At 40.9% G+C, this 60,948-nt stretch overlaps 4 protein-coding genes across 5 annotated transcripts in view; all 4 read right to left on the reverse strand.

Annotated features, from left to right (window-relative positions):
• The window catches only part of castor1 (cytosolic arginine sensor for mTORC1 subunit 1), a 20,849-nt gene extending 10,925 nt beyond the window's left edge, over nucleotides 1–9,924 (reverse strand). Inside the window, exons 1-4 of the mRNA XM_036527763.1 lie at nucleotides 9,567–9,924; nucleotides 4,716–4,786; nucleotides 3,423–3,616; nucleotides 1–89 (exon numbers count right to left, since the gene is read on the reverse strand). The exon at nucleotides 1–89 is cut by the window's left edge and continues 47 nt beyond it. Of these exons, the coding sequence (XP_036383656.1) occupies nucleotides 1–89; nucleotides 3,423–3,616; nucleotides 4,716–4,786; nucleotides 9,567–9,679 (467 nt within the window). The 5' untranslated portion in view covers nucleotides 9,680–9,924. The remainder of the gene's footprint in view (nucleotides 90–3,422; nucleotides 3,617–4,715; nucleotides 4,787–9,566) is intronic.
• A 2,958-nt stretch (nucleotides 9,925–12,882) lies between these two features.
• Nucleotides 12,883–20,622, reverse strand: nipsnap1 (nipsnap homolog 1 (C. elegans)). Its single transcript, XM_036527923.1, has 10 exons — nucleotides 20,272–20,622; nucleotides 19,400–19,527; nucleotides 18,322–18,367; nucleotides 18,084–18,178; nucleotides 17,767–17,837; nucleotides 17,306–17,446; nucleotides 16,612–16,643; nucleotides 16,363–16,457; nucleotides 16,078–16,161; nucleotides 12,883–15,346 (listed from the first exon to the last, which is right to left on the reverse strand). Exons 1-10 carry the CDS (start codon nucleotides 20,352–20,354, stop codon nucleotides 15,282–15,284), a joined length of 840 nt encoding a protein of 279 aa, XP_036383816.1. The 5' UTR covers nucleotides 20,355–20,622; the 3' UTR covers nucleotides 12,883–15,281.
• On the reverse strand, nucleotides 20,428–28,321 carry lrrc74b (leucine rich repeat containing 74B). Its single transcript, XM_036526232.1, has 11 exons — nucleotides 28,148–28,321; nucleotides 27,539–27,731; nucleotides 26,931–27,073; nucleotides 26,532–26,664; nucleotides 25,856–26,062; nucleotides 24,586–24,695; nucleotides 23,726–23,841; nucleotides 23,229–23,307; nucleotides 22,810–22,905; nucleotides 22,582–22,698; nucleotides 20,428–20,493 (listed from the first exon to the last, which is right to left on the reverse strand). The coding sequence occupies exons 1-11, from the start codon at nucleotides 28,319–28,321 to the stop codon at nucleotides 20,428–20,430; spliced, it is 1,434 nt and encodes a 477-aa protein (XP_036382125.1).
• A 4,222-nt stretch (nucleotides 28,322–32,543) lies between these two features.
• nos1 (nitric oxide synthase 1 (neuronal)) lies at nucleotides 32,544–58,681 on the reverse strand. Of its 2 annotated transcripts, XM_036526486.1 has the most exons (29): nucleotides 58,449–58,681; nucleotides 55,014–55,850; nucleotides 52,626–52,752; nucleotides 49,635–49,772; nucleotides 47,945–48,087; nucleotides 47,574–47,736; nucleotides 47,167–47,258; nucleotides 44,993–45,134; nucleotides 44,745–44,884; nucleotides 43,241–43,415; nucleotides 42,308–42,409; nucleotides 41,797–41,991; nucleotides 41,599–41,684; nucleotides 40,890–41,034; nucleotides 39,889–39,993; nucleotides 39,375–39,433; nucleotides 39,048–39,164; nucleotides 38,620–38,794; nucleotides 38,355–38,493; nucleotides 38,105–38,183; nucleotides 37,812–38,005; nucleotides 37,351–37,520; nucleotides 36,056–36,266; nucleotides 35,403–35,490; nucleotides 34,860–34,981; nucleotides 34,622–34,770; nucleotides 34,291–34,485; nucleotides 34,034–34,152; nucleotides 32,544–33,599 (listed from the first exon to the last, which is right to left on the reverse strand). In XM_036526486.1, exons 2-29 carry the CDS (start codon nucleotides 55,721–55,723, stop codon nucleotides 33,584–33,586), a joined length of 4,296 nt encoding a protein of 1,431 aa, XP_036382379.1. In that variant the 5' UTR covers nucleotides 55,724–55,850; nucleotides 58,449–58,681; the 3' UTR covers nucleotides 32,544–33,583. The 2 variants fall into 2 exon arrangements, with proteins under 2 accessions (XP_036382379.1, XP_036382380.1); XM_036526487.1 differs by lacking the exon at nucleotides 32,544–33,599 and having other exon boundaries at nucleotides 34,030–34,152.
• Nucleotides 58,682–60,948: the final 2,267 nt, after the last annotated feature.

Genomic DNA, 60,948 nt, shown 5'->3' on the forward strand with positions numbered 1-60,948 from the left:
ACAGGGACTGACTCTCCACCCACCTCCCTGTAGATGTTGAACTCCTCTTCCAGAGTGTGGACGACCACGGACAGGTCCTTCTCCCGCACCTGGAGAACACCACAGAGCCCCTGATTTACTAAGCCCCCACCCCCTCATCCCATCTCTCAGCACCAACCCGACAACATCCTCTACAGCTCTAAAATCGTTTTCATAGGTCAATGTAAATACTCTGAACTGAAAAGGTTTGAATAAGAAAAAAATCCATGCTTTTTCCCCTGAAGCAATCTTGTTTGGAATCAGCAGTCTTGCAGCAACAAAGTCTTCAGTCGTACAACAGTGCTGAAGCAAGATGAACATTTCAAATGAAGTTTGTTTTTAAAACTAATGTCCTAGTACGACTAAGGAAGTCTGGGAGAAATCGCAAGCAGCCAAACATTGTAGGCTATTTCATGTCATGTCTAAAATGGTTGTTGTGTTGCTCTATCATTCTGAATAACAGGCCTAATCATTCACTGTCACATTTAAAGGTGGTTTGGGTGACTAGGTGCGTGGCAGGAAAGCGTTGTTTGCGATCAAAGGAAAATCCTCAGGTATTTTAAATTTTAACATTAATGTTTTGACATTGATGGTTTTTAATTTGAATGTGTCTGAAATTACTTCAATGAACAAATGTTTTAATGTTGTGTGTAATTATATGTTTTGGTGCTACAGTTTGGTAGCATGTACACAAAAGGTCTGTAAAAGCCATACAAGAATTACATGTGTTCACATGCACAAAAAACATAGTATAAATATGTGACATTCAAAGAGCATAATAAAATTCATACTAGAATTATGTAGTTCCCTTATATATGGCATTCCATATAAAAAACAGAGATCTACTGACAATTTTATGTGTCAAGTACAAAGATGTGTGGAATAAAGTTCACATGCAAAATTCATACTTGGTTTAAAGCAAGTCTAGCTAGTGCTGCATAAGAGTTCTGAGTTGCACCGCCATTTTCATCTATCTGAAACTTTTTCAATGTGAGAACCTCTTCATTATTTTTGTCTAAAACATTCTGGGTTTTATTACAACCAAAATGATTTTATCAGATGAAGACAGAGCTACCACATCAAGATGAGTCAAGTAAAAAGGCCTCAGTCTTTTACTACGGGTGACCCTCATTGAAACTGACACGAAGGTTAATCATGCAGAAAAATACAAAAATGAAACAGTACAGGAACAGTTCCATGCCTCTCCTGTATGCATCTCACTAATCTACCAATGAAATGTGTTTTTATGCACAAACGTTTCTAGGCTTTAAACGTAAACATCACTAAGACATCGTTATTTGTTCTCTGTATAAACACATATGGTTGGGAACACTGCAAAACCCAAACGCAAAGCATTACGCTTTTCTTTCCATCTACCAGTGGATGTGAAAGTTTTGCTCAACAGTTTAAAGGGCCACCTGAGCCATGGGCACAGATTATCTCCTCTGTCTTTTACACGACCTTCCATTCTCTGTTACCACATAGCCTGGTGATTGGCAACCAGATGCTATGAACCATTTCTTTCTCTGGTGTTGTCCTGGCACTAACAACGCATAGCAACTGTAATTTCGTTGTCCTGGACAATGACAACAAAGCTCTCTTATCTTATCTTATCATGTGATTAGACCTATAATTTTAGTACAGGGATATTTAAGAAATGTTGGGGCAGTGAGGAGGCAATTGGCAGTCACATGGAAAAATACAAATGTTATGCAGTTTTATGATATCAACACCTATGTTGTGTTTATACCATAAAATAATATGTATAATATACATGTATAATACATTCATTTAAAATGCATCCAATCCTTACCATCTGCATTCCATCAACAACATGTTCATTTGTTATAGTGTAAACTTGTCTTTACTTAGTGACCGCTTTCCACGGTTCTGAAAGAGCGTATTGTTCAGTAAAATCAGGCAACTTAGTAATGTATGTCATCTGACCTCAAAACATCTTTAACACTAAAAAAATTCCTCGTAGTAGGAACTGTTCATAGGCACTGAAACACCATTCTGAACTTGAACAGCTAGATGTGCAGAGTAAGAATGTATATGGGCCAATCAAACCAACTTCCTTTTGTGAATTTACTGTTAACAATAAAGTTCCATTCAACTACTATGGACAACAGGCAGTCAGAACAGAAGACAGTAAGATCAATATTTGCATGTTTATAACATGATGAAAGGATTAAAACAGACCCCGAATAGCACAGTTTCTTAGCGGCCTGAATGGGCCAGTAAAATATCCTCTTTACCTGCCCAGGGTAAAAACAACACTTGACCAATGCTATTGTCCAGTCCTTATTTGCTTGAAACATGCATGAAAGCAACTCCCTATTTAATGATACAAGGTCATCTGTTATTTTGGTACCTTAAGTATAATATCAACCCATTTATATTATAAACAACAGAAGAGAATTTCATTTATTGTAAAAACACTAAGGTTTTATTATACCCCAGCAGGTATCACTGTCAGATAAAAACACTTTTGCTAGATCCTCTTTGTTGTCACATGTAGATGAAAGTGAAGTCTGTTTCCAGCGTGATGACATCAGGTGCAATTTGTGCACATGATGATGTTGTTGACTTTCCTCATTCCTATCTATTTTACTTCAGACTGCAATTCGTGCATGTAACATAGCAAAGAAAATTATTATTATATTACTGAGCAGCATTCAATGATATTGCAAATTAGATGAACAGGGTGATAATAATGCTTTTAGACCTGTCGTATGAAATGAAGTGATACCGCAAGAAAAAATAGCAGAACTAAAAAAAAAAACAAAACAAAAAAAAAAACAGCGAATGCAATTTCGAAAATATGAGGGAGTATGAGAGAGAGAGCTTGTTTATCTCTGACAGGGAAATACTAAGGAGTATGTGGAGCACATGAAAAGCAGAATGCAGGGTCTACAAATTAAGCAATAAGCAGTCAGGAACCCTGACTATGAATAAAACAGGCAACAAATGAGGTTTCACTACCATGAGGAGATATGTCACGTCCTGCACCAAAAATACAGTGTTAAACATTAGCGCATCCTGCTTTGAAAGTTTCGGTTACATACACATTTTCGTCTGCTATTAACATTCAGACTAGTAAGCTTTTAACATGCAAGCTGACAACAGCTAAATTTAGCAGCTGCATTTGTGTTTAACGGTCTTTCGTCTCCTTTTAGCAGCCTTTAACTCCTTTCAGCAGACAAGGAACCTACAAGAGTAAAATGTGTACTGGTTGCTGCAGCATGAGTTCAATGTCATTTTTGGGGCAAAGCATTCATAGCAGTACCCCATTCGGTCTTTAAAGTGCAGAAGAAATGGCAGTGGTGTTTGGCTTTAAGAGAGGAGAAGGGGCGGGTAGAGGCAGGGATGAGGTGGGACAGGAGGGAAGACCAGGAGCTCACCAGGATGAAGTCCGTCTGATATGTGGACAGCATGAAGACGGACACATGCTGCTCAGCCAGCGGGGCGATGACAGACTTGGCAATCTTAGTGACTCCCACAGCCTGGGAGCTGCTGGAGGCGTGCCCATTGGACACCACGTTGAGGGGTAGCCAGGTGGAACCCTCCACCTGCAGGTATTCAGAGGATGGGAGCTCTGTGGAGGACACAAGGGGAAGCTTAAGAAAAAACCATTGCTCATTATGTGAAGCCTATGTACCAGAACTGAGCAGCAGAGTGTAGCTATTCCCGTCCAGGCCATTAAAAGGCAGGGCACACCACACAAGTGCCCGAGCACATACTGTGGCTAATTCCACTGCCCAGCACAGAACCAGAAAAAGCCTCTTGGTGTACACAAATTATAAAGGCAGTAACTGTTTCTCTACATTTCCACCCACTGAGCTGGATTAAATGAAAAACTAGAGTAGACTATTTACAGTAATTTGCAATGAACTTTAAGCACACAAGTCCATACTGGCCTAATTCTATCACCCACAACATTCACATGCGCACACCTGCCAAGCTGTGACCGTGGGGTCAGGGGGAAATCAGGTTCTTACTGCCCAGGTGATGCGGGTCAGTTAACAGCGGGTGGTCAAAGTGCATCCTGTGCTGTCTAAGGGCAACAATCACACCACCGGATACTCCTCTCTACTGCTAAGAAAGTGATGACCTGTCCGTCTTGGCTGGCCAGAGTCAACACTAATGCTGGCAGGCGAATAGGAAACAGGTGCATGTTCAGGAACTAAGAAGTATGAGGCTTTCGGCAAAACTGGACAGAGTGCAGAGACTAATTCCAATTTCAGAACATTTCCGTTGCTTCTAGTTATCACAAGTGACACATTGGAGTGTACACATTCAGCTGCAGGATTCAGTGCACGAGAACACTTTTAAGGTGTCCAGCAACAGCTGTATTTGTACAACATGACATGCAACTCTGTGGCTTTCTGATTCCTCTTCTTCTCCAACAAATCATTTTTGCCACAGGGACAAATCTGGTTCAAGTCAGCTCTCAGAAGCATCCCCTTGTGGCCTCTCTGCACCAGCTTTCACCACTCGAAATAGAAGTAGCAAATGAGAGCTGGAGGCAGCATTTTAATATCAGCTAAATCTGCAAGGACTACTAAAAATAAATGGGTACAAAATAAATAACTTTAATAACAAGCAACAGATACACATGCATCTTTGAGGCCAAGATAAAGGTTTCCAGGAACACAGCAGCATTCCCACTCTTTTATTCCCAGTTTTATTTTTACCTTTAAACCCCTCCTCATCAAGCACTACTGTGTAATTCTCTGGTGTCTCCGTCAGACTGAAGAACTTGCATCTGTGAAAGCAAGAGAGAAGCAGCAAATTCTGAAAAACAACAAAGACAACAGATTGCTTTGGAAGGCAGGCGGGCAGTGGGGAGAGAGAGACATACAAATGCCAAGCTCAAATTGGGCCAAGACTGCCTGTCTGCCTACAACATGTGCATCCAAATTCGACTGGCTGCTTCAATGACCCACTGTTTCTTTTCTTAGGAAGGCCCAGTTACCACTTCTATGATAAAATGGCTTTTATTGTGGTGTCCTTTAATTAATACGGTGCTTGCCAGCAAAAGGGGAAATTGGGATGCACAATTCAATTGGCCTAAAACCAAACGCTTTTGTCACCAAACCAAGGGCTCTTGGATGTTGTGTTCTGCTCTATTTAATGTTGTCATTGTTATTGAAGGGTCACTCATCTCCCACAACTGAATTGAGCGGACAGCCACTGAGGCTCATGGGATATGAATGGGCCTGTTCTCAAAGGACTGTGTTTGCATGAGAGAAGCATTACCTTAAACTTGATCAGGCCAGAAGTGCTGATACCAGTTCTCTTACCAACATCTAACTGTATCAAACTGTATCTATTCCTATTTGATTTCCTACTCAGCAAAATGTAATATGTGGCATGAAAAGGGAAATCAATTCAAAAGGAAAAAATACTGCTCCACCCGTTAAGCTAACTCAGCAGCTCATTGTGTTCTGACACCCTCCATCTTCCTGTTCACCTCTCACCCTCCCTGGACTTGCACTTCCTGCAAGTAGGCGAACACTTCCTGTCTCACAGAACCTCAGAGGGGTTATTTCCTGTTTATGTGATATTCAACATGCACTTTTCATGCATACTGTATAATAGGAACTCTGTCTCTTAGGGTCAAAAGCAAGCAAACCCTACATGACATTTTATTCTAAAACATTTTTTCAGTGTAAGCATTGAAGTATTTGGAATTACAGATTTTTTTTAAATAAATCGTGTTGCTGAGCACAACATATCAAAAGGGAAAATTCTGAGACTTTTCCAAAAAAATTTTCAAAAACTTCCATCCCATGCTAAAATTGCTTTATTCATTATAAAACAGACAGTTATTGAATTTGAGACAAAAGTGTGTCACTGTGAGGTGAGAAATGAATCCAATATTGCACCTTGTTTACAGAAATGGATAGAGAGATGTAACTATAATATAAATACGCTGAAATGGAAAGATAATGCTTCCTGCTTCTCTCTCCTATCTGGAAGGTGGTGCCATAGAGACTAAGCAAGAGGATGTATTTGGTGTGTTCACTACTGTTTGAGAAAGCACAATGAAAACACATAAATCAGGTAAGTGAGATACTGAGCAAAAACCTCTGGAATCTAACAAAAAGCCTAGACAACACTGCAGTCTGGTGTCAGCTTTCCTCATTCTACAGGAAGTGAACACGTAAGGAAAGAGATTTCAAAAGTTGCGATTCAACTGCTTCAGCAATGAATGGGAAATGATGATGTCAGTTTGTTGCAAGATCCACCTCAGTCTGTCTAAGGGCCCTGATCACACAACAGCACTATCACCAATGGCAACACCCAGCCTTGCCCAAGTTTGATCTAATGTACTAATGCTCAAGTAGACCCCCTCCCCTCTTCAGCACAGCGAACCAAGGGCTCCAGAGTAGCACAGGCCCACCGTCAGGCACCAAGCTTCCCTCTCCACAAAAGCAGGCCTGTGGAAAAATCTCTATTGTTGTTGGATCAGGGGAGGCATTGTTCCAGCCGGCCTTCACTCATTAGCAAACTCAGTGGGAGACGTGATCTCAGGGCCTACCCCCCCCCCCTCCCCCGAGCTCTCCCGCCCCCATCCCAAAATCACACAGCAGCCCGTTGGCCTTCACAGATTAACACTGTAGCAGAAACACAGGGGCAAGATGGACGTCTTTCTCCTGTCATGAGTTTAATGCGAGAGGCGATTCCATGCAAGCATCTCAAAAGGTTTAAAAGAAATGCTGAATTTGAACATCCAAATAAACAATCTGACAATCTATGCAACAAGCTTTTTTTGTGCAGGAAAAAGAAAAGTGCAGGAAACACAAGGTGCATGTGACCACAATTATGTTTTTGGGGACAAGACACCTCCCTTTTGGACTATGGCAGTTACAACGAGAAATAGAGAGGCCAAATGATAAAAAAAAAAAAAAATTGAATGGATACACGAAACATGTAGTAAGATAGTCAGTAAGTACAGTAAGATGTCATGTAAAGACAAAGAAGGTATTGTTACGATTGGTCCAGTAATATTTCTTATGCGTGCTTTAGGACAGTAGCTTGTCTAATTCACACTCAAATGATTATGCAATCCAAATGCCCAGTGACACAGCCTGAAGGGGTCAGGATTGAAGAGGCTACATGAGTAAACTAAAACCTCAGTGAAAGATCTTTTACATTAAAGCTCATTCTGTGGTGTTACTTGCCACTCCTTAGAACTCATTGTGTTGTTACTCAACATATTACTGAGCAGTTGCACAACCCCTGAAAAAATGGTCACCTACAGCACACACATGGCCCAGTCCCCTCCATTAGGGGCAAGAAAACAATGAGACCACCACAGAAAAACAGAGATAATATCACGTAACAGTACAGCACACTGCCGCAGAACAAAACAAGGACTCAACAACCAGCTGCTGTGTGACAGTTCTGGTAAATTCCAGTCAGCACTGAATGGAAATGCATGCAGCCTGTTGCTAAGAGTGACAAAACACTGAATCATGCTGTACATTTACGCAATGCTGAGTTGCAATTTTACAGGTATGGTTAAGCAACAATCATCTCTGGGCATATCTATACACTCCCATATTAATCGATGTTATGAGCATTCTAACATGATGCACAGGTTCACTGTTCATTCAGGCAATTTTCATGTTCTGACAGGAGGCGAGTCTGTCACAACCCACAAAATGGGCCGCAGAACACACACTTAATTACGACCTGACTCAGTGGCAGAGCAATACAGACAGGTCAAATATATTTTACCTGGGAAAAAAAAGGACTGAAAATTCACAACATGGACATGGAGGAATGGGTGCAGAAAAATTGAACATTTCACTCTGAACACTTTGAGCTTTAAGATCATATGAAATGCATTTATATTATTACATTTATTAAGAATAATTTTAAGATTTTGCTTACAGATACAGCACTGCACAGATTTATGCTGCGACCTTTATACCCATATAAAAATATTCACTGCCTTATAAACATAATTCATGTTAAACTTATTAAACTTGTTTCTGCTCATAAACTCTCTGTGAATTTCTGTGTAGGAAAGTGAGCGTGGGGCAGTATGTCTGCCTTCAGTATTCATTGCTGGCGTGCAGATTTCCAAGCAGTGGCCAGATGTTGGACCCATTCAATAGGTTAATGATTATATGGCCAGTGTAATAACAATTACATAACAAAAAGAGGATTTACAGGGATTTACAAAAAACTGCCATCGCAGCTAACCTTCAGTTCAGCCACTTTAGGCCCAGTCTTTCCATTGAGAGCAGTGTCTGGTCACACACACACACTGATAGGCAATAAAATGATTCAGAGTGTGATTCAGTCCTATCTCAGCGATGTTCAGTCTTCATTCAGAATTTATTGTTTAGGCCAAGCTGCTTGATGGGGACACGAATCACAACAATACTGAAATATTCAGCTGACATATAACACAGCGGGAAATATCTTGCAGACATCAGACTTAGAATGTCTGCCTGCAAATGTTAGCATACTTGACCATTCACAGAGAAAGTTGAGTCTGACCTCACTCCAATTTGTCGTGTTGATGCAAGGGTAACTTTTACACATTTTTCTAATGTCAGACTCCCAATGTTGTGCATTTTACTGAAATAGCACTGACTTAAACTGGGGTGAGACTGAATCCGGGCCAGTCTTTTCTGAGAAACGTCTTAGGGGTCATACTAAGTCACATATGTTTAGCTCCATCAAGGAATCTGAGACATGCAATAACACTGCAGAGAACAATTCTTCAAATCAAACAAAGAAAAGCTCTGCACGTACCGTTTTATCTTGCCAAGTTTGCATTCGATCACCTATACTGGTAAAAATGGTCTACCTGAAACTGCATGCAAGTTTATGTGAATGCATCCGCACAACCTTCCCCTTACTGGGAAATCGCTCTCCAGCGATACAACTGCATTCTTTGCGATGCTAATTTTTTTAAAGCATTCGACGATACAGCTTTCTCCGTTTTCCTAGAACTGCACGTTAACAATTAACTTCAGTGGTTAGCTATTCTCTCTTTTCCCTGGCTCTCTCAATTCACAACTTTACTGGCATAAATTTTGTTTACGTATAACTACAGTGGCAAAACCTACACAGGAGAGATGTCCAGGCTTGCCAAGGTGGTGTTCGGCACTCTGCGTAGTGTGGCGCTCTTAGTAGTTAGATTAGCTACTATGTCCTCTCAACATCTGCGACAAACATTGTGATCACGCCAGTAGCTAGCTAGCTGCCAACTGTACATTAACCTCAATGGTTGAATGTTCAGCCAGATACATGTAAAGTCGTCGCATACTATTCAGGATATTCGCGGCAGTTGATAACATTCATAGGCCTAGACATTTAAACTCATAAGGTCACTACGACATTCTGGTAACAGGGATAGAGGGATACCGTTTACCCAGTTTACTAGCTCGCAAGATAGTTATTTTTGTTTTGCACATTTGCACATCCCTAGTGTATGATTCAGGGGCATCAAGTTACACTGAACCAAGTTGCAAGATGAAATGGCTTGCTAGCCAGCAGCTAACCAAATGCAGCGGGCTTACCTCGTCCTGTTCCGGAGAAATATGAGTTTGATTAGCGGGTGGGTGAAATTCACCAACCCGTCTTTGCAGATGCTAGTCACTTTCAGCCTATGATCTAGAATATGCAGGTCCATCTCCGCTTCGCGAGCTAGTTGTTGTAAACAACGCTATCCCGGAGACAAAATACCTCAGCGCGTTTCTTCCCGGGGAGTTTTGCAAAATATTCCCCGGACAGCGATGCTTTAAACGAACGGGACACCTTATTTCGCATTCCCGAGCGCCTGACAACCACGGGTATACGATTCTTTCAGAAAGTCTTACATCAGTCACGAATGAAGAAAAAACATGCGACGCAACTTGATCCACAACGACATTCAAATAAAACATGGCCCATGAAATGACACGCCCCCTCGGTCTTAAAGGGGTACGTTGTTTTCTTTAAAATCTACTACAGTACAGAGAAATGCTAGAAGCACAGTAATATGCGGAGGGACTCTCCTTCTCTGACAATATACTTAGTGTTATTGATGAAGGACCTTTTAATGTATTTTGATTTCAATCAGTTTTATTGATGCTCATGGATACATGTTCTTCTAGAGCATCTAAAACTATATGTCATTATTAGATGTACATGTGTAATTTCTGATATTACGTTAAATACCATTACAAATTAACAGGCACGATTAAACATTTAGAAGTAAAATTTGAACCTAAAACTTCTCTTAGGGTTAAAGTTAAATTTAGAGTAAAATAATTATGAATAATTTAGATAATCCCAGATTAGTTGAGCCAGAAATTACCTATCCTAGTGATAAATGATCACATTATCATACAAAACATCCTGATAAAATCAATGTGAAACGTAGTTATGTCACTGCAACACTTATTATTTTAAATAATCACATTTTCAAACCCAATTAATACGAACATCACACACAGCTTCACGTACAAATTTATTGATTTGGTTTTGGTTTAGGACGCACGTGCGGGCGTGAGCGAGTATTAAGAGTGTAAAAGAACAATAAGGGAAAACAAATAAACAATCCGGATCATTTCATCTACGCATCAAAAAATGGTGCGCAGGGAGATTGCTGTGTGTGAAGCCGTGTTTTCTTGTCTTTATGGTGGGCTATCGGTACTACAAATTTGGGAGTAGACCAGCAGGAGAACAATTTTCACAGCGCCCATCTCCTCGGCTGAATGAAACGCCTCATACCGTAGACATGAGTGAGAAGCCATCTGTTCCCAGCTGCCAGTCCAGCTGTAAAGAGCACAGTGAGTAAACAAACCTAATCACATTGTTGGCTCAGCCTGAGCCTTACAGGCTGTCATAACTGTATACTAGCTCTGCCTCTCATGCATCAGTTTCTGCTTTGCACAGCAGCTTGCAAAGCACTGAATGGTGTTAAGGCCAGAGATGGCTGTGGACTGCACCAGCATCCTCCATTTATGCCACTCTTACAGCAGGAAAGAGTCATTTAGTCAAGTTCTTAGGGTTAAAGTCAGATCAAAAAATGATTTTAGCTTGTGCCTTTTAACAAAGCGCACAAACAAGCAACCACATGTATGGATGTGTATTTGTTGCAAAAGATTATACAGATTTTGGACATTAATTAAATGATTCTGTCATCAGTTTGACTGATTAATGATTGACTACAATATGCTCAAGGGACTTTGAAAAGTACATAAGCACTACGGTCACCAGTAGTGAGAGCCACATATGATGACTTAACCAGTTGGATGTCAAGCATAGCAAGAAAGAAAAACACAGAAAGAAGCCATTGTGCCCTGCTTATCAAGAAAACAACACATTCAAGAAATTTGTACTGTATATTTCTGGCTGAACTTGGTCACCATGGTGAGTGTCAACTGGATTGTTCACAGCCAGCAGTTTCTAATCTGGCAAAACGTTGCTGCCAAAGACAGTGTGCCAATAATAAACTACAATCTGGGAGATTATGAGTAAAAACACCTGGCCAAAAATCGAGGCATCATCACGCTCCATCTTAACAATTTTTGCACTGCCAGTTCCACTGCATCAGTATTGCACAATTGCAACCACCTACGCATAAGTAGTTTCACTGTGACAAGGCAGCGTCTCTAGTCATTGTTTGTAGGGCAGACAGCCACACAGGGACCTGGTGTTTACCACTGTACATCAATGTATCAAAACCGAAATGGTGTAAGGAAAATGTCAGGTGGATGAACCAACAGTAAAGTCAAGTTCTCTGTAGAGATTTGTGGGGATTATGTAGACCCTCCTGAGGTCGTTGCCAGTATGTATTTGCTATAAGTAGGCTCTATAAGAACAATAAGTGAGGAGCTTCAAAGGCAGAATCTACATCCTTGTATTAATTATGCATCATAAACACATAGCTTATAGCACTTCCAGTGGTGGCTGCAGACAGTACTGGTTAATCACTTCTACAGTGGACACCTTCAGTCTTACCCCTGGCCACCTATTATGCATCCCTCTAGCTGAATTGTAGAAAGAGGTGGATAAATTAGGGTTTGTCTCTCTGCAATCACTGCTGTATTAATGCAGAGTACCGGGTTGTAACAAATACTGTGGTAAATTCATGACGACCAAGATTACTTTTTGCACTACAAGTTGCCCAGTGCTCTACAGTGAGGTAAGCGCCGATGGGAGGATTGATGCAGGTCACCAACATCACCTGAGCAATGTACAGGTGTCTGACGAGTCACAGGGTACGTAAGAGTGGTGATATAAGCAGCCCCTGCCAACATGGCAGTCTGTATCCTCAGAGAAACGACACCAATTTACTCTGTGGGCTCCCAGTCAGTGTCCACTGATGACACAGCTGGGAATCCTGCCATAGAGCTCAGCTTGCGCTAATTGCAAAACTTCTCCACTGAGCTACTCTGGAGCCCCAGCTTTGTTGATGACAAATGTTAATCAGAGAAGTTAAATTTATTTCATGTCCATTAAATACAATGACAGTGTACCTGCTGATGAGATATTTTGGAATCTTCTTGACGATATACAGTACTTCAGTTTGTCAAGGGCATAAGAGGCAATTTCCTGCTGATGCTGAGTAAAGATAATGAAATGATAATCAGGAGAAACATGAATCATGTCTGAAAGGGGAGGAGAAATAAACCCATTGTGACTAGATAAAGCCATCAATCAACCTTTAACATACTTCTCAGACCTCAAAATAGCCATTGAAACACACCACATATTTGCAAACTGTACTTCTTGAAAGCAAGGTTGGATGGAAAGTGTGCAAAAGAACAATAAGGAGTAAATTATATCAAGCGTATAACAGATAAATACAAGACACAAAATGCTACAAACAAGTGTTTATTTTGCGCATAATTCCATGATTCCTCAGTGATCACACATGTTGATTAAAACAATTGGGTACATCCACACTCAAGACAGTCTGCCTACAATACAGACATCAGCTCTCGAATGATGTGAATAGACTTGATAACAGTCAAGTTCTCCCTGATTGAAGAGCTTATTGCACACAGATTTTCCACAGCACCACAAAACTGCAGGCTGATGGGCTCTAATGCCATTTTATAAATCCATTAATGTAAACATTCACTACATATTCCTAATAGCTTGATATTACTCAGTCCCAGCTCTCTCATTGGGTAAATAATAAAGCAAATAGCTACTGCAAATAAAATATAAGTATGGGGTATACCCCGCCAACGCATAATTTGGCGGAGTGCATACCCACCATCCCAGTTGTCTGCAAAGCTATACACATGCATTGTTGACCAGGTTAAGTGTTACTATAGCAGTTCAGAGATCCATGCTTGGATGGTCCCAATTTGTCAAATATAAATCATCATTAACAAGCACAAATCTTCATAAATTGGAATGATTCATATGGCTCAATAATCACCTTGGCAGTATGTGATATGTTCACAAAATGTAGTTAAGACAACATGAAACCATTTTATTAAATATAATCATAAAAGAACAGCCTCTACTTTGATACAAATGATAACTGGAAAGCTGGTACAGATATGGGGTCTTCTGCTGATACATTCCAACTCAAATATACTTCTCAAAAACTTTATGCATACTATACAAATGAGCACTTCAGCCACTTATTAAGTTGATTCTGGTTGCATTTAACAGTAAGTGGATATCTGCTGGGTGCTCCTGGCTGAAAAAGATGCAACAGATGTTTCAAACATGACTTCTTTCAAGTATTTTTACTGCAATCAGGAGTGAGTCGATTAGTTCGCTTTTAAGCCCCCCAGTTGCATGCACCCCATCATACAGATACCCAGGGAGCCTATTCCTAGGAGTCCTTCATCAGCAAGACAGAATGGGGGCACTAATCTTTATCTTGCATTGATTGTGCTAGGCTATTTTGTAGTAGCATTATGTTGCATAACTGATGATTATTTTTCCCCAGTGCTGTCTAATTATCACTTTTTATAGGTCCTTATTAATTTATATTTGTACTTGTGTACAAGTCATAAATAATAAATTTCCCTGGCTAATGGAGTCTCCTAAATGACACTTTAATAATACAAAAAACTTGTTTAACCATCTCAGTTGAACAGAGCAGACTTCTTCATTCATATAACTTTAACGGCTGATATCTACAAAGTTGTTCAACTTGTTTCCTTGAATTCTGCCGTGGAGGCTGTCCAAATAAATTTCTCCACCTAAACTCTTACATTAATCAATATAAATCAAATGTCAAGTTGAATACTGAATACAGGCATGTTAACTGCTCAGTTGGCAGCAAGATCTACCCCAAACTGATACCACTCATATCAGCAGGGTTTGCATGTAATCTGGAATATTCTATCAAAGTATCATCAAATCGATAACACTCTAAATGGGGAAGTGAAGTCACATTGGTCCAAAATAAAATAATTACCTGTTGATTGTCCATGCATAATGACAATATGCTTTTATGACTCCAGGAGAGGGAATCTTGCCTTCATTAGGTCTTCCTGCAGCACTTCATCTTAAGATGATTTGCAATTTCAATTCAACATTTTTTTTACTCTTCTGTGTGTCTAACTATACCCAGTGCTTGAAATACATGAATATTGTTGGTTTTTTACATCTTCTGAATGTTTTTCCCTGAACGTCTTCAGGGAAGCATTCAGAATGGTTTTTACACATAGCAGCCTATGAATAGTTTAAGAGTGAAGGGTTTATCTAGTTAGTAGTTATTGGTCCAACTGGTGCAATAGCTATTAGCCCAAACACTAGCACAAGATGAACACTTGAGTGGCAAAGCACTGAGATGAAGGTTTAAAACAGGGGAACTCAACCCTGGTCAAGTAGAACTGCGGTGCCTGCAGGCTTTCATCCCATCTGAGCCTTAACCATATGGATTGCGATCCTCCCGGGCAGAAGTTGAGTAGCCCTGGTTTAGGATGTCTTTAATTCCCACCAATGCATGACTGCAAAATACCTTGCACACACAGCCCAACCACAGATAAATTACAGCAATGCTTGGATACACATCAACGTAGTGGCGGCCCATTCTGGACCAACAAATGAGTTCAAGAAGGGCATGCACTGGCATGGATTAAGCACTTCCTTTGAGCTCTGAGGTTGGTGACCTTGGCAACCATATTAATGAAAAGGGGGTAGGTCATTACTTCTGGGTTTTGTCACCTTCACAGCTCAGAGCAAACTGAAAATAGTATACATCCAGCAGTTCTTCCTGTCCTTCTCTTTGTGCTAGCATGTTCTTGTGGAGTAGACAACTTTGTTACCATGAGTTACTGCAGAGGCGAGCTCTTCAGGGGGATCATGATTCTGGACTCCATGCTTCGGATCAATGGCACTGAAAAGACAGCAGTGCTGGTTGAGTTGAAACAGAATAGTCCCCATTTCAAAGTGAAACTTCATGTGCAACATATGCTAGAATTGAGTGCTTGTTTTTATAATCACAAAACATTTGCTATATGTATTCAGCAGTGTTTTGCGGTGATAAGTAAAATAAGAGACAAAAAGCTGGCCTGCAGTCACATGTTGAAAATGGTTTCCCTTCACCAGCTACCACAATATCTACTTGAGTTGGAGTAGTGCAGGGTTGTCAAACAAGTCCTGGAGGGCTTCCCCTGGCTTAGTATGTCTAATTGTTCAATTAGTCATATGCTTATAGCCCACATGAATTTCCAAAAATGCACTGCCATGGAATATTTTAGTATGGGGCACAAATATAATCTTAAAACGCAGGCAAACTTTCTTAAAGATGTTTAAAAAAGTTGCAAATCATTGCTAGTGAAGCAATTAAAAGCAGAGGTCTAATCAAATCTAGCATACCCATGACTCCCTCAGAGTGGTGCTTTACTTAATGACTCTAGGAAGCAAGCATGACCAGATAGCCTTTTGACATTTTCCAAATTCATCCTCGGCGTGTATTTCGTAATCCCTGTCAACTGACTAATTTTAAACTAACTCTCCCTCTGCTGTATGCATGTGTGCATGCAATGTGCGTGAAAGGTTACTTTCCTTGCAAATGACAGACATTTAGTTTTTGTGTTGCAGCACGGAAAGTGTTTTTTTTCTTACCAGTGTAATACACAGCCGAATCCCAGCCCGGCTTCTGCCAAGCAGCGCTACGTGTGTCCTCTCTGGACTGCAGATCCTTATACGCTGCAGTCAGGACCCATAGGACAAATAGTAAATAAAACACATTTACAATCGCTAACACACTTTCACATTTCTTTGTATGTCCTCTGTATATAGTGAGTGTGATGGTTCTAGGAGACAGTTAACTAAATACATTTTAACTACACAGCTACACTAGTTAACATTTAGTTAATACATTTAAATACCTTGGGTGGGGGAACTCACCCCACAAGTGGTGGACGACATACAAATCTCCGATCTGTGTGAAGAATCCACCAACTGCTTCCTGGTTTTCTTGACGGTGCTTGATGGCACGTGCCCTTGTGAAATGTGAATGTAGTTAACTAACGTGACTAACATGACACAAGAAGCTTATCAAATGCATGCCTCTGGAGTAGCAATGCAAACCTTTTTAAACCATGTGTTAGTTTCTTTATATGGTGCACTGAAATAATTAAGGAATATGACACTCACCAATGATTACCCCATTCAATCATTGTCCCTGGCTGCAAGAGAAAGGCAGAAAACACAAATGCAGTAACAGATTGCACTGTAGTGTTTTTTCTGTCAGTAGGAAAGCCACATACCCCACATATTCCTTTTATCTCTTGATCAAGAGTTGCATGCTTGACTTTGAAAAGATGAGAGATGGCAAACCTCTTTCAATACCTAACTTTTATAGAGCTGACAAAAAAAAAAAAAAAAATTCCTCAAACGGGTTACTCTAGCTATCAGCATTTTGTCTTCAGGGCGTCTAGCCTCCATTTTCAACAACACTACTTACCTTTAATGCTATTTTTTTCAAACATAGTAAAATCATTTAACTTTATTTTACTCAAAGTTACAGTTCGACTCTGGCTATTTATGTCCAACAACACATAACTTTCACTGAAAGTGTGTATGAATAATGACAAACACTTGTAGCTACAACACTTTTCCTGGAAAGCCACTTCACCAGTACATATCTGATCGAGCCAGATCTTATCAAAAAATTGTTGTCTTAACTGCATCGACTTAGTTTCCTTCCCCTGTTTTGCAAGTGCCCGTGGTTTAACCAGACCATAAACCTGCTGGATCATAACCCTCCAGGACAGATGAAGCCCTGTTACACAGTCAAACAGGCTGGCTTAGTTTGATGTGGCCACTGACCAGGTGAGAAGTTAGCTACCTTGAGTCTGTAGGTGCGCATTTCATAGATGTTGGGTCCACTTCTGGGTGCAGGTTCATTCCAGAAACTAAACTCAAGGAGAAGCTGGTTCCGTCGTGAGATCAGCATCTTGCTCCTTTCCTTACGGAACTCCAGGTACTCCTAGGGAGATGCCGAAAAGGCATGTCACTACTTCTCATATGGAATTGAAAGAAAACTTGTTAAATGGGCAGGGTTCTGAGTATAGCAAAATGTCCCCACTAAATGGTCTATTATGTTATGTCTATCATATCCTTCAAAACAAAAATGATGGGGCAACCACTGTGCGATTCCGGGACAACCCTGAGAATACACTTGACTCATTCAAAGGAAGGGGACTTGCTATCAGGGCACGTGTAAATTTTGCATGCTAAACCTCATTGGTTTTAGGTGTCAAAATGTATATTTCAGCCAAAGTGAAACCATGTATATATGGAATTTACCTTATTCTGCTTCAGCTTGTTTAAGCACTCAGTCAAGGCTGGGTAGCCACCTGAGTACCGCCAGAGGTGCACTGCAACAAAATAACAGCAGGTGTCACTGTTGCGCTTTCAGACCTCATAAAATAGTCAGCAGTAATTTGCCGACTGCCCACTGTCCAAGCAGAAAAAACTGTTACACAAGACACTTATGCATTTAAAAATATTTTTATATTTAATATATCGGAAATTTAAGTTTGTTCATTATATCAACTAGCCCAACTAGCCTACTGTTACTGTAAATTTAAGATGTTTTAAAAGTTATTATTATTCCTTCTCACCAGCCTGGTCTTGCTCTCCATACCAAGTGTTCCAGCTTCCTACAACTTCACACGGGTAGTCCTTGTCACAGTGAAGACGGTTCTGCACTTCTGCCCTGCATCAGTGAGTGACAAAAGACTACTGACCTGTGGAGGAAGAACTGCACCATCTAAGACTAGGAGCAAACATCCAGGAAGGAACCATTTCATGAAACAGAGCCATAGACTTAGTCATAATGAACACAAAAGCTTCACTCACGACAGGCTATTATAGGCCTCCAGGCACTCCGGCTTTACATTGTGAACTGCAAGGGAAAGGGGAACAGTTTATAGCTGGTGAGAACTCTACAGACAGTCAGAGAACACAAAGCAGAATATTTTTAGTAACCTAATGATATTAGCAGTGCTACAATTTTGAAATGTCCATGCTAGTTGAAATGCCTGAGCTAGTTCCCGGGTATGTGTTGAACTAGTTCAACACTCTGAAAAGAACTAAGGGGCAAAGAAATTCTAAAACCAAACTATATAAAGACTTGAAACAGAACCATATGCATATATATGGAATATATGATATTTAGCTCTACGTATAATGGTGTTCAGCTCTTAATAGATGGAATGGTATTCAGATGATCAGAAAATACTGAAAAATACAGACGCAGGGATATAGACAGACTGTCTACAGAGAGCTAGATAGGAGTGAAATGACCTGTTTTGGTCTTGCTTTTCCTGATGCTTTACCCATTTCATATTTATCAATTCCATACTCAAAACCACAAGTATACTTCTACCAGTGATCAAATTCTTGTATTGTTTGCAATCCTTCAACATTTAAGTCCATGGACATCTGTTATGGAAAATGTGAGATTTCCATTTGTTTTTTGAACTGACAAAGACTTTCTTGAAACCATAAAACCATGTGAAGGAACCTGCATTTCAAAATTAACCATATGACACTCGAAGACAGACATATTACAGTTAATATATGAGAAAGGTATCATGAAATAATAATGAACAATATTCATTTACACTAGAGCTGTTGCAAGTAGACTAAAGGCCACAGTATGTCATGGTTTTACAATGTTTTTGCTGTTTACTTGGATGGATACTGCATTAAAATCCAAGCAAATTCTTAATATTTGTCACACAGGACTACAAAACATGTTATGGGCCCAATAAAAGGGTTAAGTGCGAAAAGTAACAACAGGTGGAGGTGATTTAACACTGTAAGTCTGTTTCACAACTGCCAAGTTATGTTGCATCATCATTTTGAACACCACAGAAATTGAAAACATGCTTGTATCTGTGTGAAGCGAACTTAATAATCAGACTCTACTCACACTGCATTTTATACAAGTTGCTAGTCTCTTTCTTTGACAGCAGGTTGGAATGGGCATCTTTCCTGGGGTCAACTTTGTGCACAAAAAGGGATCGGAACCAGTTCTTGTCGTTTTTCTCTGAAAAACCTCTAAAAAGGGAGCACAAAATTGATAACTTAGATTCGAAAGTATAGTTTTTTTTTAGCAATCCCATGGAATCTGAGACAAGACATTAATACACCCAGTGCAGCGTGAGCCATGATAGTTGTGTAACTAAAAACACCACGTTCTCACCATTGTCAACACCAAACGCAACGTCAGTGTTTTAGCGTTGTCCGATTTACAAACGTACACAGAGCAGGTATCCCTAGTTCTAATGCACAACAAGCGCCTCTTCCCTCACACTGTACTTAAATTGCTCTGGTCATGTGACAACGCTAAGGTAATCTTCAATGGGGCAAAGTTCACTGGCACAGGAAATGATCAAATTAAGACTCTTGGAGACAATTCTTCAACGTTTCAAACCAATTTAGTGTTTGTGCGCTGTGCATTCTGAAACGCTTTAAAGATATGAATGCACTAAAAGTATATATTTTTAAAGGGGACTCAATATCGCACCATCGTTGATTTTTTTCCCCCACATGCGTTAGATAAACAACATATGTGGGGAGAGCCCAGAGGCTGTGTGTGTAACTTCTGACAAACACTGAAGTAATTGGCAGTGAAGATTGATTCTTTGCCAGGTCTGACTTAAACGTACAATCATGCATTTCTCAATATAACTGAACGAATATATAGAACCACAACAGAACTTTGTCCAGAAACCGCATGCACGAAACTCTTAGCTAAGGAATACACTCACCCTCTGCAAATCGAAGGTGATTTAAATTTACCTTTGCAACAACAGCAGCTGAAATGAATTCTTAAAAAGGGGCTGCTGTCTTTTGCCCAATTTTAAGCACCACGTCGCCGCCATCTTCTACGGTAATTCTTTCCAGACCCTCTTGTCCAGCCACTGTCCTAAATCAGTAGGAAGAGAACAGTGCGTGCTATGTTGTGCGCTCTCGTATGTAGCTCATGCGGATAGGGCTATGCACGTCGCGGCCGTCTAGTCCCTGCGCAAAGGTTGAATACGCGTGCATTACGTGAGTGTCACAACCCCAGAGGCTCGAAACATGGTTGCAGTAAAAATTCAATGCAGCTTTATGGTACCGGCATACACGAAACCTCAATAACTGCCTGAACGTTTATCGCCTCCTGCATGTCTGGCTGATAAAAACTAGTCCTTAATATTTTCGCTTTTCTATCTTTGTGGGTGTTGGGCTTCGTGAGTTGGGAGGTGGAAATTTATCGACTCCTCCAGATAATTAAATAATAGACCTACGCTTCACGGAGCTGGAGTATAAACCTTCTTGAATACATGTAATTTAAGGATATTTAATGGCCATCCATTTATTTATTAAGCACACGCAAGCACAATGTATCACAGTCGACTCAAGGTTGATAGCCAATATCTACAAGTAAAGGTATTTGCCACAAAAGTATCTTACAAAACTATCCATTGGGTCTTAAATATTCTTCTGTGGTGTACACCTAGGAGGACAATCAATTTTATTAACATATCCAGTGTTACTTTTACATAATTCAAATGAGTATGTTGACTTTTAAATTCAGTTTGGCATGTTTCTCCAGGCATTTGGAATGGCTTCCTCCAGGTAGAAGTTAACTGATGCGAACAGGGAGGATCCAACCAGCCGAAAAGTCCATTCATCATTCACTGGTTTTCAGTCTTCACAGGCAATGCTGTGCCTTCTTCAACAGTCTCTGAAGTGTCCTGAAAAACAAATATCCACAACTATTGAATATCATGTCCCATAATTAATATATGCATGTCCATGACCAAATATTGAAATATCCATATTAACAACATACACAACATACATTTAACATATTAATAATATACATTATGATAAATAAAAATATTCACAGAATGCAGTACATTCTAATAATACATAATTAAAACATAACATAGTTAATACATAAGTGCATATGAATGCACAGATGCAGAACATGAAATGCATTAAACATTGTTTTTGATACCTCACTATGTGATGCTGGTAATGCCACAAAATAGCATCTTTACATTAACCTGACCAATATCATATTTCCTTTTAGAAAAGCCTGGAATATGCACTGGCATTACATCAGTGGCAAGCCACTTTGTAGGGCCAATTTTCTTCCAAACTACCAATCCCAGTGTGCACCTTAGGTTCATCTCCTGACTGTTGTTTTCTGAGTCTATCACACTCCTTGTCACATCAAACAAAGCATTTCTCTGGCCATTTCTTCATCAGCAGTTCTAATTTCAAAGTCTAGTACTTTACCAGATGCACATCTACCATTTATTAGCAGTCACCTGTTGCTGAAACTCAATGTGCTTGTCCTTTCCACAACAGTCTGAAAAAAAAAATCTTCAAACCTCAAACTTAGCTCCTTCAGCCTAGGGTCAGTCTAAATGTCAGAGCAGCACATGGTGGTTGCAGAGGAGTGGGTGACCGTTATCACTCTGATTAAAAACACTGGTTCTCTAATTATACCCTGGAGAGTCAATCAAACATGGCACACATGCTGATGTCCTGCTATTTTTTTCTCTTTTTTTCAGACATTACCTGATCACACTTCTGGTCTTAATAATTACAGTGTGCAAGTACATATCAGGTATATGAGAGAAACATAGATGTTACCAAGGGCTTGCAGACTCTAAGAACACATGGCTGTGTGGGTGTTCTGAATAGGGTTGGTGCTTTTCCTACATACCACATTTACATCTTTTACAGCAGGTAATTTCTAATCTGTATGAAAATTAAATAATTAATATTAATTGCCTTAAAAATAATCTGTATTAAATTCAGTCAGTGTAAATTAAGACAGCACAAACACACCTCCAGTGACACCTTTCTTACATAAACGCGTTAACTGTTAAGTGATTCAGTTAACTTAAAAGCTTGATCAAACCTTGTAAATTGGGCGCTCCATTTTAATAAGTATAAACTGTACAGGAGTACCCAGGACAAGTACTGGGAAGTGCTGCAGTGGAGTGCAAGGCACACCATGATCAGGCGCCCTCCTCTGGTGGAACGCAGTCATTGTGGCCTTTCAATCACTCAAGTCCCGACACTGTTTGGATGTGTAGTAGCACTTACTTTGGGCTTTAACTTTTTGAATTTGTCTATCCTTCCACCGTGTTTCACTTGCAGTTTGGGGAATGTTTCTTTTACTGCCTCGTATAATTCATCAAAATCCACGTTCACTGTGATTTCCTGTGAAAAAAAGGATGTGACAAACCCCTGTTAGTGCTGATGAAGTGACAAAGATGTGAGCTCAGAGGACTGCAGATTATATGCTTCAAGCCAAGACAAATGGTGACATACAGAGAAGTCCAAGGACTCCACAGCTGATTCTGGGTTCTCCTGAATTGCTTTCAGTATTCCATAGCACCCTGCAGTCTGCATGGGGTTTCGAGACATCTTGCCCAAAAAGAAAAAGACAAACCAAACCAGAAATGATACAAAGGGTGAAATAGGTATGTTATAAATAAATAAAATGATTACTTTTGTTACTACAGCTAGATTAAAGTCTAAGTACTAAGAAAATGGACTTTTAACCAAAAAGCTGAATGTGAAAATCCCACCTGCTATTGCTATTGTAAATTAGCCTAGATAAAGGTAGCCACTAAGACAATATACAGTGTGAAGCCATTTGTCCTTGATGTCTGTTAGAGCTATAATGTAGTTTTTTTTTTTTTTTTTTTTTTTTACCAATGCTACACCATACACTCTTTTTAACTTACATTGATGGTTCGGATTGTCTTGTTTTCCTGGAGGCCCATTGCAAAGCAGATTGCTCCATCAGGGGGGATCCGATTGTTGCTGGGAAAGAAAAAAAACAAATATCAAAGTGTTGGAGGTGCGAGGCAGCCAATATATCAAGTGTTTCTTTAAAAATCAGCACCTCTGTTTTGAAACAGAGGTGTACCTGCAGTCCCTACCAGTGTTCAAGATTATCACTGTTCACACCAGATTCTCAGCAAGCTATAGGCTGCGAATCTTCGACAGGTGTTTTTGCCTATATTACCCCAATGATGCATGTTACCTACAGGCAGTAAGACAGCAACCCTCCTTTGGCCTGCATTTCCTGTTATGCATTTGACACCAAAAGTGCTCACCTTGAGTGTTTTCTGTGTCACCATCAGAATGGCAACAATTAAGATTCTTTTTCATTTCACAACACACAACACATCACAAAGCCCAAGAAAATACATATCAGGATTAAGAGAATGAATTTTACCTTATATTCAACTCCTCAAGTATGTTGTTGATTTTGAGTGCCTCTCCCAGGGCTACTGCCCCATCTTTCCCAAAGCCATTGTAGGAGAGATCAACTTTTCGGAGGAATATGTTTGCCTGACAGATGAAGACAAAGATGCACTGAATATATCATGAATCAAGGCTTTTATACAATTCTAGGACAACATCATTATTGTTGCCATTTATTATTGTTGCAATATTTACTCTAAGCTCATAAACTCAAACTGGTTCGAGGTAAAAATAAAAAAGGTCCTCCATCATGCTTGTTTCAGTGGATCAGATCAGGTAACAAACAAGTTTAAGCCCTATAAAAATAATGTCATTTTTTTATTTTTCTTAAAAATATTTTCTAACATAAAACCAATGTAGTTTAATTTAGTTTCAGTATCTTTAAATAAAATATCACACAAAGCGAAATTTCAAAGTATTTGTAATTCAGTAAAATGTGAGAATTTTTCAAGGGTCTGAATACTTTTGGAAGGCACTGTAAGTCAAAATAAAAAAAAAAACAAAGAATATACATCCAATCAATGCCAAAAATGTTACATATGAAGAATATATACGACTTATTGCCACTCACACAAATGTTTGTTTAAGCATATGCAAAAACTACATCAATTGAAAGTGTGTGTGACTGCTATATTGCTACCCTCTGTGTGTGTACGATGACATATATACATATATACACACAGATGACATATATTGCTTTTATTTTGAATTTAATTTTACATGTATTGCCATACACAATTTTCTAATAAGGGATTCTTTCATCCTGTCCAGGTCAAAAGAAAATGAAAGATGAGATCCTCATAAGAATGTATGGATGAGAAAATACGATACCCCCAAGCCTTTTGCCAGAGCTACACTGCCTTTGCCTCGTATACAGTTCCAGCTGAGATTGAAGTCCTTTATCGCTGTGTTTTCAGCAATAGCAGTGCCTAAAACCTCCCCTGTGAAAATCAAGAAATAATAACCTTAGTGTGCACTCAAATGCCTAATCTTTTTCATCCATTCTGAAACTACTGGTATTTACTCCTATGGATGAATTTGAAACCCTTGATTCAATCATATGCCTTTACTTTCCAAACAAAGCAATAACAGTAATAGGAAATCTAATAAAACATAGCTAGGCTGATTGGTATCCTTCATCATAGGCCAATAGAGATGAACGACTGTCCATCTCTACAAGTGGGTATATTTAAACATGAAAAATGGTATATGACTCCACATTATCGATGAAAAAATAAGCTGTTTGGATACAATATGAGTGTATCAATCATATGTGGGATTCTCCTCTTCACTGATCTGGCAATTGCCTCCCTTTCACTTTCACAGAACATGGGGCTGTTGCTATGCTTTATCAAACTCTTTTTTTGAACCAAGAAGGTTTTTGTGTCAAATACCTCACTCATTGTGATTGGGTTTTTAACTTAGGGAAATTTTGTATGTTTCAGCATGGCTATTTTCCCAATGACCATGGGCTCTGTCATGCCAGAGATTTGTAGACTGTCATCCTTTTTATCTGAAGAGATTACCGCACAAGCTTAGACATATTGCATGTTTTTTTTTCCAATTTGGTGGATTAAAGTAGAAGTTTACATTCATCACACCAATGGAGAAACTTTAACAACAAACAACAAAACTGTAAACATGATTTAGATAAAATGCATTTCTATGTGACCATTCATTCATTCAAGGTTACATTCAAGCACTGGTAACCAGTTAGCACATACTATAGTATTAAAAAAACCATTTTGTGGAGGCCGCTGTTATGTTTGCAAATAAAATTGCACAGTCTCGTTCCTATGGATCTCAGATTCGTATCCATGGGCACGTATCAGTGTGCAAATAAACATGTCATTATTTCTATGTGATTGCTTTGTGGATGTTGGTGCAAAATCTGGGTTGTGACAACAGGTTTGGCTGGCTCAATTCCATCTTCTTTGACATTCACCTTTCAAATGAAAAATGCATGAAGGAAAAATGCCTGAGAACAAAACTGGGATGTTTCCCTGCTCACTGCCAATATCTAACAACTGTCGTTATACTATCATCTGACATGTACAGGATGTACTACAAACAATAAATGTTAAAATACTCTGGGGACTACCTGCCGCATCCCCCATCCTGTTATGACTTAGGTCCATGACCTCCAGCTTCTGATTGGTCATGAGGGCCTTGGACAGGTACATGGCAGCATGGTCATCGAAGTCACTGCCGGAGAGGTTGATGCTGACCAGGGTACTATTTTCCTGGAGCATGCTGGATATAGCCTGGGCTCCTTTCACTCCCAGCCTGTTCTCTGATAGGTCGATTTCTGGAAAAGCAGCAAAAGGATTGTGGCACCCTGCTCAGTCTGCTACTGTTCTGCACAGTGTATTTCAATTCTCAGTATAATATCTGCACTCAGCCTCATCACCGCGGCATCATTTAAGGTGTATCATTTGAAATGAAAGCACCCTAAATATTTGAATGAAGTGACACATCTGACAGGCATATGATACATCTAGTGTATTCAAAAATAAGATAAATTAAACGCTGAGGAACTGGCAGGGAGGCAAACCTGCAGACATCCCAGCCCCCTGGGAGCCGTGGGAGACACCTCCAAAAGAGAAACATCAGTCCCCAATATATTCTCTTAACTCAGTAGGTAAACAACTCCCAATGTAGGTAACAATGGATTAAAGATCAATTGTGTTGATTGACGTGAATGAAATGTCATGTAACGTCTGGAGAAGAATGACAGATGGAGGCAGTGGGAGCATTGCTGCCTCTGTAATAAGCACCTGTGATGTAACAGTTCTCCTTCAACATCTCTGCCATGGCAGCCCCGCCCAGCCCCTCCATCCAATTATCCCTCAGGTTCAGCTTCAGGATGGAGGTGTTGGTTACCAAGGGAACCGCCAGAGCTTTGGTACCCTGCAGAGGAATTTTTAAATAGTGAGATCCTGTGTTTGCTCTGATTTTGTTACATGATAGGAAGAAAGGAGCTGTCAGAGAATAGCTCTGCTTCCAGAGCTGGTACATTAAACTAAAACCACCCCATTTTTAGAGTCTTACATTTGAAATGTGGTATCAGTGTCCCCAAAACGGGTTCAAATCTCTTGATGAAACATTTGGCTGAAAAGCCAATTGCAGGTCTTGTGGATACACATACTACCTCAGAAACCATGGCTTGAACTTACCTGGGGCCCCAGACCATGATGCATCATAATAAGCTCACTGGCATGCATGTTTCGCAGAAAGTAGGAGACCGGAACCACCCCAAACACCTTACACGCTTCCCTGTAGCACGTCTCTCCAGTAGGGTCATAGGGCTCTTTTGCATCTGCAATAAAACCAAGAGACACCTTTCACAGTCTGTACTGCCAGCATCAAAAATGTTGTGCATTGCTGCACTGCTGGCACTGAATATCCCTGAGGTAGATTAAACTAAGCTGAAATGCAGGTCTATTTTTTTTTTCCTATTGGCTGTTGAGCATTGCTTTAACAGATGGTCATCACTGGTGGAGAAAGTAACCTTTAATTGAAAGAAAATGATACAAGTGGGATTTATGTGAAGGAGCTTGTGTGGGAGTTTCTGCATCTTCAACAAACCAAGGAAAAGAAAAGGAGAAAAAAAAAAGAAATAAACCTGCCAGAAATGAAATTGTTAAAGTCAAAAGAATGACTCATCTGTCAGCAATTCTATTCTCCTGAGACTGGTATCCACAGTCTGTGCCCCTTGCTTTCTAACACCTTCCACCATGTGTGTGATTCACTTGCAGCGTTTAATAAGCTCTCTATATGCTACCTTCCAGCTCTAAGTCCGTGTCATAGTCCTGGTCTTCGGTAACACATGCCATCTCCCCCTCCAGATTGTGACTTGGGTCATCTGGTGGCTGACCCTCCTCCTCATTCCCCTGGTTTGTCACTTCCTCCCCTGCACCAGAGCCTGATGGCCCACTCAGTGACAGACGCGTGCTTGTGTCTGATCTCACCACCAACTACAAGGAGGTAGCAGTAAGCATTGGCGTGCTCCTGCCTGTCTATCTAAATGAATGAGTAGTCACGTGACTCACAGCTATAGGTTTCTGAAGCACTGGCATCCATGTTCAGCTTGCTCTGGGCTGTAATCATTCATAAAGACTTTAAAATGAGCACTGCCTATTTCTGTCAAAATGTATGGGCTAGAACCAGGTAGAAGGACAAGCAAAAAGCCAGTATCTGCTTCAGAATATTTTAAAATATAGCCATCTGTAACAGTAATTTGATGTAAACCTTCCACCTCATCCATGGCAAAATCTGGGGAAAATTACATTTTGGGTCTGGTGGGTATATAATAATAATAATAATAATAATAATACATATGCTATTTTGTTATGAAGTGAAAGAGTAACAGTATACGAGAGTAAAAACGCACCTGGTTGTCAATGCTACCTCTGCTATAGGGTTTTCTGGGCCTGCTTGGTGGTCTGCTCCCAATTCCACCCACTTGCTCGCTCTGGCTGACCAACTCACTCTCCATCTCAGCGGCATTATCTTCCAAGACAGAGGGCAACAGAGATTCGACCGCCAGCTTTTTGCCAAGAACCATAGTTTCATCAAAATTGACCCCTCTACTTCAGCAACAAAATAACATTAGTGACGCACACAGTAACTTGTCGTGATATTAAGCCTCGATATCTTTACTTATCTGTTTTATGTCCACATATATATATTCAAAGGTTATCGGTGAAAGCACTTGTCCGATTAAATCATTGCACGGTGTCGTCTAATGTTACTGCCCCCAGTTAACTGGTTCCATGTGGGAGGGAGCCTCAATCACTGACGGACATGCAGTTGAACTAATTACGAATCAGCAACGTTAACACTTACATCCACATCCTCCAATCCACAAGAGACTCGCTGCTGCAGATATGTTTACTGTTGGACCGATTTGCTTTTGTTGTTAGGTTACCATGGTGTTGAGGAGCTCGCTAACGTTCCCATGCACAAACATCCTGACGCAGAATGCCGTTTACACTATGGAACGCTGAGGTAGAGGATTCACAAACCCATGCATTACATTTCCATCTACACAATATGGACGATAAAGATTAGCAAAGGTTTGCCAAATATATGAAAACGGCGCTGAGCGAACGGTACGTTTGCTCTCATGAGCACGTCACGTGCTGTTCAAGCTATGATAGTTCAGTTGTAGAAAAATGCACTTCAATATTAGCAGCGAAGATAACTGGCTGTTTTTAATATACTTATGAAAAAGAACGAGTTGCTAAATTAAGTTTTGGAACGTAACATAACGATACCAGTAAGCAACAATACCCACTACAGCCTTTTCTTCTCATGTATGAGCTCGCTATAGGTAGCAAACTGCCTCCAAATGTAAATGGAACCATTATTCTTTGCACAGCACGGTGTGCGTATAACCCTGTGTACATATGCAATTAACCCAAGTACACGCATAAGCATATGTAACGTACAATTACACTGACGATATAAATATGTATTTTTATGATCTAAAACTGAATGCTTGGTTGGTTATATAAGAAAGAAGACCCAAAACCTAGTCTGTCTCTCATAAATCAGATGCTGATGGGTTACCTTACTCAAACCAGAAAGCTTATTAATCATGAAGAACAATGGGGAAAAAAAACTGCTTCGTGACAGTTACTTAAGTTGTATTTATAGTCCATCAACCGATACTGATTATTTATTTATTTATTAATCACGGATACGAAATAGTACAATATATGTTTGCATAGCATTTGTTAAGAATAGGCCTACTATAAAATATACACACACTGTATATATGTACACATCTGCAAAAAGATTACTTATGTCAATGAGGTCATTTTATCTGTATTAAATGGCAAATTATCACCCTCTTACATTGTGCATGGTAATGATTAACTGGTAAAGCTGCCAGCTGCACATTTCATCAGGCTGCTACATACCTATAAAGTGTGCCAGCTAGCTTGCTGAGCCTTTTTCCACACACGATGTTGTATCTAACACAGGTTTGCTGTCTGCAGTTGCATGAGTTGTATTAAAATATGTGCATGTTTGCAAAAATATCAGTAGTAATGATAAATGATGTACTATGTATGTTTGCACACCAGCTAATATCATTGCATCAAAGCCATGCTTGTTAATTGTGATAACAGTAACACACTCACACAAAAAAATTAAACATCCTCAAGGCCATATTTTTACTCTTTCACCAAGTACATTTCTTTCCTTTTATTTGCCTTGGCCAGCATGTTCTCTTTGGAATTTGTACAGCCTTTTTTAGTACATGGTAAGACTTCAGTGTTTATCTACTATTTCTGTTAGCACAGAAGCGGGGATTAAAATTTTTGTTAATCACTGTAACATTCTTTGAATGAAACTAGGGATAGCCAGTTTGGTAACTAAATATTTGTAGGTCAATAACATAAAAGTATAGTGGGAACAACAGTGATATTGTTGACTGTGTGCAATTATATGATGAAGCTTAAAGCAAGCTAATATATCTTTTGCCAGGGCTTTGAGCTCAAGAACGGGAAGCATCAGGAGCTAGATTGGTTGCAATACATTTCTGTATTCTTCACAACAAAGCAAATGTGATGAACTTTCCAAGCACTGCCTCATTAACATGGACAACCCTCCCTGCAAATTCACTATGTTTACAAAGCTGATTTCACATAACCTTTACCTTCTCCCTGGTCTGTGGCATAATAGACTGTAGTCAAAATAAATCAGCCAAGGTCTTGACATAGAAATGTTTTTATTCAGTCAATGCAAAGTCTTTGCAGTATGCATTAAAATGGTTAATGCTCAAGGTTGATAAATTCCACAATAATAGGAGCGCTGCGGAGGCTGTTCAGATCAGATTTTAGCAGCAGTGAAATAAACACCAATATCCCTCAAGCACATTACTGTCCAATCAGAGAGGGTGGATGCAGTTACGATAGTCATATCGATACAGTGCTGGAAAATATACATAGCTTCTTTTAACGTTACAGCATACATCATGCAGCCAAAATTGAGTTGTAGTTTCCCATATTGAATTAAATACGTTGTAGTTTTTCTATTCATTTCAAGCAGAAAAGACAAATAATACCCATTTATATAACCAAAATACATTCTTAAAAAAAGATTTTATATAGTTAAATTTTAGCTTCTGTGCCTTTGTAAATATTTTTTGCACATTTTATATCACAGAGTTTAAACGGTTCTCATTCCATTCAAAATAAACATACTTAATAAATCATTTGGAGCAAAGTTTCAATGAGAACTGCATACAATTACTAAAGTTAACTTTTCCCCTACCAAAAAAAGGTTTCAATTAAAAATCTAATTTATATATGCCGGTAGCAAAGAAATTAAACTCATATTTAAATTCATTTAGTTTCTGTTATGCCGGAGGCATTTTTCTCCCCAAATAAGACAGGTTAAGGACAGAGAACAACCAAAAATAAACAAGACAAAAGGAAAACAATGGCCAACAGGAGAGTTGGTTTACTACAATAAACATTTGAACCAAAGGACAGATCACTAGATGATTGCACAGGGTTGACTTATCAAAGCCCTCTAAAAAGGCATAGCCTTCAAAAGATACAGTCAGCAAAATGCAAATATTAAGAGATTTTCAACATGCATTGATTTGTGCAGTTTTGAGAAAAAGAGATAAACACAGTCTTTTTCATTTCATTGGCTACTCTTTATGGGAATGGGCAAAAGACAAGCATGAGCAATTTTTTCATTTGGGGACAAATATTTGGCTAGTAAGCTATTGTGTTTGCTGGAGGCATTAGCTTTCCAAGCTGGTGCATATCTGCAAAGAGAAACTACAGAAGGAATTAGTGACTTGCATCTTAACCTTTACTGGAAAGAACATTAGTAACTATGAAAGAGATGGAAAACAAGCCTGCATGTATGTTTTTCAAAGACAGGTAAGTGAACAGTAGCATTATGGATACAGATTATATGAAATATCTTCAGGCGTAAGGCAGGTCTGGGGGGAAAAAGTTGTAGAGGATCTATCACGAGTCATGCAGGAAGGCCATATGAGTGCTGTGGCAGCTGCGTGCATGAGGTCAAGCCACCGCAGAAGCGCTTGATCCAATTGGGAGAACTAGCGTGCACAGGGAGCAGACCTTACGGTGGGGGGATCAAGCAGTGGCTAGTCTACTGTAAGGCAACAGTCAGCCCTGAATACATTCTGAGCACTATGAGTCTCAACCCATTGTTAAAACCAAAAAGGCTGCACAGATAGAACAGAAACACAGTACAAACATTTGGTCTCCTTGTGGAGGAAACGTATGTGCCAAAGAGTTTCATGAGCGGAAAGGGCTGTGCACTTTCATGGCATATCCATTCCCATGTCGACAAAGTTGTAGCGCCGCACTGTTGAAATGCCCCTTCCCTTGCTCTACCTCACCTCATCTGAATGAGTGAAATCCTTATTGTAAATCGAACAGTGCAGTCATCAGAGAGAAACTACATGTGACCCCAGCAAATAAAATTGGATGTTGGTTAGTTTTCACTCAACATCTTCAGGCAATATAAGCCAACAATGCAAAGTCCTCCCCTTAGCTAACACTCGTCATAAAGTAAGACAAGGAACGCAAAAAGCATCGAATATTTAATTCTGTTAACCAAACCAAATAAAAAACCTGATTCACTGCCAGACAGCAGTCGGTAAACACTTCATTTGAGATCAAAGAGTTACTCAGTCTCTGATTCTACTATGGGATTGTCAGCATTATATTAATCCTGCAATCAATAGCTGCTCATCACACTAAAGCAGTAGCAATGCTGTCAGACAAGCATGCCTCAAATTCCTCATTTCCTGAATACAATGTACATTACGTGCAGGGAAAAAAGCTTTCCCTCACTTTTTAAATGAATATTAATAATATTGATTATGTTAACAAGTAGAGTGCCATTATTTGAGCTGTACCTTCTTCAAAAACTATTAAGTGGCTTCTGCTAACATATTTATGCAACCACAGCTGTGACATGACATTAGATTTGGAAAAAAAAATCTTTTATATTCTGACAGCAGAACAGACATGCAGGTAAAAAAACTGACAAAAGCACAGATACGTTTTGATGGACTGTCAATGTGTTATTGGATGTTGTTGCCATTCTGAATAACAGAATGTGCCCAAAATGAATTTTTCTGTAGCCTCGCTCATAAAAATCCAGACTTTTTTCCACAATGTGTAAAGCATGTTATAGTTTCTCTCCATCACAATGTTTTTGCTGAACCAAGGGTAGTATTTGAAGCTGAGCCTGCCTCCTAGTTATCACCCAAACACACCAAAGCATGAATAGTCCTCATATGGTTAGTTTCTTTTTGTTTAGAACACCAAAACATGTCAAGTCAAGACCCGCTTAATGAAGGCTGATGTTCCTTCATGTACTCTGATGCAACCATTTCACGTCAAGCATAGCATTCTTTCCAGGTCTCACTAGCAGACGTTTAAATACTGCACTTCAGGAAAAGGCATTTATTCTCATATTAAATAGATAACATTGAATATATTTAGTATATTATTGTCTCGCTCATGCATTGACACAGAGGCAAGTCATATGTTGGGCACACACTGCTCTATAAACCAGTCAAAAGCAAATCCATTAAAAAAATTAAAAGTGCTTTTGAAAAAACTTCGAAAATTAAAATAAAAAGTCGCCACAGACTAATTTCACAGCCTGACCATTACAAAGCATAATTGGTAAAAAATAATTGCAGGGTTTTTTACAGTATAAAACTTGGCACAGTATCCATGTCTAGCTTCTGTAACACTTGGCTCCTGCGAGTTCGCCTAAGTGGTCCCATCCAGAGAGAGGATGCAAGTCCGGAATGATCCTATGAGCAGAATACCCTAAAAAACATAAATTTAGTAATTAGTTAATGTATTTATCTGGCACACATCCCTGCCTCACTTTCAATGCAACTCCAGAGAAGAGGCAGGGTGATCACACAGTCTTTGGATCACTCAGTGTGAATCCAGCCTTATTTATGTCTGCACTCAGGACAAGTACATGTACAAAGGGCCTTATCTTGGAACACACAAGTGTGAGTGTGGAACATAACGGAACCATTTCCAATGCTGTAATCCTGTTAGATAGGAACCCTTTAAACTGTGGTTTCTATGGTTACCATTCTGAGTTTGTCATAACATTCCAGAGGCTATATCTCCCTTAATCTACAGCTTGCAGGTCCCTCCTACAGTATGTCATGTAACAAACAGGGATTACCTCAGGACATGGAGCTATTCCTCCTGTGAGTACAAGAAGGAAGCTGGGAAAGACTTACTCATCAGAGTCCTTTTTGCTCTCCTCAATAAAAGCAATCGATTCCGACCGCAGTCTGTTAGTGACCTCATAGGTGCGTAGCGTGACGCCAAAGATGTCTTCGTGATACCTGTTTTCATCCTGAAACAAAGAAGGCAAGACAACACGCACAGAATCCAGTCAGTATTCAGAAGTTGAACCTACACTGTGAGGAACATCTGTCCTTTTTTTCCTGGCACATGAGTGCAATTTGAAAATGTGGAAGCCCATATGGCATACTCGTAGCTTGCTGATGTAGAAGCCAGCATCCTCCAATGACATGTTGCCCTGCAGTTTGATGATCTGCTGGATGGTCTTCAGCACGTCTCCAGCCATGGTCACATCCCCACACACATAAATGTGACCGCCCTGCTCTTTCAGGCAGGCGTACACTGTCTCAGAAAGCTGCTCACGAAGCACGTCTTGCACATATTTCTGGAAGAATAAGAGAGAGAGAGTGCGTAATTACCTTCATAATTACCTGCCAGAAAGATCTTTAAGTGGCTTTCTGAAGAGAAAGCCTATTGAATAAGCCTGTTGGATGATGAATTTCATCAAATTGCGTTTATGCCTTTGGTTTGCCAGGCTCTCTTGAGTACGCCGTGTACAGTTCTTTGAACACCCCCTTGTTTTTGGCCTGAATAGTCTCTTCCTTGTAGATGTGGTCGATCTGGGACTGCCGACACCCAAAGACGAGGATCATAGGGCTGGAATCAATTCCTGTTGTATGATAAGAAATATACTTCAGTCAAATAATAGTGATTCAGATCACTGGTATAAAAAGCAAGTTGTTTAAGTTAAAAACTAACCCTTGTGTTCATAATCATACAGTCTCTGTTGCCAAAAGCTTCTGAAGGGAGCGATACCGGTTCCTGGGCCTACTAGGATGCAAGGGACTTTGGGGTCTTTGGGCATTCGAAAGGTCGGAGCTCTGGAAAACATAATTTAGAGGTAAATTTACAGTTGCACCAAGCAAGCAAAATTAAGAATTCTACAATACTTAAGAGGGCTAATGTATATTTTACAAACTATGTAACATTATATTTTAATGTAAAATTATACTTTATTGCTGTAGTACAGTTTTTTCTATCACCAGAGTTTTAAAATTGTTTTTAGAGTGTTTTTGAAGTGGTTACAGCCTGATTCAGCTCTGCTGGTTGTTATTGTGGAATGTTGGGCGTACTCCTGATTAGATATCCTCAGTATAAAGTGAAATGCTGATATGCATACATCATATCAATCATTTGTCAAGGCACCGCAATATCTTAGTTGTACACTGACAGGAACACAATGCAGGAATTAAGCCACATCTGGCATTCCCCTACTTAATAACAAAGAATAAAACATGTTACCCTCTAACGAAACAAGGAACCATTTCCTCAGTTTCTATCCTGTTCAGCCAAGAGGAACACACTCCGTGGTGGATTGGGCCATCGCCATCTGCAAGTCAAAAACAAACCAATAAAACTAACAGTGACTAAGAACACAGCTCCAAGCGAAAATTAAGGAGGGTCCTGAACATGCTACAGTTTAAGTGGCGATTATGTGATTATGCTAATCATTTTGTGTTCATAGTACATTTCTGAAATAAACAGTTTGGAAAAGCTGCTTTACTGCTATGCTGCATTCACCAACAAACAATACATGTAACCTGACCCCGAATTAAATCTAAATCTGGAACATGAGGCCCCTTCCTGCACCTCCTTTTACATCTAATTTAATGGATCATTACATACAAATTATATGCACCTCCAGTCAAGTGTAGTCTCACATTAATTTCTAACAGGCTGCCTCTGAGAAATACAGAATGTTCTTCATATAATAAAGACTGTATTCATTGGAAGGGTCAGCAAATGTAATCACATTACAGGAACGGTTCATTTCATGAATGTCCCTGCTCACATCCCTCCCTCCAAACACACAAATTCTACACAGTGGGGATACAGAGGGTCGGGCCCCTGTGTGAGGTCTGGGGTCACATGACTGTGTGCCCCAGGGCCCTCACCTCTGGTGCGGTAGGAAACGACAGCCACAGTGAGGTGGATCTCCCCGGGACAGGTGTCCGGTGAGGAGCTGATGGAGTAGTAACGTGGCTGGAGCAGGGGCAGCTGGGTGAGCAGGAGGGTGGAGGGGATCTGCAGGGAAGGGAACTCCTCCAGGACCTCCACCATAGTGGGGTTGTTGTACCACTTCCACTCCTCGTACTCTTGCAAACCCTGAGAAAACAGCAGTGGTCAACCACTTCTGTGGGCTGAGTGGTGCCTGCAAGCACCTGAATCCTCGCAGAGAGAGCAGCTCTATTGACTAGACTGCTCTGTGCTGACAAATCACCCAAGGCCTTGCTTTGAGAAAGAGGCATAAAGAGTGATTCATAGTTTGGCCAACGTTTTCAGGACATTGAGAAAAATGGGGGTTTTGTGGTGGGTGGTAGTGAATGGAAATATGCCAGTGTGTTATGAAAAATGTTTCCTCAGTTCCAAGATGCCTGTATCAAGACACATATGCTCTGAGGGTAAAAGTGTCCAGAATTATGTTAAACATGGTCCAGAACTGAATATGAAAACAGGCACAAATCGGCAGAAAAAATGTGAAGAAAAAAACCTCTGTAATAAGTTGTATGCTATGATTATTGGGGTAGCCAGGGACTTTATTTGGCTTGGAATCTGAGGAGGGGATTGTGCCTGGCCATGGGTGGAGGTTGTTGACTCCCCACGTGGACATCATAAACAAGGAAACAAAGGGCGAGATGGGGTGGAGGACGGATGCTGTGAACAGCTAACATAGGAAGTGAGAGGATATGATTGGTGTGGAGCCAGCACAGTGCTCTTTTGGAGATAGGGATGGAAGCAGAAGGAAGAGAATGGAGGTGGATGAAATGGTGGGGAGAGGGACAGGGTGTTGGTGAGACAGAGCTGGGATCTGTGGCAGCTGTCTCACTGCAAAGATCATTATCAGAAGTGTGGAGCAGGAGATCCATCCTCGATGAAGGAGCGTGGAGCAAGTTAGAAGACAGCGAAATGTGAATGCCACAAATGGCTAATGCGGTTACTGCTATATTTATGGATGTGATGTCATGGATGTGACTAATTTGTCTAGCTTTTGTCAGCTGCATAAGGATTGTCTTTAAATTCTCCTGAATCTTTATTTGGAACTTCAATATAGAGCAGACATATTACAAAACAAAGACTTGCTTAGATATAATTTCTGTAAATGCAGTATTTCTCTGAATCATTTTTAGGCATTCTGATGGATTGATCATGCAGGCACAGGTGATTCATTTTCAAAGCTCTCTTCTCCTACCTTACTGAGGACTTCAAGCCTTTTCCTCTGTTTATCATTGCTGGCTAATGAGGCGAACTGCTGCAGCAAGAGAGGGCTGGGCGGTGTAGTGATGTCCAAAAAGTACTTAAATGCCTGGTAGATGGTACATGGGGGGATGCGACTCTCGTCTGTCCAGTTGCTGATTACACCTTGAGATACCCATAAGGAAAAATGAAGCATTAAAATACATTATATTCACTCTTCTCTGTGAGCTTTAACACCTCAAGGACACATGTGACTAGTTAATATTCAGGCATTGTGATATAACAGCATAAGTAACATAAATAAAATGTAAATTGTGCGCATAAATGCATTGTGTTATCACTATCCTAAATTCAGCTTAATTCAACTCAATGAAGGACACATGCAACAAATTCAGAAATGGTTGTGTATGCATTTCAAAACAGCTGAAGCAAAAAAGCTGAAAACAGTTCACAAACCCAAGGCTGTGTTTCTTTCTTCTAAGAACTCCACCCTGATGATTTGATTGACAGGTGGGGCATCTTCCAGTTTATCAATAAGTGAAGTCACCAGATCCTCATGGTTGCCAGGGAAGATGCCCAAGTGGTCTCCAGGCTGGTATCTCAGACCCTCGTGGTTATTTGAATGGAGTTGTAGAAATATGGTTGAACGACTGCACATGAAAACAAATTCTGGTGAGTAAAAAGGTTCCTGCTTATTAATAGATGTAATTTAAGTTTAAGTGTGAGGTGAGGTATGATCTATAACCTACTTGGAGTTGGAACTTTGCAGATTTTGTCGTTTCAGGAGTTTGGCACCAAAAACCTTCTTCTTGTGAATGTTGTACAGTGCTGTTGGCAGACACGATCACAGGCAGAAATCAATAACACACCCTTCTGTACTGAATACTGTCATCTTACTTTGGGATTCAGCTAGCATCCACACATTTTTTCTTGCCAAAACTGTTGATGAGCTATGGAAAACTGCAATATTTTAATAGGTATTTTTATAACATGCTGTACCTTGCGTGAGCTCAGGTGCCTCTGCTGTGTAAGCCATACGGAATTTGTTTTTCTTCCAGCTGCGGTCATTGCTGATCAACGAGTCATTCGCTTTCTCGATGTTCACATCATCACCGACGCAGAAGACGTCACATGCAGCCTTAAAAACAGATGGCAAAAGAGCCTGTTTTTAATGAGGCCACCAAGGCTTTAAAATATTTTTCTGCTTTGCTATGGACTTTTGTCTCATGAATATTGTTACGTCGACACGGTTTTGAGGCCCCACCTTGAAGACCTTCTTGGCCCAAGTTCTGAAAGACTCCTCCTGGCCACATAGTTCGTCTCCTTCTCCCATGCGCAGGATACGTTCCCCACCCAGCTCCTCAAATAGGGTGTCCACAGCATGTGCAAATGCACAGAAGTGTGGGTAGGCCCTGGAGCCTAGGCCAAACACAGAGAACCTGCAAACCGCAAGAAGTAGGCACTTTATGCGTGCTTTCCATTTATACAAGCTTTGGATGGCTGAGCCAGAGATATGTGGTACCATTATGTATTTGTGTTTGTACCATATCAGCACCTGATAAGCCACTTGATTCCTTGAACTAAGTGAAGTGTGTCCCTTTTTAATACTTCCTGCTACTTGAGCATCACATTGTTCTGCCTGTGAAGTAAGCACCCTACCTCACCATAACAGACATTGCCTCCTGCCCTTACCTTACATTGGCGAGAGGGCCTGTGCTCTCGAAGTTGACTTTTGGTTCTGGTTCGTCACTGGAAGATTTACGGGTATCCGAATATGAGGAGACGCTGTTAAAGCGCACCTTGTAGCTCCTGCGGAGGAGACAATGACAGAATGATGGCAACGGGCTTGGCGTGCGCAGAGCTGCTGAGCCAGTTGCTGCAGCTCGTCTTCAAACGCAGGAGAGCAGAACAGCTGGGTGGGAGGTGAAGTTTCCTCCAGGGCAGAGGAAGAGACACAGAACACTGTGACCTTCAAAGCGTCAGTAATTTACTGCATCAAAAAATTATGTTTTTACTTACTTTCTGTCCTCTGTGTTGGAAGTTGGATGTCGCATTTCCATCAGAGCGCCTCCAAATTTCTACACAAGAAAACAAAAGGACAATTAGCACCCTTCCTGCATACATTTGTCATGTTATTGTACACATCATACAACCATTTGGTAACACTTTTATTGGTCTTACATACATGCAGACATAACACATATCAAAGACTACATAAAGGTATTTGCAGCCCTTACATAACATTTATAAGAGTAATTCAATTCATTCTGAATAATCCACAGATATTCATTCTGAATATTCCACTGATTTATTCCAATTGACAGATCAATCAAAGCATGATACTTCATGATGCATTCCAAGGTTTATGACCGTTTGTATCTATGGTTTTAAGTAGCTACAAATGTTGAAACTGAACAATAATGCTATTATATAGTGTGTATTATCATGTATTGTATATCTACCTCTAAAGTGATACCAGTAGATGACACACTTCAATTGAGTAAAGACAGATATGACTCATGAATATGAGTACCTCTCCATTTTCTGGTGGGTCTCCATTACCAAATGTACTGGTCACCACTAACACCAATGTTTCATGTTCTAGGTCCACCACATCATAATCGTCCATTGACATGACCTGTATTTTGAAATTTAAAAAAATGAAAGTAGCCATATCTTCAAGCTAAAAAAAAACAAAAATCTAGAAACTAAACAGAGAATCTTAAGTTCAAACTAACACAGCATTAGAATGCATATAGATGTAATTTTGTTCCATCCAAAAGAATGCATGTACAGATCATTGTCATCTAAAACACAAGTCACAGTATATAGACTGATGTAAAACACACAAACACATTTTATGGGGACCTGATCCAAAGAACAAACTTGTTTTTTAACAATAATTGGAAGATAAATATCTTTTTGACCTCTTTGTTATAAACAATGCTTTATACTAAAGAGGTGATAATTTGCAGTGATGCGATCAACACCAACACATCTGCCTGGAAGAGAGGTCCATAGGGTACTGAAAGAGATCAGAGGAGGCAGAGCTGTGGGGATGAAGTCCAGTCATTTGCGTTTTCAACACTGGAAGAACAACATCAGTCTTATGTGATTGATTACATTGGTAAAAAAAAAAAACCTCAAACTCCCAAAGGGAGGCATTTGATGATTGAGAACATTCCGTTCTTCCGAAACCCATCTTCACAGCTCAAGGCAGTTTTGGATCTTATGTTAAACAGAGCTTCATTATGCTTGGTTGGGTTTATTCAGTTTGCCCTCTGGCATTTTCCTTGATGAAAAAAGACTTTATGACAAAAGGCACGTTTTGGGTGACTAAGTGTAGTATCTCCACTGGGTGTAAAAAAACATCTTCTCGCTCTTGGAGTTGGTTCGCTTCAATGCCCTCTGGCTTTTGTTGTGATTTTAATTATTGATGTAACATGTTAAAAATGTTTCCCATGATAGCATCATAAAACACATTCATGCTACAAAGAAAACATGTAAACAGAAAAGAGCCTTGGTCAGTATTACCTTTGCATCGAAGGCATGCTTGAAAATCTCACACAAGGTTTTTGCATACACCTGTGATTTCCCCGTCTCAGTGGCGTACAAGATAGTGGCTTTGACTCTCTTTGCCATGGCTTGGCCCATGAGTTTAGCCGAGAACTTGACAGCCCTGCAAGAAAACATGAAGTGTAAGAAGAGGGCGCAAAGACCAAGAACAAATAAGTCCCCCCGAGTCCCCTGAGGACTCCTGTCTCCGAGAATGTCTCTGTCTGAAGACCCATCGAGGCCGCAGTTGCAAGCTCAAGTTTCTCGCTTGAGAAGGCAGCGTGTGTTGCGTTAAACAGCGGAGGCAATCACAATTACCTAGCTCTTTGTATCCTGGGGCAATTACAATAATAGCTCTGAAAAATGCTTCTAACGAAGGTCTGATTACTCCCTGGGGATCATAGAGTGAATTACACTGCTGAACAGATCGGCTCCAGCTCCCGTTTCCGTACCTTGTCTGATGCTATTCATCACATTTGGGCAAAAACATCCTGGAACTAGACAAACAGACACAGCAATCGCTGCGCTGTCCTATAGCTCAGCCATTATGCTCATATGAAACCGGAAAACACACATGAGTGTGAGCAAAGCTGCACAACAAGGCACAGGGAGGTTTGTGAGTGACCAGTCCAGCTGTCCTATACCTCATTTTATTCAAGAGAAAAGAGATGATGGTCTCAGCACTCACTTGGCCAGTTTCTTGAAGCCAATAGCTCTCTTTTTGGTTGGCGTCCCATTCACGCCTTTCCACACGTGAGTGTTCCATGGATCAGGCTGCATCGGAACACACAAACACACCATGGAGCTCCGAATTAGGGCAATGGGGCATTCCGTTAGATCAATGCTCTGGAGAGGGCATGAATCCTCCTTGGGTTTTTCGCCATACCTGGTACTCAAAAGAGGGTGTCAGACGGTAGTTGAGCATTTCCTGGTGGAACACGGGGGTGATGCTCCCGGACATTGGGGGCACGATCCAGACCCAGTCCCCCGGACAGCCCCCTCGCACACGCTGCTCATTCTCCATGTGCTTCATGAAGGACTCAGTGGCCGAATGGTGGTCCACTATGGTTACTTTTGAGCTCTGAGGAAACAACAGGGCGTGGCATGAGGCTAGGGGTTCATCTTCCCATGACTGCTTCAGCATACCAGTGATATTGATAGCAACCTCCAAAATCCTATTATAGCATGTAATTTTTACTTTTTGTGTTTTTTGTCAGCTGTGTACTTCTTGGACCAAAAAGTGTGCTTTAAACTGCAGCCTTATTGACACCTTAATGGTTTAGTGACAACCATACAATAGAACCATAAAATCCACAAAAATCAAGGTAGATTTAGATTCCATGAGCATGAGTAGATGGTTAGATGTAGGCCCACATATTTTGTAGTGAGAGAAATACCTGGAAACTGTGCAGAACTGCAATGTTGACCTCCACCAATGCCTGGTCTTTCCACAGTGATGATGTTTTCCTGGTATCTAGCGCCATCATCTTGGCTACATCCTGGAATGTAGAGTTAGAAAATGCCATTGCCACAAGACCAACACTTTCCATATTCAGCCAGTACCTCAAAGCATACTATTACGAGGGAAATCCATATTATGCACAGGGGTGGCTGTTTTTACTAAAAGAAGGCGATTAAGTATAATATTGTCATTTCCACGTGTTTCGGCCCAAACACGAGGCTCTTGAGAGGCCTCTCATAATGCAGATGAAGCCACCGTTAGTCAAAAGTTTCATATTCAATATAATGCCATTCTGCTTCTGCAGTTGCTGTCTGTTGCCTGGTGTGAAAGTCCCGGAAAGCAGGGAAAGCGGATGAATTCATAAGCACGCACTCCTCTGCATAATGGCTATGCTAATAAGGCCACTGAATGAGAGGAGCCTGACGCGTCATTGTCACGCTGCTTCTTTGTGCAGCCACACATGTAAAAACCGTTTAAAGACGAAGAGGAGACATGCAATTAAATGCTCAGATCTCCATAATTAAGCTGGAATGCTGAAGGAGATGAAGTGATATTTGTGAAAACACGTGTAAACCTCTCCAAAGACAACATGTCACAAGGCTTTACCGAATAATAAAGTACTCGCTCCGCTCGGTCCTGAACCTTAATTTATAACCTGGGCATCATATACATACTGCAGAGAGGGCCCAACTCCATGAAGTAATTAATGAAGGGATTTTAAGCATTTCACCATCCCAGGGTGTGTTGTGATGATTTCAACCATGTTGAGACTCAAAAGATGTCGGTGAATAACAGACAGTAGCATAAACAGATATGTTTGTCCAAGCTTAAGATACACCACCAGTCCCCACTGGCATGATGCAGGTACCTCAAGGATATTGTAGCGGGAGCTGTCACAGAAGTCCCGCACCCCGATTTCCGTGCCCATGTACCAGCCACTGAACGGGCACCCGGTGAACTCCAGTCCACCGATCTCCAGCAGCATGCTGGACACCGCAGGCAGCCCATACCACTTCAGATTCAGATCTTTGAACCACTCAAACCTGCAAACAATGGGACAGGAAGATAATCAAGGCAAGCAACATGTAATCCCAGACAAGAACAAGCTTGACCTTATTATGGTGTGGAACACACTGGTTTTTACTTTCTCCAAATACATTATTGCTCACACAGATAAATCATAGTTTCTTGCTTAGTGCAAAAGGCCAAAAAATGGGGCTGTTCAGCCCTGCACTGAATATTAGAAACATTATCATACCATCTAAGCATGCCTGTCTATGCCAATGCTGCATGTGTGCATAGAACATTGAGCGATCTCATAACAATAAATTACAAAACTGGGAAGCTCCTTTATTTGGAGCAACAAAAAAACTCCAGCAGCATACAGTATATTTAACATAATGTTAATTTTTGAGCTGCAGTGTCAAGGGATAGCACATTCTAATTAGTGTTCAACCAACAGTTCTTTACATTTGGGAAATTTTGGTTCGAAGAACAGCTGATGTTCATCTGAAGAGTTTGAGAGACACTTGGATATCTGACCATTCATGATGCGATCTTATTAGAGCAAATTATGATGTGAGATGAATTTGAATGTTCTGCCCCCACGGAAAAGCTGCTGCATTTCACTCGCTTGACTTGTATAGACACACAAGCAAAACTATCTCACCACCCAGACATCTGCAAGTGTTTCAGGAGCTAAAATTACTGGCCTCCGTTCCATCTGCTTGGTACTAAGGAGATTGTGAGAGCCCATTAAACTGATCTACATATCTCTGATGCTACAGTAGCAGAAAGCACCAAAAATTCAGTGTAATACCAAGATGTCAGTTGTGTCGATCACGGATGCCAAACTGGCAGCAGTGCTGACGCCCGCTGATGCAGGTTTTGGGGAAGCGGCCAGTTTCAAACTTGGCAGCAAAATCTCCACATTGAGAAAATATCCCTTTGCAAGTCTGCTGTCCTTCTGAAACGCTGTGCCACAGAGCATGCATCTCATTTGCAGATAAGAAAAAGGAGCCCATATGCTTTGGTGCTGGAACCTATGACTAGTGAAGGTGAAAGAGGCCTCGTGGGCCCCATAAACAGTGCACTAAGATGTATGAAGCAATCAAAATACTTGGCTCCCCATAGGAAAGTAGTAAAGGTTGATTCAGATCGGCGAGTCATTGATAGCACTTGATATCATTCTTTCTGGAGATTAGATAGTCCTGCCTATCACTAATGATGCCCAACTCTGGAGAAAAATGGTGTAGTACCCAGTCAGTACAACATACTGATTGTGCGTGCCTGCGTGTGTGTGTGTGTGTGTGCGCGTGTGCGCACGTGTGTGTGTACATATGTATGCATATTCTCTTCTTGCATAGACTCACTTGGGGTGTGTGATCGGCACTTCCAGGATCAGGTCATCGGGGATCTCGAAAAGCTCTGGGTCATTGCCATGGGCTTGCAGCAGAAGGGGCAGAACATCAAAACGCCCCCTTGGTGCTTTCCAGCCTTGCTGTATACAGATCTACAAGAGTTAAAAAAAGTTACAGTGTTACAGTTACAGACAGTGAGGCCCAGTGTACCCCGGTATGAAGTGGTCAAAACGGCTGATGATGAACGGCTTACAGGTTACCTCTGTGAGTTCCACTGAAGCCGGGTCTCCCAGTACAGAACCATCCGGCTGCTTGTAGCCAGCATAGCGGATCAGCTGGCTGTTCCACACCCGGAAGTCATGCTTGCCATCTGTCCTCTGAGGGAATATGGTGATGGCAGACCTAGAAATAGAACAGACACTGTTAATGGGTGGCACGATGCAAAAGATTTATGTGTGTATATAACTGCGGATCACGGATTTGTGCATTTAATCCATGTCCATTCTGGATATTTTATGGTAGGAGGCAAAGGGCCAGAATTGCAAGTATGTTTCAATTTCAAGTATTTTTTTAACCATTGCTCATAGTGCTGTGCAACAATAAAAGTTATATTATTAATAGTAATAACAATAACAGTGATAACAGTGAATAAGTAAAGAAGAAGGAGAACAAGATTCTGTCATCAGCCACTTATCAGACAAAATGCTCAGAGTTTAAAATAAAAATAATGGATAATAAAAACCAACCAAACCAAAAAGCAGTAAACACGTATAACATGTTAGATTGAAATAGTTTGAAAAGAATTAAAAAAGAGTTATGAAACATGTCTTTAAAACCGACTGAATCTGAAAATGTCTGTACAGCACTGGTGTGTTTTGGTAAAGCATTCTATAGACTGCGGGCCTGCACAGATAAAGATAAATCACCTATTGTTTTTCAATGGGGTGTTCATATGCCAATGTTGTAGATAGCACTGTGCTTTTGCATACCCAGTGACACAGTTTGACAATCATTTTAAATTCTGCAGTGATGACTGGCCAGTGTCTCTGCTTGAAAAACGTTCTCAGAGACAGTCTCCCTCCATCCCTGCAAAGGGTGGCCCATGGCACATAGCAGAACTGTGGAAAGTCACATAATGTGTGTAAAGTCTTTTAGCCATCCACGGGATCTACTGGAATTACTCTTACTCGATAAAAACACAACAGCTACTTCTGTTGTCAACTCTTGTCTCTCCTAATCGACCTTCTTTTTGGCTTTGTATGTCCCTCATGTGTTTCCTGCATAGATGGCTGGTTATTGCTCACATTCATGTGCCACATTGAAAATGTTTTTCATAAAAGCTGGTGATACATATCTAAAAATATCTAAAGAGTGAAAGGCACAACCACATAAAAACTATCTGTGGGTAAGCATTAGCCAGTTAAGTAGTTAATAGTTGTGGTTTTCTTAAATTCCAATTTAAAGGACAATCTAAAGATTTGCCTGAATGTCGAGCAAAATCAGCCTGTTAGCCAGCTAACTCATTGAACTCATGACTGAACTACTGTTAGAAATCAGAGCAATCATGTGCATTATTAATTCATATCCTTCCATAACCCCACAACCTCGCTACAGTATCATGTTGCAATGGGTTCTACTTGAATCCCCTGCTACTGAGCTCTTTGAATTAAAAGCAAACCCACTGCCCCACATCAGCATGCTAGCATGAGTATCAGGAAAGAGTCACCAGTCACCACATACAGGATCCAAAAGATTACTAAGTAGATATTCAAGCTGTGTGTGTGAATGGGAGTTATGGTATCAAGTCCATGGTTTAAAAAAGTCTAGCAAATGATCGCTTTTAATGCTGTGACAGCATAACATGAATGTTGTGAATGTTGTGAATGTTGTGAATGTTACTGATCTAGTGTTAAGCTGTGGGATCCCTCACATGTGAGCATGTGTTTACGTATTCAGGGCAGTAGGCCAGTCAAACACTGCATTAGAGCTGTATTTTGCCTAGACAGAAACACTTGCAGAAGGATTTATAGCAGGGCTAAGCCTCGTGCAACCGCCACAAGCATTAAGAGGACCATAGCTGTTTTCTCACATGACTCCATAATGTTACAGGTCTGTCATCAATAGTGTAGCTCCTGATGCTTCTTTTTCATCACTCTGTGGTGAAGTCTTACCTAGATCCTGAGAGGGTAGGCATCTTCCCAGCTGTGTTACTGCAGCACCACGATCATTGGGTACAAGGCTAGCATTAATTAAACAGCCCTACAGATTAGTTGTCATGTATAATTAGGCCTTACTGGCTGAACGGCGACAGCCTGCTAATTGAAACAGACTACAAAGGGGTCATCTCGTAAGTGAACGGAAGGAGCTTTGAGGGGTGATGTGGGCTTGTATAGGGTTTTGGCAGGAAGGAGGAAGTGATGCGGCAGGAGCTCACCTGAGGTTGCCTTTGTTGGTAGCGTACTTAATATGGTTGCAGATGTAATTGAACATCCCATGAGCTGTGGTGCAGTCCCTGGCATCAAATACCTGACCACAACACCAAAATGATGACAAAATATCCAAAAACAGTTATTACACCACCTTAATTGGCTTACATTAGTCATTAGTTTGGTCTAATAACTTCATGCTGGTGCAATCTGTTATTCAACTGAAGAGCATTATGGTCATTGGTTGTTTATGATTCTGATTGCTGTGATTATATAATGAATAATTACAGTTCTGTAAAAGTGGTAATAGGTGTAGAATTCAATGGGATGAGGTCATATTTGGAGCCTCCTCTTCATGCATTTGGAGCTCAACCTCAAACACAGACTTTGTGAATGGACAGTGACCGTTCCTGACCTGAAGCTTGGACCACTGAATCCTGCCAACGCAGCGGGCAGCATTCCTCCAGGCATGTTTGGCACCATAGATTAACTCATTGTCCTTTAGCTGGTAGCTGCCCGTCATCTCAATCTCCTTCGTCACCTCCTCCAGTCTGTCTGTGTGGGCTTTGGAGTTGAATCTACCCACAGAAGAGGTAATACACGGAAACACAGGAACGCAGGTTCAGGACAGCATTCAGGTCAGCTCCAACAAAGACCTCAGCCAACCTCACTTCACCACAATTTTGCAAGAAGAGATGACTTTCATGTACAATTGCATTTTTATATAGTTTAACAAAGTCATTGCATGCAACTGCCATGTAGCCAACACTGTGGGAGTCATCTTGCCTTTTTATGGAGGTGTAATACTGGTCGATGAAATCTTTTGCCAGGGGAAGGAGCTCCTCTTTGGTTCGGACTTCATCCAGTTTGCGGCTCGGGTTTGGTGTCATTATGGATCCAATGCAAACACGTTCAGTGCAGATTGGAACCTTTACAGAGCCAGTGATATACAGTACGGCTTATTCCATGATAGCAGGCAATTTTCTCTGCAACAGCAGCATATTAGCCTTCAGCCACAGAAGCATATTCATTTTATTAGCGGAAGGAAACCTCAAATTGTGCCTCACTTCCTAAGCCAGAGGGATAGATTGTCGGACATCTCTCACTTCTTTCATTGAAAATTGGCAATTACTTCCACATAAGAGCACTTGACCTAAATCTGGTAACAAGCCCAACCATTTATTATGCCCTTGTGTTAACATTAACATGATGTTGTAGCACAAGTGGTAATGAAGAAGTTGCCGTGCCCATTGAGTCAGGAAGCAGCAACCTTCACTCGAGCTCAGAAAGGGAAATCAGAGTTACTGCCGAGAGCAACTTCATATGGTCAGTGTAATAGAATTAGATCTGAAGTGCACTGTCACTTTGGGTAGCCGTTAATGTATTTACTAGATTAGAAACAAATGGTCGTGAGCCGAAAGAGGAAATTCAAACATAACTTAACACTGCCGAAGTGGGGCACTTTGTCACATGAAACCACCCACTCAAACTATTGAACCGTTCAACGCCACTCCCCTCCCTCCCCATTTCCTACATCTTGATCAGGCAATGATGGGTGCAGAATACAGCTGCACGTCTGGTTTTCAACCAACCAAAAAGGGCTCATGTTACACCTCTCTTGGTCTCGCTCCACAGGCTCCCTGTAGCTGCCTGCATCATGTACAAGGCCTTGGATGACAAAACTGCACCTACCTACCTGAACTCACTACTGCAAGGCTATGTTCCCTCCTGACTGCTACGCTCTGCTACCCGCAGCTGGTGGTCCTGTTGCACCGCTGCGCAAAATCACTATCCAGAACTTTCTCCGCCTTTGTCCCCCAATGGTGGAATGAACTTCCACACTTCATCCCTTCTGCCGAGAACTGAAGACAAAGCTCTTCTGCTCTCACCTGAGCACCTGAAACACTACCCCCTAAAGGAATTTCTCATGTCTCAAAACTGTTTCCTACTAAACTAAAAAAAAAATGTAACCTAATGGTTTAACACACTCGTTATCTCTACCAGCTGGCTTGTGTAACCATTGAAACCTGATCATGCAGCACTTCTAGTATTGTTGATTCCTTATGGTTTTTTGCTTGTGTTGTACTCTGCCTCACTTGTAAGTGTCTGCCAAATGAAGAAATGTAAATGACTCATAGACAACAACACATACACAAGTCGAATCTTAGACGTATCTGCAGAGGAAGACATCAATAGAGTGTTAAAAATAAAGCAAAAGAGTTTCGCTTCATCTGGTCGGCTTGTCAAGAGACAGTGGACATTTGTGCCAAGCAGCTGTTTTTGAATGGGATATCATACCCCAACATTGCCTGTGATGTATAACACATTATAGCTTTTGTAATTGCACTGATCCAAAAGCACAGCCAGCAACTCACCAAAATATTAAGCGTGAAACTTTCATCTAGTGCCCACAGTTAATGTTAGATATTGGATGTCAGGAAAAGGAATGGCTGCCAAACTTGCAGTCTTGTCATACCTTACTGGAATTCAGATGTAAAGTGTCATTGTACACGGTCCCGCTCTCCCAATTCTTTATCTTCATGAAACGCGGGCATTTGGTCGGGCTGCCGTTCTGTAAGTTCGTGGTGGGGGATATTCTTTCTTGGGACTGTGGCTAAAAAGAAACACATTCAAAAGCACAGCCTGTTCGTGTCAGTGACTTAGCCTACAAACACTTGGCAACACACAAAAAACATGTTCTGATCAAGGGATTGTAAAAGCTGTGAAAAACAGCCTCGTGTGTTGATGTAGAGCGAAGGCACTCAGATCCGAGAGGGCATGAATTTGGAATCCTGCCATTTCTGGTCATTTTCCAGCTGTTCCCTTCCAAAATGATGAAAGTAATAGGGAGAGCACGTCCCTGAATGTTTGATAAAAGGTCGTCAGCATCATTAAACAGTAACATAATTTGATGCTCATTGTGGGCTCCCTGGACCTCTGTATAACACTGCTATTGACTGATGAATGTTCATAATTTATCCCTATAGTTAATTTTCCAGCAGGACGGGACTTCTCAGTGAGCTCTTCTCAGGAGAACTGGACTCCTCTAATCCATACATCAAAAGGAAATCAATCAACCCCCCCCACAGTTCCTCTATCATCATTCAAGTGCAGTTATTACAAAAGCTTCCACCATAGAAACCCTAACTGCCCAGTAATTGTGGTGTGCATAGAAGAAATGAATGTGAGCACCAAGATGAGGCTGAGGCTTATTGATGGGCCCTTGTCTCCTCGGAGGAAAGTGGGTGTTCCGGATTGATTTAAAGTCACGCTGCGCACAAGTGCAGCTCCCGCTACTGCTCAGGTCACCTATGTGATGCAGAGGTGTTTCAGAGGCAGCAGGTCACAGACCCGCGGAAAGACTCTTCCCTGTGAAAACAATGGCCGCTTAATGCGGTCAGGATGATCACAGGACACCAGATGTAGGAATTAACTTGCAGTCAGAAGGGGGGGTGCAAATCATTACTATGCATAATCTCAAATCCAATTTACGGGAGACAAAAGGAGGGGGCGGATGAGGACATTTGACTGGTCTAATTTGGTGATTTATTCAAAGTGACAATGCACAAATTTGGGATAAAAGCAACTTCTTTCATATTGTCACCCAAGCAGCATCAAAGGCTCTGGAGATGAAGAAGTCAACTGTACTGTGTCACTGATGGAAAATTTCTGTCACCTCTCTGTTGCACCACTGTGGCATTAAACAGTAAATTATGAAGCCCAGAGCCATACACAACGGACATTCTTCCACAAAAATAGAAGAAATTTAATTTCACAGATTACTGTAAGTCTTATTCATTGGAACCAAGAGACAGATGAAATCTAATCACCAAATGTTTTGTTCCTAACTTTCAAAAACAAATTTCAGCATGTAGCACTTTTTCCACACAAAATCATGAGTTCAGCCGTCCTTGAAGTTATAGGATTATAGAAAAATCCACAAGAATGGAGATGAACCCCAAAGAATCTTACATTATAAAACAAAGGAGTTACAGTGAACAGACTGTGTCATTTTCATAGTACCTCTTTTGAAATTGAATCTGGCTTCAGCTTGTTTTCATGGCTGTTTTTCTTTTTGTTGGCTTGAAATCATAATCTATAATCAACTGCTATAACACTCACCCCTCATTCTTCCATCTCAGAAGACTAATACAGCAGAAAAGTGCAGAAAATTGTCTTCATGGGAGTAAAAGGAAAACGAACAATCATCACAGTAGGAACTCTGTTTCCTCCAAAGTTTGTTTGAAAGATGTGGGGAAATGCTCTCCTTTGGAGAGAGTGAGAGAGATAACTAACCTAATGTGTATCTGTATGTATCAGCTCAAGCAGTCTTGCACCCAGTGGGGCTTAATATCAATAGTTTAGCTGCTTTGAAAGCGTTTCAGTTCTTTCCATGACTTTTGATTTTTGCCTCCGTAGTTTACAAAGGGAACAATGTGGAAAGGCAAGATATCTGAAATAATGACTGAGACCCAGCATGTACTGAAGCTTAATTTCATGTCTGCTCAAATTCCAGATTGCCTCAGCAGGAAAACTGTGGAGTAGGTTTTAAAACGGCCAAGCACAAATGATATATCAATACCACATTTCTTTTACGCAGGCTCTTATTCCTCATCTATACCAATACCAGTAAATACAAAATGTACTGTATAGGCTATATATACAGCATTACCATAACCATGGACACCCCTGTACTAGAGGGCATAGACAACTCCATCTTTCAGTTTTAGAGCTTAATTTTAGAATAACTAAATCTGGCTCATGCTTGGTTTTGTGTTCAAGTTTTGGGTGAAATCATAGTCCGTGATTGTTATCGGTAGCTAAAACACACGCCACAGTCAGCGAAAGTATCCTCTGATCTTCTCTCTTTCTTTGTGGACTTCTTCAATGGACTGATAATAACAAGGCCTTACAGAGATCTGCTTCCCATCCATCACAAAACTAGAAGGCCATCCTGCGTGCAAACCATTCACGTAATGCAGCTCGTTGCTGCCAGCTTCAGTGAGCCTCTCTTCATATATCCCCAGGTCTCATATGACTGAGCATTTGAAGAGGCCACGTAAAAGAAACGTTAACCCCCCCTGACTGCACGTCCCTCTGGGATCACAGCTGCGTGCCTCATTCATTCCCCTTCCTGGACCGTTTCTCCCCATCCGGCTCCTTTCAGTACTTGCGGCATAAGAAGTGTTGGGGGGGTGATTTGAATACCTCATAGAGAATTACAGTGTGGGCCACATTCGATCCATGTACGGCACTCTGATGGCTCTCCACCAACGGGGCTGAGAAACCCTATGTAACGATGGAGTCTTAGGTGGAGGGGTGCAAGGTGTCTGAACACACGAATAAACATTCACACATGAGCTAGCATGCTGCATGAGACAAAATGGCACATCAGATTTGTGCAAATAAGCACACGGCAAATGCACTCACGCACACATGCAGAACATTCGCAGTAAAGTGGGACTACCTTCTCTGCCTCAGAATAGGGGTTGTTGAGCACCGTGGGCATGTTGTCCCTCCTCCAGAGGTCATCAAACACTCTGTCGTTATCAGAGGCCAGCTGTGGGGACTTGCGGTTTCCCACAACAAGGTCCCTGAAAGTCACACAGTGCTTAAATTAGTGGCACGTAGCACAGAAACTCCTTGTCTCTGCGTTGGTATTCCCAATTTCCTTTTCCCACTGAAAGATGCATCCCAACAATTTAGCAAATACACAGCTTCTTACAATTACAATTACAATTCCTCTTGAAAAACTGTATATTCTATAATCTGAGAACACACAAAGCATGTTGTATGGTGTGACTGTTCTCTGAACACCTGAGAATTAAACAAACCAGTAGGAGTAGCAGTATAGCATGGGATCAAAAGTGATTTACTGTGCATGTGATAGTGGTGGCAGTCTAGCACAAACATACATCTTTGGTACACAATAGCTCTGCATAAAGGCATCTTAAATTAACATCTACAGGGCACCAGTGTGGAGTAATGCTTTGGGAACCTCATCGGAACCCACAACATTGCAGGCAGACAGTCCAGATTCTGTCCTAGCTTTGTGCAAAGTTCTAGTCCTGAACTATTTCACTAAAATATCCAGCTATCCACGATAGCATGTAAAAACATGAGCCATGTCAGTCATCTGGGACAGGGGAGTATGCTAAGGAAATAAATGATCATAATGGTGCTAAAAACAAACCAAATGCTCATTCAGCTATCACATTCTCAGAGAGAAGCAGAGGGGCTGCGATTTGTTATGTAGTCATCTCAAACCACACATTACGAACTGTGAATAAATACAACAAACTCATCAGTGTATGGTATGAGGTTTGTTATTTTACACTCGCAACTCCCACACACAGTTTTTCCCATGAGTGCATCAGTGCATCCATGCTGACTGCAGAGCACTGCGGGCGTCCACCCAAATCTTAAACAACGCACACTGCGCACGCACAGACCGTCTCCATTGGCTACAGGAATCACAGCATTCAGTTCCTAGGTGCAATATAATCTATTATCTGTTATCTATGCAGCATTATGGTCAGAGCCGAGTACTGAATATCTCATTGCCATGAATGAAAGCAAATATTCTGTCATTCTGCATTCCATGCAGAAATGGACCGTAATTGGTCATAAAAACATGTCCTATTTGCCCACTTTATCAAATCACCGATGCATCAGCTGAGAATGAAAAAGAATATAAGGACAGGATACTTCGCACTCATTATGAAACATACTGTAGCAGAGATACTGAAGCAGGCATGCCCGAATCAATACTTTCATTTCATTTCCAAGATCAGTTTTAATCGTACGCTAGTTCTGGGTGCACTTTGAAAAACCTCTTCATAAATGCGTGGCATGGCCAAACAAATAAATCGAGTTAGCAGACTCATCCCTGTTTCTCAAATGTCAAAGCGCATTTTCCTTTCAGCTGCCTAAATGGATGCTGCATTTATGAAAGCCCATTTGTTACATGTCCTACGTTTATCAAAAGATTATTTTACCCCTGCATTTGAGTGGGCCTATCTGCCACTGTGGAAATAAACTGGACAGGGCCTATCCTTTCACAGGACATAATGAGTCACTTTAGAGGATGTGACGTGTAGAGCCTCCTAATGGTAGAGTGATGTTGTTAGGTCCGCTAATCTTGCAGCAAATACGCAAAAATCGGATTTCCATCCCCCGCGCGTGTTACCGGGTAATCAAATACTGAACCGCCACTATAGGCTGATTGGCAAAAAGAAAATGTTTTGACCCTGGTTAAAAATAGATATCCTTTGCTTATCTGTTACTGTCACTGCTCGGCACAATGTTGATGTCACTGCACCGAAACTCTACCGTGTTAAACTTGTAAAGTTCAGTGTTCACTTTAGAAAGCAGTGTAGGACATGGGGGGGGGGGTCTGACTTTTGAAAGCACTGGCAAAATATCTAAAAGTTAAAAACATCTAAAAGAAAGATCTGGGATTTAAAAAAAAAAAACATATGGATCCCCTTGCCTTTGAAATAATTGTAGCAAGCCTAAAATCCAGAAAGCCCCATTTGCTTGTCACCATACTTTTGATATGCTAATTCTTCCTTGACACCGCACAGATGTTCTACTTTCGACATGAGTACAAGTTTTTTTAAAAAAAGTTAAAAGTTCAAGTAAAAAGTTCATGTTATTACTGAAAATTAAACAATTTTCTCCAGCACAGGCTTACGTTGCGTGTTCCTGTTAAAATCCCCCCCCCCATTCCACACAATCACACATTTATAACCATTAATCAGGCCTCTGAAACATAGTTTGAGAAACACACCCCTTATAGGAATTGTACTGTACTGTACACATAAGTACATCTGGGGAAAAGTGTATTCCTTACCTGTCTACCTGGACCTCTGCGTCTCTCCTTTCAACCATTCTCTGCCCCTCACCATTGATCTCCCGCTTGCTGTTCTTCAGCAGCTTCAGCACGGGTTCGATCTCCTTCAGCAGGTCATTGTTCTCTTCCACGCCGTTGAGGAGGGCATGGCAATCGGAGGGGCAACTCCCATCCTTCAGTGGGTCCTGGGCGATCAAAGAGGAGACGACGCTGTTGATCTGGATGAGCGGCCTTTGCTCCCGGGGCGAGGCGAGGTTCTCGATGGCCCGTAGCTGCTCCTTGCTGCCCTGCAGGCTCTGTGGCGAGCAGTCAAAGGACTTGGATATGGGGAACAGCGGCCGGGTGATCCTTACGGTCTTCTGCTTCCCATCCCCGGAGAAGGTGGTCTCCAGGTGGGTTGAGAAGCCCTCGGGGCCTCTGAGAATGAGCACAGCATGGCTCTCTGGTGACACGTTCTTCAGGGTTTCCAGGGCCCGCTCATAGCTCAGGTCCACCAGTGGCTTGTTGTTGACGGCTAGGACAATGTCACCGACCTGGACCAGGCCGCACTCCTCAGCCGCCCCACCCCGGATCAGGTCCGACACGATGACAGGCGGCTTGCTCACCCTCTGTTTCACCAGAAAGCCCAAGCCCCCCACTTTTCTCTTGAACAGCCGCACCGAGATGATGTTGGGCTGCAGCTGGTAGACGCTGGGCTCAGATTCCTGCATGGCAAGGGGTCGAGGGGCTAGACGATTGAGGACTGTGATCGAGAGAGGTCAACTTAAGCTGTTTTTAGTTGAGAGGCTTAATTTGCCACATGTTGATCTTTCTCAGCACTTTTTAGATTGGCATGCCCTGAGATTAAATGAGAAAGAAAGATCTTTTGAAGTAGGCACACTGAGCATCCTCCATTATGCATATACAATTCTGTATTTTACATTATGAAAAATAATGCATAACATTCACACAATACATAAGGAAATCTAATTCACTCAGCCAAAATTTAACACATTTTTTCAGCCCTTTATCTTTTGTGTAGTCTTAATTGTACAGTAATTTGTGAACTTCTTTTGACCTATGTATGCTTGTGTGTGTGTGTGTTTGTGTGTGTGTGAGAGAGAGAGAGAGAGAGAGAGATGTTTGAATCACGTATGCCAGATTTCATTTATATTCTCTTCATTGTTATGTATGTATTTTTTAAGAAAGTTATTTTTTAAATAACTTACTTTGTACTATTCATAACAGTAGCCTAATGATCTACGTTATCAAATAGATTGCGACCTTTGGGAATGTTATATTTTAATCTTTTACCCATATTGTATTTTCTCTAGAAATCTGTGCAGAAAATATTTTTTTCTGTGTTCGTTCTATGTCTTTCCGTCTGTCATATGATAAGACAAGGTTAACGTATCCGTTGCATTTACTGGCGCGCAAATGACCAAGATAAACTAAAGCAAACAATGCAGCCTATAATTCACACATGGTGTTAACGTGGAACTCATCCTTGCTCTCTGGTTCTTGTTGTTCTTGGCAGCTCCAGACACATATGGGAACGTGTAACAGGGCTTGCATAAGCCTCACGAAATTCTATTTAAAAAAGGAAAACGCATGAACTCCGCGGCGCTCACTGAACCAGTCAGTCGGCATATCAATCGCTCCCTCTTAAACGGCTCCTGCGTGAGGCAAGAATGTCCATAAGAAATTGAACAAATAATCCAATTTGCGTCGTTGGTATTGTCCCTATCGCAGACCTCTTGATCTGCCCTGCTGCCCCGCTATGATCTTGTTTGGTTAGATCCGCATACTGCGAGTAAATTGGTGTCATTAATAAACAACTGATGTTTCTATGAATACCGTTAATCTCAATATTATTGTCATTTGAACTACGTTGGAGGAGTGATCAGCCAATTAGCAACCTGTTTATTTGCAATATCTTAGAGACGGGATACCTTAAATAACATCAATAATAAAAAAAAACATGTCCACATTTTGTTGAAGTTTACAACAAACGACATAAAAACTGAATGATGGAAAACAAATTGAGATGATAAATCCAGAACCAGACGCAGCTGCTTGTAATTCAGCAGCATGGGTGTTAAATAGTTATTTCTTTCTTTTTTTTTAAGTTCTCTTCAAACAGAACCTGGGCAGCGGAAAAGTGACACATATGCTGTAAACGCTCTGACGCTGCATTATTCACTACACTCTTTCTACACAAGTAAAGATATTTACAATATAGTTGGTGTGCTTTAGAAAAGTGAACTTCAACCACTGTCCGTTTCAGTCCTACTTCTACCTCTCATATCGCCGACTGCTTGGTTATTAAGAGTCAACGCACTGAGTAACATCAACTGTCAAATACATTTATACGTAATGCGAATTCATACATAGAATCAATGTAAATAGATATAGTTGTAAAGTTTTGATTCCATGTAAAACCAATTTAATGCATAATCTGTACATCGCCCACCTTAATATGTTCCAAAAACACCAGATACATTAACCACACTGATAAACTCTTACAGTGACAGCTCCAACTGGAATGACCACCTATTCATTACATTGTTCACAAAAGTCCTTCGAACTTCAAACGAATCAAATATTTCAATCAGCCTGAACTGGGATAAGAAAGAGTTACATTTAGCTAAGGGATCTCATGACTTGTGCAAATTCCCACATGCAAATGATCTGACGTTTCTGCACGCTTCATTTTTTTCGATTCAATCATTGTCTCCAAGTATCAGAATACCATATCTGTCATATCTTCTGAGATGGTTTGACAAAGAAGAAAAATCCGCGACCACACATCACATAATATTGAGTGTTTTGTACAATTATGCTTTTAAATTGATGCTACATATATAAAACCATTTATTTGTAATTGATTATTCCATAATTTACGGCACGTGTTTAATGGCAAGAAGAGTGAATGTAAATATATTCAAACCTTTATACGAAGTTATTGTTCTTTCAAAGAGAAATCCGTGGTGTCCCTTTGTCCACTAGATAGTATGCCTGTTTTTAAGAGGAAATCGTGCGGCGCAACACGCTCCGTATTTTACATACAGGCAACAAGTGCATGCTCTGTCACCGAGAAAGTGAGACTATCCCCACCTTGTATTTCACGAAATACAAGCCTGCGTGTAATGTGGTGAGTTATTGTGGACAATGCCTAACGATACATTGTTGAGGCGCTGAATTTTAAGATCGCAATCCAGTGCCTTTATATGCAGCTTCTCGTTACATGAATTCTGACCGATGCCCGAATTACTTTATAATGAACAGAAGCTCGCAGAGTTGTCCATCCACGCAATTAAAGGAGCTCCAGTTTTGTCGGGAATAATTGCACAAATAATGCACAGTCAACATCACAAACAAAGTGAGTCCCCATCAACAAGTAGTATATAGTTTCCTTTTGCTTTGAAAAATGGCAATAAAACGGAATGGGCTTACCTTCACCAACGAGACCTTACACAGATTAACCTAAAAAGTTAAACGATCTCCGTCCGATAGTCTCCTTCGCAGAACGTATTCGGTTTGTTTGTTTGTTTGTTTGCTGACGGTACTCAGGGTCCCACGTCCTCGGACTGTCACATTAGAGACGCGGCGTGTCTGTGCGACTTGGAGGTGCTGGGTGCTGTATAAATATAGAACATGGGGGACTCTCTGATGAGCTCAGCTTGGTTCGTGCGCGGGCATTTATTTCGTAGTGTACTGCCTTAAGCTCTGTCATCACGGGGACGGGTAACTATTGACGTCCAACCAGTTTTATGGGTGTGGACGACTAATATAATTGTATTTGATGAAGACTAGTGGCACAGTTCGTTAAAAACGCACATCAGCATTACAGTGTTTTGTCCAGTCTTTGTCCTCTGATTATCTTTTATAGTTTCCTGTAACTTATCCTATAATTATTTATATGTCTAAAATGAGCAAAAACACACCATACGACCAACGAGAGAGGATAGCGCGAATGGCAATGCAAAAGACCGCGATCGTTTTTTTTCCCCCAGCGGGATTCGCAAATAATGATTTTCTTAAAATGAAATGCTGAATGTATTAACACGAATGCTATTATCTTCAATTCTAGCAGAAAAAAAAAACTTATTTAATGCGAGCACCCCTAAATTAGTGTGGTTATGATTATTCCACCATTTGTTATTACTGACAATTGCAGATAATAAAGTACATAAACATGTCACATTTAGGACTCTGTGCTGCAATGTTAACGTAAGTATTTTAAATAGGCATGGCCACCGGCTTCACCATATAAACAAAAGCATTAACCAAAGATACATATAACGCGAGCCTCTCAAATAACCTTAACAGGTAGAATAAACATAGTGCGCGATGAGCAGTTGCTATTTGTGCTGTCTTGCTGGCGCGAATTTAAAATGTGGATTAAAGACGTATAATGGCATGATTAGGAAGACACAGCAGACATAGCAAATGCTTAAGTACATTTGTTAAGTAAATTTGAGAGGCTGGCCTTATATGTATCTTTGGTCAAAGCTTTGGAAAGATGAAGGCATGATATTACTGCACCAATAGACATGTCTGTAAAAATCAAGGTGGTGTATCTGGCCTCAAGCAAAAATTCAGTTATAGACGAAACCCCCCTGGACAACTCGCTATCAAGTCTATCAAGTGAAGAATTCTCTCAAAATCTATCTATCTATCTATCTATCTATCTATCTATCTATCTATCTATCTATCTAATTACTTTCTGCTGCACACGTTTATTTTTGGAATTTATTAAATGTTTCACGCAGATTTTATATACTTTTTCGAGCATCCCACCTAAGCACGCTCTCTTCCTCAGAACGTCATGAATACAGCATGTGCACTTTGCGTGTACAAGTGTTTATCATGTCTTGAACACGTTGTCGTGAGATTACCGTTGAGATTCAAACTAAACGCGTGTTTCAGTTCGTACAATGTAGTTGCAAATCTTCCTGCGTTGTGGAACGTATATTCCTTTCAAACACACACACACGCACGTACATAGTCTCATACACACGCTCATAAACCCAGACCAGACAGCTAAGACACTGACATGCAATATTTACCTTTTTGTGTCATTTTTTGCACTGGCTACCAGTGTGGGTGGAATTAGAATGGGATGATATATAACAGTTACCTCTTGGAGGGACCGTACTGCTATCTGTTTCATTCAAGAAGTGGCTTATTGTACTGCAAGCCTTGCTTTACAGTGTGTCACAAAAGTTCTTTAAATACTCTAATGCTAAAGAAATGCATTAGACACGATGATGTGTTAGTTTCTACTTGCGAAAGGTGGTTGGTAAATATACATAATAAATGATGTTACTCAACTCAGTTGTAATAACCAGACAGGGATGGAGCCAGTTTTTTTTTTTAAACTGGATTTATTTCTGCATACATGCGCCGGCCTCCATGATTACCTCAGAGAGACATGCTATGCTATTTGTCTATGTGGTCAGGCTTTTTTCTGTGTGCACAGGTCTGAACTTCAGTCAGTAGGGCACCAGGAGCTGTGGTCAGTGTCCCAGTGTCCTGGGACGTCACTGTACCAGCCATCAGAGCCACTGCTCCGCCCCGAAAGTCTGAGGATGCTCTTGACAAGGCTAGGCCTGATAATGTTCAAGCAAAAAGGTTCTTGTGCATCCTGACCCTACGTCACACGTGGATGGATCGTGATCTGTGAGCTTGCTGTTTTGTTGCTCGTCACTTTTGCAGGGAGGAGAGTGGAACGGGTGTTTGAAGCACAAGGGTGACTAACGCTGAATCATGTCAGAGGAGCAGTGGATGTCTCATAATTAGCATGTTGACAACCCGGGGCATATCTCGAAACCCATGAGCCTTCGATGCTCCCCTGCTCAGTCCAGCAGGCCCTGGATCAGAGACTCTATCTCTGGAATGGGCTTGCTGATAGACTTGTCGATGATGCGGCAATGGGGGGGGGATTATCATA

The sequence above is a fragment of the Megalops cyprinoides genome, chromosome 4 (genome assembly GCF_013368585.1).
Source record: "Megalops cyprinoides isolate fMegCyp1 chromosome 4, fMegCyp1.pri, whole genome shotgun sequence".
NCBI lineage: Eukaryota > Metazoa > Chordata > Actinopteri > Elopiformes > Megalopidae > Megalops > Megalops cyprinoides.

What these genes read in the sequence shown, in the direction of transcription:
- nipsnap1 (XM_036527923.1), bottom strand. Translation starts at nt 20,354, where the DNA reads ATGGCGGCGACGTGGTGCTTAAAATTGGGCAAAAGACAGCAGCCCCTT. An exon ending in TGGAGAGCAAGACCAGGCTG is followed by an intron (nt 17,838 to 18,083) that starts GTGAGAAGGAAT and finishes ATTTTGTTGCAG; the next exon opens with TGCACCTCTGGCGGTACTCA. An exon ending in TGCGCACCTACAGACTCAAG is followed by an intron (nt 16,644 to 17,305) that starts GTAGCTAACTTC and finishes TTTCTCTTGCAG; the next exon opens with CCAGGGACAATGATTGAATG.
- lrrc74b (XM_036526232.1), bottom strand. Translation starts at nt 28,321, where the DNA reads ATGGTTCTTGGCAAAAAGCTGGCGGTCGAATCTCTGTTGCCCTCTGTC. An exon ending in GGAGAACTGTTACATCACAG is followed by an intron (nt 26,063 to 26,531) that starts GTGCTTATTACA and finishes CTGCTTTTCCAG; the next exon opens with AAATCGACCTATCAGAGAAC. An exon ending in AGACAATCCGAACCATCAAT is followed by an intron (nt 22,906 to 23,228) that starts GTAAGTTAAAAA and finishes TTTTTGGGCAAG; the next exon opens with ATGTCTCGAAACCCCATGCA.
- nos1 (XM_036526486.1), bottom strand. Translation starts at nt 55,723, where the DNA reads ATGCAGGAATCTGAGCCCAGCGTCTACCAGCTGCAGCCCAACATCATC. An exon ending in GGGCCAAGAAGGTCTTCAAG is followed by an intron (nt 38,494 to 38,619) that starts GTGGGGCCTCAA and finishes TCTGTTTTTAAG; the next exon opens with GCTGCATGTGACGTCTTCTG. An exon ending in GTTCCTTGTTTCGTTAGAGG is followed by an intron (nt 34,982 to 35,402) that starts GTAACATGTTTT and finishes TATGTTTTCCAG; the next exon opens with AGCTCCGACCTTTCGAATGC.